We start from the raw sequence: 69,460 nt of genomic DNA on the forward strand, positions 1-69,460 counted from the left end.
GATAGCGATTCCTCGACACGGTGCGTTGGTGTACTGCTCCGGTCTCAAGGATAGATGTCCTGTTTCAAAATTAGCACCAGTTGAAATGTTTGTTGCACGCGGTATGAGTGACCTGCGTGATGCAACACCGATGGTTCCGGTAATAGCTCTGGCGCACAGGTGATGACTTCCAGGTTTCTCGGACTTGTAGACCCACTCGTCCTGGTGGGGGGGGGGTATTAATATATCCTAGTATTGCATTAACGCTTTTTTCACTGTATTTATTATAGCTATATTTTATTGCTTATTGTCGATAGTACCACATTTTATTTTGCTCCACTTTTATGAATATTCTGATACCCTAATGTAATATTGCTATATGGTATTTTATTGCTTCATTATTATTGTTATTATTGTTATTACCTTAATAAACACAAGATCCCTATACTTTAAGTGAGTGCCCCACTTCTACTTTTTTATCTATACATCTCTGATGATGATGACGAAACTGCTGGGGTTTTCTGCCGCGTGCAGACCGGCAAGGAGGGCAGGGGGGAGGAGTGGGTGGAAGATGATGTGGAGAATAAAGAGGTCCTAGACCGCACATGGAAACAGGGTCATCTGATTAACATGTGCAATTCAAAGGAAGAGGTGGTGGTCATGCAGCGCCAGCCGCAAAGCAACAGAGGAAGCAGGGTGCAAAAGCACAGCAGCCCCTAGCCAGTATGCCTGCTACTACCCATCGCGCCGAGGGAATGAGCACACCAAAGCCAGTTCAAAGGAGTTCCCTGGCATGGCAGCTTTTCAGGCAGTGTGCTGACGACAGGACACAGGTGGTTTGCACGCTGTGCAGGCAGAGCCTGAAGAGAGGCATAAATGTTCTAAACCTGAGCAGCAACTGCATGACCAGGCATCTAAATGCAAAACCGAAGCTGCAGTGGAGTACACACCTGAGGAATCACAAAAGATCTCAGGCTCCTCCTGCTCCCTCTTCTTCTGCGATTTTGGACTCTTCCTCCTCCTCTGGAGTGATAGGGCCACCTGGCACGCCTCAAAGTTAGGATGTGACAGCAACACCACCACCATTGTCACCGAGCATCTCCACACTGTCCCATGGAAGCGTTCAGCTGTCCATCCCCCAAACACTGGTGAGAAATAGGAAGTCCTACCATGTCCTACCATGTCCTACCGCATGTCCTACCACCACCGAGGATTGCTGGATGTTTCTCGTTGCCCTCCCTACCGCCTCCTCATCCTCCTCTACCGCCTCCTCATCCGGTCAGCGTAACACCTGCACCGCCAACTTCAGCACAGCAGGGGGGAATCAACAGCAGGCGGTTCTGAAACTGATATGTTTGGGGGAAAGACCCCACAATGTGCAGGAGCTGTGGACAGGCATCCAAGAACAGACCGATGAGTGGTTTGTGCTAGTCAGCCTCAAGCCTGGCCTGGTGATGTGCGTCAATGGGCAAAATCTCATAGCAGCTTTGGGCCTAGCCAGTTTGGTGCACATCTCTTGCCTGGCGCATGTGCAGAGGTTCCTGAAGAATTACCCCGATATGTCGGAGCTGCTGCAGAGTGAGGGCCATCTGTGAGCACTTTCAGCGTTCTCACCCTGCTGCTGCTCGCCTAGCTGCACTGCAGCGTAACCTCTGCCTTCCCACTCACCGCCTCGTATGCGACGTTCCTCCACCTTGCACATGCTGGAGAACCTGTATGAGCAGCAGCAAGTAATAGTGGAATTTCAGCTTCAGCAGGCACGGGTGAGTCACTTTGGGGAACAGCACCACTGCACCAACGAGTAGGCCTCCATGCGGGGCATGTCTGCCGAGTTGTGCTGTTTCGAGTACTCCACCAACATGACCAGCGTTGATGACGCAGTAATTAGCTTTACTATCCCAGTTCTATGTCTTTTTGAAAAAAGCCAGTCATTCACAGGTGGCTCGGAGGTTGGGTTCCTGCACCAACAGCGGCCAGATACACAAATGTCCTGCCAGGGCACAGTTTTGGAGGATGAGGATTCACAGCAGGGTGGCACCCAAATCAGGTCACGGGCATCACTGGAGCATGGCTGTGGGGGATACAGAGGACACAGACAATACACCTCCCACCAAGGACAGCTTGTCGTTGCCTATGGGTAGCCTGGCACACATGAGCAAGTTCATGCTGGACTGCCTGCGCAATGACCGGCAAATTGCCCTGATTGTTACTAGCGCTGATTACTGGGTGGCCACCCTGTTGGATCCCCACTACAAGGACAATGTGCCTTCCTTACTTCCATCACTGGAGTGTGATCGAAGGATGCTTGAATACAAGTGCACACTGGTAGATACTCTACTGACGGCATTCCCACCTTGCCGCAGGGGCTCAGTGGAAAGAGGAGGTGGAGAAAGTCGTTTCAGTGTTTCAGCAACATGGTGGAACAGTACGTGTACGCACATCTGCACGTACTGACTGATGGGTCTGCCCCATTTAACTTCTGGTTCTCCAAATTGGACACTTGGCCAGAGCCTTGAAGGTGCTGGGCTGACCTGTGGCAAGTGTATTGTCCGAACGCGTGTTTAGCACCTGTTCACAGCCAACGTGGACAAGCTCACTTTCATTAAAATTAACCATGGATCCCACAGGACTTGTCTGTACCTTGGGCAGAGTCGAGAAGTATACCGGCCGCACCCAGTTATTGTTACACTCCAGCTTAGTTTGTACGTTCTTTTTGCCATTTCCCGATGTTTTGGGGCCTCTCCAAATAGAAAAAAAAACAAAACACAAAAACAGTGTTGGATTCCTCCTCCGCCTCTTCCACCTACACAGCCATGTACACAGACTCCTCAACCTCCTACTCCATTTGGACCTCCGCCTCCTGGTTCAAGATTATTATTTTTGTGTATTCTGTTATTTTAAGTCTTTTTTTTGCAGGGCAACTGTTCGGCTCTTTGCTTCCTTTTGCAACCCTCTAGCCCTTACTACGACTATTTTAAAGCCATTTTACAGCACCAAAGTTCGGGTCCCTATTGACTTTTATGAGATTTGGGGTCAATTTCGGGTCAAGTTCGGATACCCGAACCGAACTTTGAACTGAAGTTTGTCCGAACCGAACATCCTCGGGTTCGCTCATCCTTATTCTTCACTGCACGGATTCAACTATAAAATGAGTTATAAATAAATAAATAATAATCTGATACATGGTGATGTCATAGATTACTCCGCCCACAAATCCTCCCTGTAAACTCTACTACCAATAATAGATGATGGGAGTGGTTCAGAAAATCCCGATCACATAGCCACACTCAGTTTTCTCAGTATCCAAAGAAGAGATGTTTCTCTTATGTTTGCTGTTTGGGCTGGGTGGTTGCAAAAAACTGCTTGAGGCAGAGATCAGACAACTCGTAGACGAGGTCTCTCTGTAGCTTATCGACGAAATTAGTGGCAAATCATCGACAACTTGTTTGTCAACTCATCAATGAGGCTGTTCTGCAACTCGTCCACGAGAACCACTTGTATAAACCCCATACACGTTAGGGTGGGTTCGCACTAGCATTATGGCATTCTGATATAGGTTCCGTTTATAATAGAATATAATGGAATGCCCAGACGGAATGCAATTCGGAAGCCTTTAAGAGGCATTCCGTTTTGATCCGTCATAATAGAAGTCTATGGGCAAGCATAAGTGATCCGTCTGGTTTCCGTTATGCAGGACCGAAACAATGTCCTGCCCATAAACTGACGGATCAAAACGGAATGCCTCTTAAAGGCTTTCGAATCGCATTCCGTCTGGGCATTCCATTATATTCTGTTATAAACGGGGCCTATATCGGAATGCCATAATGGTAGTGCGAACCCACCCTTAGTCTATTTATTGGTAAAGCTTCACAAAGTGTATTGTTGGCTGAAGCCGTCAAAAACTGCAAATTCTACCCAGAAATGGAAATCTCCAAATATTCCCCACCTAACGGAAATACTTCCTAAATTGAACTCCACTTATATATATGAGAAAACTATAGAGAGAGCCGGGCATTCCTTCTCCAAGTTCGCAGAGGTGTGGAGTTCCTGGAGTAAATCTAAATATGCAACACAATCCTTAGACTAAGCTCTTCTATGTAAAGGAGAGAATCCTTGTACGAGAAATTGCTAGACTTACCTTCAGAGATATATCCCTTTCCCCCTACCTGTTGTGTTTTGTATGTAGGTTTGATGTTCCTGCCTTTATACCCTATGCTTCGAACCAATGTCAGTACTGCCAATGTGGCTCTGTAAATGTGCTGACGGGTTTGTACAACCTATGTTGTATTTGATGTACTTTTAATCAAAATGCAAATAAAAACTATTGATTTAAAAAAAAATGCTAATTCATCCGACATTCTAATGTACATGGGGAGCTCCTTATTCTGACCTGACAAATGAAGTCAGGGAGGAGAAGAAAGAAGATCTTCTACCGGGATATAAGTGGCCGCCAAAAGTGTCTGGCAGTGGCTTTCTCATCTCCCTCTATAGCATGGATGCCCAACATCCAGCTGTTGCAAGACTACAACTCCCAGCATGCCTGGACAGCCTACAGCTATCAGCCTACAGCAGGGCATGGTAGGAGTTGTAGTTTTACAACAGCTGGAGGGCTGCAGGTTGAGCATCCCTGCTCTATAGAATACACAAAGTAGATAGGAAATTCAGCCAGCACTTGCTCCCAGGATCTGCGTTGCAGCAGGAAGAAGCGAAGCTCCACGTGGAACTGATAAAGAATCCCAGCAATCCCTATCTTGCTTGAAAGTAAATTCTTTTTATTCCATATTCATAAATGTCTAGCAGACGCGTTTCGGCATGTAGCCTTTGTCAGTCAACTGACAAAGGCTACATGCCGAAACACGTCTACTAGACATTTATGAATATGGAATAAAAAGAATTTACTTTCAAGCAAGACAGGGGTTGCTATAGAATACAGAGACATCTTTAAACAACCCGAAGATGGATGTGTATGGAAGACTTGTTAAGGAGTTGGGAGGAGAAATAGATGTCGGCCTACAGCTATCGGACGTCTGTGGCCCATCTTTCTCATTGACAAGCTCGTTTAACAACCCAGTCAGAAGCTTGCTTGGCAGTTTGTCATTCAAGTCATCTGGCAACCTAACATGGAGGTGACTACTCAACTCACCCAGGTGACCGGCTATCTGACTGAGATGAGGTTGGTGGTTGCGGCTTGCTGGCTGAGACGGGATTGGATGACTGGCAGAAGGCAACTAAGTGGCTGTAAGGTTGTCGGCGTAGATAAGGTGAGGAGGTGGCTGAAATAATTTGGAGAAATTATTTTTGCCCGGCCGAATCCCGGCCCTAATGTTGGAAACAGACCAGATTCCAGCAGGGAAAGGTAGTATCCTGCTATTCCAGACTAACTCTAGCAGACTATTTCTCAGAAAATTTTCCCCTTAGTGTGAACCTAGGCGTAGCTTGTCAGATTTGCTGCATAGACCTGAACAGAGACTTCCTGCAAATTGTAAGAAAATATGCAATTTTCTTCCAATTACCTTCTACTCATTGCAGATGCTACTGTATAAAGTATGCACCCTGCTTCACTGTTTATACAGGAAGGAAACATCTATCTCCAATATGGCCGCTCCCAAAAAACATATCGGGCAAAATAAGGTTTAAGGTTTAAAACAAAAGGTTTAAAATAAAAAAGAAGCATAGTTACCAATCCCTGCCTCTGCCATTCTGACCCTGTGCCAGTTGCCGCTGCACTTCGCGTTATGGTCCTGTCATGACATGTCAGAATTACCAGGAAAGGCTGCTCGGCCAATCGCTGGGCTTTCCTAGCGTTTATGATGAGTCAAAGCCCAACCAGGAAGTGAAGAGCAGTGGGGAACGGCACGGGAACGGCGATTGTGACTATGGCTTATTTTTTACCCTTTCTGCCTTCCTTTAACAAAGCTCTGCTTATTTTACACTACATATTGGGAATGGACAGGATAGGGACAATGTAAAAAGTAAAAACTTTATTGTTGTTTGTGTGGGTCATGTAAGTGCTTGGTGCAACTTATTTGATGCTGCGATCTAGACGCTGGTAAATGCCTGGGTGGTGGCATCAGTAAATGGCCTTATTAGGCAGAGAGGGAAGATTAGATGAGCAAGTCTTCTTCTTCTCACTTCTTTTCTAGAATGAAAGAACCACATATAAAACAATTACGTATGCGCTCTAATTAATGGAGAAGGGATTGATAACATACACATAAGTCCATGTTCGCCCCTTTCCCTGGTGTCATGTGCAGTGAAACAGGGAGAGGATGATCTGTGCATCTCCTCCTCTCTCTGTACCCTGTCAGCATGTCTTCCTGTTCTCACCAGTCCTATTCCATGCTGATCAAAGCCAGCTGAAGTGGATAGCTACATAGACCTGCTGTATATCAGGCAGTATAGCTGCAATACAGCAAGAGAGATATCAATTGACATTGACCAAGATAATGACCAACATTAACATCTACCAACATCGACCAAGGCATTGAACGAAATATCGATAGACATTGAACAAGACATCGACTGACAGTGACGAAGACATCGATCAACAAAGACGCCGATCAATATCGACGGAGACACCGATCTACATCGATTGGCACACCGATGGACATCAACCGTGTCAATAATTGACATCAACTGAGACACTGATCAACATCGACATCTATCGATATCGACCTGGACATCAATTGACATCGATAAACATCAACTGAGACATTCACTTACATTGACCGAGATATCAACCTGCATCGACTAAGACATCGATCGTGATCGATGGAGGTACCGATCGACATTTACGAGACACCAATCGTCATCAATTGAGACATTAATTGACCGAGACACGACCAACCTCGATATCGACTGACATCAACTGAGAGATTGACCGACAACGACCGAGACCAGTCTTTTAGGCCCCTTTCACACTAGCGAGTTTTCTGTGCGGGTGCAATGTGTGAAGTGAACGCATAGCACCCACACTGTATCCTGACCCGTTCACTTCAATGGTTTTTTTCACGCATCATTTCTGCGTTCTGTGAAAATCGCAGCATGTTCTACATTTTGTGTTTTTCACGCAGCCCTGACCCCATAGAAGTGAATGGGGCTTCAGTGAAAAAGCATTGATTCTGAATGCAAAGGGGATTGGTGAGTAGATAGATAGATAATTACCCAACAAGTCCAGGGTTTGACAGGAAGCTATATGGATTTCGCCTCTTTCATATTGATCACATTTTACCTTTCTCTCTGTGGTCTGATCACAGCCGCACAGTTGTCTCTGTTACTTCTCGTCTCTTATTACTGCTCTGGGGCTTTCTGTGTCCCTCGGGACTCTCACACATCCACTATGTCTCCTCAGTACAGACCTGTATAAGGAACCAAGACAACAAGAGAGACTGTAATTATGTAACAGAAAGAGAGAAGTAAAAAGAGTCGGCGAACCAGCAGCAGGAAGCTGGAGCCTCCAGGGTCCATGGGTCGGTGGCACATGGTTGTTGTCCCAGGTTAGGGTGATGCTGTGAATTTCCAGGGAGCAGCAATATTGTCTTTTATACAGATTTTAGAGTTGTCCCTTCTTCATGACTGGCACTTAAATGACAGTTTTTGGTTCGTGTCTCCACCACAAGTAGGCCCTTGGTCTGGCAAGATTCCCTTTACTGTGGAATTTGCTGAATTCCTTTTTTGTGGAGTGGCTCCACTTCATTGCCTACGGGCAGAATCATCTGTCCAAAGCTAGGACCACATCCAAGCACAAATGGATGATACAGGCCACCTATCGAGTGATCAGAACCTGTAAACACTGCTCTTCTCTATAGACATTGCAATTCAGGCAACCGAGGGAAGGAGGAAACCACACAGTGGTGCGGGCAGAGAAGCACCAAACTCTTCAGTCCTGGTTAGTATTACATAGACCATAAGGTTTGTATGTATGGTGGGGGAGGGCATCTTTATTCCCAAATGGAAAAAGGGAGAAAGAAAAGTCTCCTGTTACAGAAAAGCAAAATACGTTTTCTTATGTAAGTGCAGAATAAATCTAGAACATTGCTATTTAATACAGAATCTTTATTATTTTTTAATAATAATAAAATAATATTTTTTATACGGCACCAACATATTCCACAGTGCTTCATTTCTGTAAAATATGGTAAATTAATAGTTGCTGTGGCTTTCCAGGTAGGAGACTATGTTTGCTGTATCTTGGTAACTGGAGCCATCGGCCAGAGTAGATTGCCAGACTGGAATCATCAGTTGTGGGAGATTGTTAAGCTTCACCCACCAATCACAGTAGACTATATGGATGGAAGTGTTGATTGCAGTAGATTTCCATGCTGGAAATACCGGTCAAGGTAGATTGCCATTCTATATCCGACAGTCACGGTAGATTGCCAGACTGGAACTGTTGGTTGTAGTAGATTACCAGGTTGTAGCTGCAGGTCGCAGTAGATAACCATTCTAGATATGATGGTCAAGGAAGATTGTCATACTGGGACCGTCAGTTGTAGTAGATTGCCAGACTTAAACCGTCTGTTGTAGTAGATTGTCAGGTTGGAGCCGTCAGCCGTAGTAGATTGCCAGACTGGAACCGTTGGTTATTGCCAGACTGGAACTGTCGGTTCTATAGTTTGACAGACTGGAACCGTTGGTTGCAGTAGATTGCCAGACTGGAACCGTCGGTTGTAGTAGATTGCCAGACTGGAACCGTCGGTTGTAGTAGATTGCCAGTGTGAAACCGTTGGTTTTAGTAGATTGCCAGGTTGGAGCTATCAGCCATAATAGATTGCCAGACTGGAACAATCGGTTGTAGTAAATCGCTAGGTTGAAGCCGTCAGCCGTAGTAGATTTCCAGGTTGGAACCGCCGGTCGTAGTAGATTTCCAAGTTGGAGCCGTCAGCCGTAGTAGATTGACAGGTTGAAACCGTCGGTCGTAGTAGATTGCCAGGTTGGAGCTGTCAGCTGCAGTAGCTTGCCAGGTTGGAGCCGTCAGCTGTAGTAGATTGCCAGGTTGGAGCCGTCAGCCATAGTAGATTGCCAGACTGGAACCCTCGGTCGTAGTAGATTGCCAGACTGGAACCATCGGTTGCAGTAGCTTGCCAGGTTGAAGCCATCACCTGTGGTAGATTACCAGGTTGGAGCTGTCAGCCATAGTAGATTGCCAGGTTGGAGCTGTCAACTATAGTAGATTGCCAGACTGGAACCGGTTGTAGATTGCCAGACTGGAACCGGTTGTAGTAGATTTCCAGGTTGTAGCCGTCAGCTGTCGTAGATTGCCACGTGGGAGCCGTCAGCCGTAATAGATTGCCAGATTGGAACCGTCGGTCATAGTAGATTGCTAGGTTTGAGCTGTCAGCCGTAGTAGATTGCCAGACTGGAACCGTCGGTTGTAGTAGATTGCCAGACCAGAACCGTCGGTTGTAGTAGGTTGCCGTGTTGGAGCCGTCAGCCGTAGCAGATTGCCAGGTTGGAGGTGTCAGCCATAGTAGATTGCCAGGTTGGAGTCACAGATCTCAGTAGTTTGCCGGTCTTTATCAGACAGTCACAGTAGATTACACGGCTGGATCCATCAAGCACTGTAGATTGCCATGCTGGATATGCCCGTTGCGGTAGATTGTCAGACTGGAACCGTCAGTCATGGGAGCTTGCGAGGTAGGAGCCACCTGTCACAGTAGATTGCCAAGCTGGAGCCCCCGGTTGTGGGAGATTGCCAGGCTTTGTAGTCACAGTAGAATACATGTCTGGAACCGTTGATCTCAGTAGATTGTTAAGCTGAATAGTACTCACTCATTGCAGTGCAGAGAACGCGGAGAAGAGGCTGTAGAGTCACCTCCAAGCATATCATGGACTTGAAGCAGACCTGCTCCTGTAGTCAGTGCACTGCTGAAGGTGTCGGTGAGTGTGCGGGTAGTTTCCCGCACACATGCATTGCGGAGAATGACATTACAGTACACTGGCTCCTGCAGAGAAATCTGATCTCCTGGGTTTGTAAGGAATCTTACCTGACAGCTGCAGAAGACCGCACTGCATCGAACACATTGGTGCAGAAGAGACGGCAGAGCCTTCCCCCAGAGACATGGCACCAGCAATAAATGAGTCTCTGTTTCATCCAATCGGATATGCAGAGTGTGCCAAAAACGAGGCTAGTATCTGAAGGAGAAGAGCATGAACCGTCCGCTCATCGCCCACACGTGAAGCTCCAGCGGTGCTGATTCTGGCGTCCATCCAGTCCATGAAAACTTTGTATGGATGACAACTTCTATAGCCGACCACAGCCGCACGAAGCCGGTGATCTCTGCCTCCTGCTGGGTTACAGAAACTTGCAGCCTAAGCATGAAGGATAACAGAGCCATGTCCACAGCCGTCTGTACTGAGCGCTGCTGCTTGGGGACAGTTTTTTATAACCTCTGTGTGATGTCACAGGAGAGGGGTGTTCCCGGCATTACAGGACTGGGCTCGATTCTTTCTCGTTGTGTTGTTTCGACACTCGTTTATCAATTGTTGGTCGTCACCGCCATATCTGACACTCTGGTGCTAAACGCTGCAAATACAGTGTGCAGAAAAGTTACTGTAGATACTGACGGCCTCACTGCACCGTACCGCCACACAGTGTACTGTCCATAGGGAAGAAGCTGGCAGGGAAAACGGTGGCGATGCAGGTGGGGAACACGGCGGTGAAAACTGTGGGAAAAAAGGCAGAGAAACCAGTGAGAGAAAAGGCAGAGAAGCTGTGCAGAAAAAACTGTACCGTAGAGTTCAATTACTTGGATGTAATAATCAAACGAAGTATAATACACTTTACCTCATTCCTGTGATAAACCTGCTGTAATCCGATCCCCAGTGCAGAACTATCACACCCATCAGATTGTACTTCACCAGCCGCAGCCTCTTCTTCACTGCACGGACACAACTATAATATGAGTTATAAATAAATAAATAAACCTCATATATGGTGACGTCATAGATTACTCCGCCCCCTGCTCCTCCCCCTAATCTCCACCGCCTATAAAACACAATGGGAGGGTTCTAGAAAATACTGATCATGTATTTAGGTACGAAAGGCAGAACCTCCCACGCCCGGGCTCTGAACTGTCAGAAGAGATGATTCCCATTTGTTTGCAGTTCGGCTGGTTGTTTGCATAGGACTGCAGGAAGCATAGATTAGCTGTCCAGGGCTGGTCTACCCAGGAGTCCTGTTCATAGGTTTCACCAGAAAGGGTTCTAGTAATGATTGTGAGGACCAGATGAAAATCATTTATCCCGCGTGGGGAACAGTGTTAGATTTGCTCTTTCTTTATCACCTCGTCTCAAAAAAAAACTAAATAAAAGTCCAAAAATGTATCAAAAATAGTGGCAATAGAATATTTCACCCATCTAAAGAACAAAACCTTATACGGCTTCGTAAAAAAAGAAAGATAAAGATGTTGTCTTTGAACAGAATAATAAATGATTTCATTGTCCAAATGCATTAAAACTTTAAAAAGCCCTAGAAATGCGCAAAAATTTTTAAATAGTATCTCCCCCTGTCCAGTGGTTAGGATAATATATGCCACGTGCACTGTAAAAAAGAAGGGACTGGGGGCCTGGAAATGGGTAGAGCCTGTCCACAGTCGGACACATTGACACCATATTGGCTATTGATATGAGCGTTCCACGTAAGTGATTTATCTACCATTTCACCATCAGCAGCCCATGACTGTCCAAATGTGGGTACTAGGGATTAACAAATTGACTATGGATGTAACATCCGAAGTCGATTCGCATAATACTTTGTTTGAATACTGTATGGAGCAAGCACTCCGTACAGTACTAGAATGTATTGGCTCCTATGAGCCAAAGTTATCACGAGACTTCGCATAATAACTTCAAAAATGTATTTCTACTGTAAAAAAAAACATTTCCCGAACTCATGTTCGGTTCCAAGTGGTACCTGGATAGCGCGGTGAGTTGCTGAACATTTATCTACGGATGTTATAAACTAAATATAGTGATTCCATTGACTGAAGCCTATTTATCTGCATTGGAAGAGCGACGTTGTGGACTTTACTGTTTGCTGATGGCTGCAGAGTTTTATGTAAAGCAGAAATGGACTGTTCTGTTTTTATACTTTTTATTTTCCAGTATGCGTAATACCTTTTACCAGTCTTGGTTTCTGATGTAATTACACGTATTAAACCCAATATATATTATTGTGGTGAATTGTCTACTCGTCAATAAATCTACATCGTCTCGTCAACAATGCAGATGAGCTGAAGGCTACTATCAAAGCAACCTGGGCTTCCATAACACCTCGGCAGTGCCACAGGCTGATCTAGTTCATGCCACGGCGAATTGATGCAGTAATTCATGCAAAAGGAGCCCGAACCAAGTACTGACTGCACATACCTTTAAGTACGTCAACATTTCTGTATTAAAAATAATTTTCTTAATTGGTCTTACACTACTCACAAAAAGTTAGACATATTTCGCTTTCAGGGGAAATTTATGGAAAATGTAAAAAGTTCCCGCTCCAGTGAAATTATATCAGGAAAGTCTGGCATTTAAATAGAAGCAGCAATGGTGATTTCCTCATCCCAAACTATTTATTGAAACAAAAGCCCACACCAGGGTATACCCCCACAAAAATATCAATGTCTCAATAACTCATGTGGCCTTGAGCATCAATTACAGCTTGACAATGACGTCTCATGCTGTTCATAAGTCGACTTATTGTCTGCTGAGGCATGGAAACCCACTCTTCTTGAAGGGCGGCCCTCAGGTCATTGAGCTTCTGGGGTACAGAGTTACGAGCCTCTACATGGCGACTCAGCTGATCCCATAGGTTTTCAATGGGATTCAGGTCTGGAGAAAGAGCAGACCACTCCATTTAAGGTCCCCCAGTTTCCAGCTGCCATTCCCTAATGATGCGAGCTCGATGAGCTGGTGCATTGTCCTCCATGAAGATGAAATTAGGCCTGTGTTTTTCATGCAGAAACACAATGACTGGATTACTGATGTTATTTAAGTAGTATGGGCTAGTCACTGTACCATTCACAAAGTGCAGGGCAGTTCTGTATTGACTAGTAGTGTTGGGCGCGAATATTCGAATCGCGAATTTTAATTGCGAATATCGCCACTTCGAGAATTCGCGATTTTGAATATAGTGCTATTTATTCGTATTCGTGAATATTCTAGATTTTTTTTTCATCTGAACCCATGATCCCTCCCTGCTTCTTGCTTGTGGACCAATGAGCAGGCTGCAATGTATTTGTCAGAGCTTAGCAACACCCCTAGCAACCAATAGGAAAGCTGCCTACCCCTTACTATATAAGAACCTCCCCAGCAGCCATTTTCAGCAGTTTTTTTGCAGTTCAGAGAGCGACAGCGGTGTTATTTATGTGCTCTGTGCTTTGCTGTGTCATTACATTAGTTAGTTAGTTATCTCATATATATAATATAGATAGTGGGATATAGTCAGTGTAGGTTATATCCTGATATAGTGTAGCTGACCATACATACATGCTACAGACATAGTGCTGTGATGTCACAAGTTCACAACAATACTTAGTGCACCAATCAGTAATGTGTAGTCAGACCTGTTAAAATGTGACATTGCACGTATTGCGGCAAAATATGCGCATCATTAATCGCAAATATATTGGAGCACTCTATCTGCATATAAAGCTATTGTAATGTTCCGCCGTGCCAACCATTTTCTCGAGTCTCAGGAAACTTCTAGCAGCTTGAAAAATTTTGCAAAAGTGACCCACGCCGGTATTGCGCGCACAATACGCGCATATTACAGTGCCGATTTTCGCAATCAAGAAAATAACCGCAAATTCTCTATTTTGTCAATTTATGACGAATATTCGCCCAAATATTCTCAAAATATCGCAAATTCAAATATTGCCCTTGCCGCTCATTACTATTGACTAGACACACCTGCCCACACAGTAACACCACCACCACCAAAGGCTCGTCTGGTGACAACAGTGGCTGATGCATAGCACTCTCCTAGACGTCTCCAATATTGTTGGCGGCCATCATTTCTGCTCAGCATGAATCGACTTTCATCAGTGACCAGCACTGAGGCCCACTAGTCCCTTGTCCAGCGTAGATGCTCCCTGGCCCATGCAAGATGATGATGCAAGTGCCTGGTGGCGTGGTCAGGTACGCTTGCAGGTCATCTAGCACGCAGACCATGCTGATGAAAACAGTTTTGAATGGTCTGATGTGACACTTGGGTGCCTCTCAGTTCTCTTACATGTGCCTGGAGTTGTGTTGCATTCATCATTCTGTTCTGTAGGGCATTGTTCACCACGAAGCGGTCATCAGTGTGGAATGTGGCCAAAAGACGTCCACTTCCATGCCTTTCTGTGACTCTTCCAATCTCTCTGTACCTCATTGAACTTACTAACATACTGCAATTTATTGTGCAGATCTGCGTAGATCCTCACATTTCAGCTCCCCTCTCCTGGTTCTAGAAGCTCCATTTCCGCATTGCATGAAGCCTTTCACTTCCCTGTGCTCATGATGGCCTGGAGGGACTGGATTTTTTTTTAGGTCTAATGAACTGAAACTACCTGCCCTTCATCATGTCACCGACACAGGGTGGGTGGAGGAAGTTCTGTGCTTGTGGGGAATGAACGTGGATGAGGAGCTGCCAGGACCAGGAGAGATACGCTGAAAGAGAAGGATCCATGCAGATCTGACCAAAAATGTATATCAGTAAGTTCAAGTATATTCAATTTTGTACACGATAAAATATATTTTTGTGACTGGTTAACCCCTTTATACAAGATATCATACATGAGGATCTTTGGGGTGGTAATTTGTTACCATGGCATGCTGGAGATATTGTGTGACCATGGCATGGTGGTGGTAATGTGTGATCATGGTATGGTGGTGGTAATATGTGACCATGGTATGGTGGAGGCGATATGTGATCATGATACGGTTGTATGCAATCACTTTGTTTATGGTTGCAGTGGATAATGGTGTGGCTGTATTATGTCCAAAATTTGGACAATTGGAATTCAACCACTGCTGCAGGGGCAGGACATAAGATGATAGAATAGACCAAGGAGTAGAAGGCTCATCTTCTCTCTGACCCTCCCTGTTCGTCCTTTCCTCTGTCAATTTCCCCTCCTCCAGGACCCTGCAGTCAGGAAGCACCATGGTCATTGTAAGCTACATCTCAGGAAATATGGAAATCCCCTGATTTCCACTTCTATATTTTAATGACTTTGTCTTTATCAAAATCAAACAGGCGGCGGCAACATAAAGCAGAAAATCTGTCAGATTTTTGCAAAGGATCCCATGAAAAACAGCCGATAAATCACTTCAACAGACACAGAACCCCCCCCCCCCCCCCAAAGCAAAGGGAGGATATGAGAAAGAATGTCGGGTGGAGAGAGACAAGCAAAGTGAGGTGTAGATATAAAATAAAAGTGAGGTGATTACCAGTTTTGCAAATCTTTAAACCAAAACCAGGGCATACGAAGATGATAAATTCCTACTGTTTTTGTATATTTTTTCTCACATGGTCCATGCACTCGCTCTGCACACAGTCCTCTGTATTATCTCATATAGCACTCAATGCTGCAGATTTACTACTACTATCTAAAAGTAAGGCAGAGTAAACTTAGAAAGCTATAAGCAAAGAGCAAAGTGAGAAGAGAAGAGAAAAGTGAGGAGAGAGAGGAGCTCAGTGAGGTGGAGAGAGAAGAGAAAAATGAGAAGACAGACGAGCAAAGTAAGGTGGAGATAGAAAGGAAAAGTGAGGTGGAGAGGGAAGAGAAACATGAGGTGGAGAGAGAAGAGCAAAGTGAAGTGGAGAGGGAAGGGAAACATGAAGCGGAGAGAGAAGAGCAAAGTAAGGTGGAAAGAAGAGAAAAGTGAGGTGGACAGAGCCAAGCAAAGGAAAGTACAGAGAGAAAAGATAATTGAGGTGGAGAGAGAAGAGACAAGTGAAGTGGAGAGAGAAAAGTGAGGTGGAGAGAGACGAGCAAAGTGAGGTGAAGACAGAAAATAAAAGTGAGGTGGAGAAAAGAGAAATTTGAGGTGAAGAGATAAGCAAAGTGAGGTGGAGAGAAGAGAAACATGAGGAGCATAGAAGAGAAACGTTAGGTGGACAGAGAAAAGGAAAGTGAGATGGAGAGACACACAAGAAAAGTGAGGTGGAGAGAGGAAAAACTTGAGGTAGAGAGAGAAGAGCAAAATAAGGTGGTGAAAGACGAGAGAGTGAGGTGCTGAGAAAAGAGCAAAGTGAGGAGAAGAGAAGTGAGGTGGAGAGAGAAGAGAAAAGTGAGGTGGAACGAGGTGGAGAGAGACAAGCAAAGTGAGGTGGAGACAGAAAAGAAAAGTGAGGTGGAGAGAAGAGAAATGTGAGGTGGAGAGAGATGAGCAAAGTGAGGTGGAGACAGAAAAGAAAAGTGAGGTGGAGAGAAGAAAAACATGAGGAGCATAAAAGACAAATGTGAGGTGGAGAGAGAAAAGGAAAGTGAGCTGGAGAGACACAAAGGCAAATTGAGGTGGAGAGAGAAAAGAAAAGTGAGGTGGCGACAGACGAGCAAAGTGTGGTGGAGGAAGAAGAGAAAAGTGAGGTGCAGAGCAAAAAAGCAAAAGAAAGGAGATAAGAAATGTGAGGTGGAGAGAGAAAAGGAAAGTGAGGTGGAGAGAGACGAGCAAAGTGGGGTGGAGATATAAAAGAAAAGTGAGGTGATTAACAGTTTTGCAAATCTTTAAACCAAAACCAGGGCATACGAAGATGATAAATTCCTACTGTTTTTGTATATTTTTTCTCACATGGTCCATGCACTCGCTCTGCACACAGTCCTCTGTATTATCTCATATAGCACTCAATGCTGCAGATTTACTACTACTATCTAAAGTAAGGCAGAGTAAACTTAGAAAGCTATAAGCACTGAGCAAAGTGAGGAGAGAGATGAGAAAAGTGAGGAGGGAAGTGAGGGGGGGGGGGGGGAGACGAGCACAGTGAGGTGGAGTGTAACGAAATCTGAGGTAATAGATAGATAGATTTCATATTTTCCTGAACGTATTATCAATAGCTGATTGTATAGAAGTGGCTGTTGATGTATTAAGTAAATGCAAATTGTACCTCCAGGTGCCAGCCAGTCTGAACACTAGGTGAGACCCTCCACCTTCTCAGAGGAAGCTCTATTTAACACTGCCCTGCTAATTACAAGCCATTTAGGCACACTAATGAAAACCTGGAAGGGAGATATTAAAAATGTGGAGCAACCCCCAGTCATGTTGTCTGCTAGACCAGTGGGTGGTATAACCCATTTAATAGATGAATGAAATAATATCAGAAGCCATAACTCCGACCTCATGGCACCCATATCCGGGGTTTCTCGGTATTCAGGATCTGGCCTTCTGGAAATCATAACTCGATCATATTTGGTGTCTGTATGACCGGGGCGAAGCGACTCAGATTATGGGATCATACCTGTACCCGCAGTCCCTGTCATATGGCGAGAAATCACAGTGATTCATATTGCAACATCGGTCAACCTTGTGGAAAGGTGGGGCAGAAACCTGAATAATATCAGATCTCCGAGAAGGCCGGACCGAAAGGAGGGAGGTTCCCTCACAGCCCACCCCTCGTCTGAGGGGGGGGATAAAAATGGGTGTTTGGGAACAGGTAATTGTCAGCCATTTTGGGGATCCACATTGTTTGGAGTGACTGCCTGTATCTTCAGCTGTCGCCATAGCCGGAATTTAACTGCTGCATCTCAGTAAGCCAATATTCTGTATTTTATCCCTTTTATTTTATCTGTTTTACTGCATTGTTATTGTATGTATATTTTTATCTTTTATCTGACACTTTCTTTTGTATTGCACTGCACTATTGTGTATTAAATTTAAAAATTGATAAGTCCCTTCCTTGTGGTCTTATAGAACTTGCTCTTTCGGAGGGAATAACGTGACCAGTAGTGTTTCAGAGGATTTTAGGTCCCATATAGATAACTTGTGTTACGGTGTTAAATTTGGGTTGAGAGAATATCTGAGTATAGGCCCCTATTGCCTTATAGTATAGGTGGTGGCAGCTATAGTGATAGAGAATATTGGGGTGTTAGAATCTAGGGAGTAAGTTAGCATAATTCCGTCATCTAGAATAGGTGGGTGGGAATTTATGTGGTAACTTGATGAGCTCGCTAGTATAATTCACCCCAGTGACTGTGACCTATTGAGTAGGGATCTTGACATGGAGAGAAAAGAGAAAAATGAGAAGACAGACGAGCAGTGAGGTGGAGAGACAAGATAAGATAAGATGCCTTTATTGTCACTGTACAATACAATGTAATACAATGTACAATACAATGAAATGTTGTTTGGAGCAATCCTAGATGCCATGGACAGAGGAACAAGAACTGACATTTAAACTAAAGCATTACACTAGAAAAAAACAAAACATTGCACTAGAAGGCATTACTATTCACAGTTTACAGCATATATATAGTAAGTGCTTGTGAGTATATATACACACTGATTCAGACACCACTGCAGACAAGAGGTCATCTTGGGGTCATGAATGCAGCAGTCACTTTCAGTCTGTGGTAGTTTCTATCCTAGGAAGTGGCAATAATCTCCGAGCATTTAGGAGACTGATTGTTTTGGGGTAAAAGCTGTTCTTCAGCCTAGTGGTGCGGGCATGTAGGGCTCTAAGATGCCTACCAGAGGGTAGGGGAGTGAAAAGGCTGTGGCCGGGGTGAGTTGGATCCCCGCAGATAATTTTTGCCCTGTTGCTGCAGCGAGCAGTGAAGATGTCCTCCAGTGATGGTAACTGAGGACCAGTGATTCTGCCGGCCATTCTGATGATGCGCTTGAGGGTCTTCTTGTCCTCAGAAGAGCAGCCGGAGGACCACACTGTGATGCAGTATGTGATAACAGATTCTATGGTGCGCCTGTAAAAATTCACTAGCAGCTGTTTTGGGAGTTGTGCTTTCTTCAGACTCCTCAGAAAATAAAGCCTCTGAAGGCCTTTTTTGGTAATTTATGTTGTGTTTTTTATCCATGACAGGTCCTGACTAATCTGAACACCCAAGAATCTGAAACTTTGAACTATATCCACGTTTCCACCATTAATGCTAATGGGATGGTGTCCATTTTGTTTCTTCTTCCTAAAATCCAGAATTAGCTCCTTTGTTTTCTTGGTATTGAGTATGAGGTTGTTGTTCTTACTCCATCTCTCTAGGTTCTCAATCTCTTTCCTATAGGCTGTTTCATCATTGTTAGAGATTAAGCCTATCACGGTCGTGTCATCTTCAAATTTTATAATGGTATCAGTATTGTGAATAGGTTTACAGTCATGTGTGAAGAGGGAGTAAAGGAGAGGGCTCCACACACAGCCTTGCGGTACCCCAGTGTTTAGCGTTAAGGATGAAGAAAAGTGCTTGCCCATGCGTACGATTTGTGGTCTTTTTGTAAGAAAATCCAGTTGCACAGGTGTGAACTGAGACCCAAGTTGTTCAGTTTCGTTGCCAACTTGTTGGGAGGGATGGTGTTAAAGGTCGAGCTGTAATCAATGAACAGCATCCGCACATAGCTGTCTCTCTGCTCCAGGTGTGACAGCGCAGTGTGAAGGGTAAGTGAGACAGCATCCTCAGTTGACCTATGTGCTCTGTAAGCAAACTGGTATTGGTTCATGGAGATGCAGATCTTGCTCTTCATGTGCCTGAGGACAAGTTGTTCAAAACACTTCATAGCAATAGGAGTGAGAGCCACCGGGCGATAATCACTTAAGGTCTTCACCCCGGCCTGTTTTGGAATTCGACAATTGTGGAGGACTTCAGGCAAGTGGGGACAATGGCCTGCTCTAGTGAGCTGTTAAATATACTGGTAAACACTGTTTTCAGCTGTTTAGCACAGTTTTTAAGGACTTTTCCAGGAACTTCATCAGGGCCAGCTGCTTTGTGGGGATTAATGTGGCTGAAGGCCCATTCTACCTCGTGAGACAGAAAAGAAAAGTGAGGTGGAGAGAAGAAAAACATGAGGAGCATAAAAGAGAAACGTGAGGTGGAAAGACATACAAGCAAATTGAGGTGAAGAGAGAAACATAGAATGTGTCGGCAGATAAGAACCATTTGGCCCATCTAGTCTGCCCAATATACTAAATACTATGGATAGCCCCTGGCCCTATCTTATATGAAGGATGGCCTTATGCCTATCCCATGCATGCTTAAACTCCTCCACTGTATTTGCAGCTACCACTTCTGCAGGAAGGCTATTCCATGCATCCACTACTCTCTCAGTAAAGTAATACTTCCTGATATTACTATTAAACCTTTGCCCCTCTAATTTAACACTATGTCCTCTTGTAGCAGTTTTTCTTCTTTTAAATATTCTCTCCTCTTTTACCTTGTTGATTCCCTTTATGTATTTAGCAGTTTCTATCATCTCCCCTCTGTCTCGTCTTGTATATTCTGCTCTTGGGTTTTTACGCCCCAGGTGCATTATCTTGCACTTATCAACATTAAATTTTAGTTGCCAGATTTTTGACCATTCCTCTAGTTTTCCTAAATCCTTTTCCATTTGGTGTATCCCCCCAGGAACATCAACCCTGTTACAAATCTTTGAGTCATCAGCAAAAAGACACACCTTACCATCGAGGCCTTCTGCAATTTCGCTGATAAAGATATTAAACAATATGGGTCCCAGAACAGATCCCTGAGGTCCCCCACTGGTAAGAAGACCATGGTCTGAATATACTCCATTGACTACACCCCTCTGTTGCCTGTCCCTCAGCCACTGCCTAATCCATTCAACAATATGGGAGTCCAAGCCCAAAGACTGCAATTTCTTGATAAGCCTTCTATGTGGGACAGTATCAAAAGCCTTACTAAAGTCTAAATAAGCGATGTCTACTGCACAGAGAAGAGAAAAGTGAGGTGGAGACAGACGAGCAAAGTGTGGTGGAGGAAGAAGAGAAAAGTGAGATGGAGAGAAAAGAGAAAAGCAAGGTGCAGAGAAAAAAGCAAAGGGAGGATATGAGAAAAAATATGAGGTGGAGAGAGAAAATGAAAAAAAGTGAGGTGAAGAGAGACAAGCAAAGTGAGATGGAGATATAAAAGAAAAGTGAGGTGATTACCAGTTTTGCAAATCTTTAAACCAAAACCAGGGCGTACGGAGATGATAAATTCCCACTGTTTTTATATATTTTTTTCTCACATGGTCCATGCACTCGCTCTGCACACAGTCCTCTGTATTATCTCATATAGCACTCAATGCTGCAGATTTACTACTACTATCTAAAAGTAAGGCATAGTAAACTTAGAAAACTATAAGCACAGAGCAAAGTGAGGAGATAGATGAGAGTAGGGAGGAGAGAAGAGAAAAGTGAGGGGGCGGGAGACGAGCACAGTGAGGTGTAGAGAGAAGAAAAAAATGAGAAGACAGACGAGCAAAGTGAGGTGGAGAGAGAAGAGCAAAGTGAGATGGAGAGAGAAGAGAAACATGAAGTGGAGAAGGGAAGAGCAAAGTGAAGTAGAGAGAGAAGAGAAAAGTTAGGTGGAGAGAGAAGAGAAAGTGAGGTGGAGAGAGAAGGGCAAAGTGAGGTGGAGAGAGAAGGGCAAAGTGAGGTGGAGACAGAAAAGAAAAGTGAGGTGGAGAGAAGAGAAACATGAGGAGCATAGAAGAGAAACGTGAGGTGGAGAGAGAAAAGGAAAGTGAGATGGAGAGACACACAAGAAAAGTGAGGTGGAGAGAAGAAAAATGTGAGGTAGAGAGAGAAGAGCAAAATAAGGTGGTGAAAGACGAGTGAGTGAGATGAAAGAGAAAAGAGCAAAGTGAGGAGAAGAGAAACGTGAGGTGGAGAAAGAATAGAAAAGTGAGGTGGAGACAGAAAATAAAAGTGAGGTGGAGAGAAGAAAAACATGAGGTGCATAAAAGAGAAACTTGAGGTGTAGAGAGAAAAGCAAAGTAAAGAGAAGAGAAGAAACATGAGGTGAAGAGAGAAAAAAGGAAAGTAAGGTGGAGAGAGACGAGCAAAGTGAGGTGGAGATATAAATGAAAAGTGAGGTGGAGAGACACACGAGCAAAGTGAGGTGGAGAGAGAAGAGAAAAGTGAGGTGGGGAGAGATGAGCAAAGTGAGGTGGAGATATAAAAGAAAAGGGAGGTGGAAAGACACACGAGCAAAGTTAGGTGGAGAGAGAAGAGCAAAGTGAAGTGCAAAGTGAGGGTGGGTTCACATCTGCATTTTGGATTCCATTATGGCTTTCTGTTATAACATGGTTATAACGGAAAACAACGGAATCCATAAGACGGAAGCCTTCAAGAGGCATTCCATTTTGATCTGTCTTCATAGAAGTCTATAGGAATCATAACGGATCCGCCTGGTTCCCGTTATGCAAGACGGAAAACAAAGTCCCGTCAACAGGACTTTTTTAACCGTTCTGCATAACGGAAGCGGGACGGATCCGTTCTGATTTCCATAGACTTCTATTGAGACGGATGCCTTTTAAAAGCTTCCGTTTTGCATTCCGTCATTATACAAGTCTATGGGCAGCAGAACGGATCCGTCCTTCCATCTTATGGATTCCGTTATTTTCCATTATAACCGTGTTATAATGGAAAGCCATAACAGAATCTAGAACGCAGATGTGAACCCACCCTGAGCTGGAAAGAGACAAGCAAATTGAGGTGGAGAGCAAATAGAAAAGTGAGGTGTAGAGAGAAGAGAAAAAGTGAGGCGGAGAGAAAAGAAATGTGACGTGGAGAGAATAAAGGAAAGTGAGGTAGAGAAAGTCAAGCAAAGAGAGGTGGAGGGAGAAGGGCAAAGTGAGGTCTAGAAATAAAAGGAAATTGAGGTGGAGAGACGAGCAAAATGAGGCAGAGAAGAGCAAAGTGAGGAGGAGAGAAAAGCTACACAATGAGAAAAAGAAAACATATGATAGAGAAAACCAAAGAAATGTAAACTGTGAAAAATCTGAGTACAGTGAGCGCCCCCTAGTGTCCATATATATCATTCATAGGACAAGTTGGCTGGTGGCGGCTTACCAACTTGCTTGGACATGATTGCCGCTGTGTATTCTCTGCAAAAGTTCGGCCATGTTATGCACGATGGCCACGTTATCCCAGATCAGACAAAAATCTTTAAGTCATTCTGTCAGCTCCTGACAGATCAAGCGAGAGAGACCTGAAATGGCAGAAAACATGTGAAGAGCCAACCTGACATATGGGGGAGGAGGAAGATCAACTCATGTAACACACCAGGCACAGAGGAATGTGTGCATCTGTGAGATGGGGAAACAGCTCCCCTTGTCTGAACACTGTTTGTGTAAAGTAAATTAAATGTTCTGGACTGAGATTCTGCTGTTTGGCCACAAGATGCTGCTGTTTCCTAAACACAGCTACAGACTGCACATATATCTCCATATTCATGGGAGAGGTGGGGTTTACACAGAGTCTGGAGAGAAGAGAAAGAGAGAGCAGCCATCTCAGAGGGAGGTGAAACTAAGGAACTGTGTTAGTAGGGATTCTGACGGCATCCAGGTTTGAGAGCATCCCTCAGAGCTGCAGCTAAGTGACTGATTCTGTCCAGAGGAAGGAGGATTGCTGCCATGAACGTTGATGAGAGCAGAGGAACAAAGCAACATACACTGCAGTACCGCATGCTTGTTAGAGAGACATTTGTTCTGTTCAGAGTCACCAGCGAATGCAAAGCAGACCTGGGTCGGTAAGATGGTGCACGCACCTCATAACAGTATTCTTCGCACCTCTTATCCTATACTAACCAAAGAGTTTCTATTGACTCACTGGAAAAAGCTCATAAGAAATCCATATCACTGGAACTACATATGGTCACACTGGCCGAATATTATAAGAAGAAAATTATCCCAAGAGGTCTTTGTTCCAATTTACGGCCCACACTATTCTTAGAAGATTCTGAATTTTGCCTTTAATTTGAAAGGATTCTTAACAAATCATCCTTTGACATCATTCTTCTCACTTTGGAAGGTGCCAGTACAGAGCTCAGGAAAACTAAAGAAGAGGTTAATTCCCTGGAACAGAACCTGCTACAAGAACTATCCGCAGAAGAATCAGCAACAATCAGGAATAACAGAAAGATAACTTCTTTTGGAGAGGCTTGGAGGATCGCAAGAGATCCAAATTCTAAGATTACGCAACAAATCAGATATATCGTACAGTGGCCAAAACTATCCACCACCCAGGCGTACTACCATACAAACGTCAGGATCATCCAGTGCCAATGGTGAGATTGATTTTTTAGAAAGAGGCCCTTCGAGAACCAGACGAGGAGGCTGCCAAGATGGGCGAGGAAGAAATATAAGAGGAATGGGACAAGGCTACTATCAACAACCAAGAGAACCGATCTCCCCACAGGAACTAGACATGAACACCAACACAAGCCAAGTTAGTTCCAATAACTTGGTAATTAGTTTATCAAATAAATTACTGACAAATGATGAAATATCCACATTGAATCTGGGCCTGGGATTTTCCCCAATTAATTTCCCCAACCCTTTCCTCCTGGACAAAGAAATGTCAAAGTTCTTTAGAGCGATCAGACTACGGGAATACATTGAAATCAAGAGACCCACCGGGACCACGGACAATCAAGACAACAGTTCACCCTTCCAGGACCGCACCAAGAACTGCAAACCACCAAGCCACTTTGTACCCCCAAAAAGATATGAGGCGGTGGAAGACTACATTTCTCATGTATTCCAGGATCTACAGGCTTTACAGAACTTATGTAATGATAAAGACACAATCATCAAGCCGGCTGATAAAGGCTCAGGGATTGTGTCATGAACAAAACGGACTATAGACAGGAGATCCTCTGACAACTTGCGGATCGAAGGGTCTACTTACCTATAGACTATGACCCCACCAAAGATTGTTCCAAAGAACTAACAGATATTGTGGAGACAGCTTTAATAAAGAACATCATTAATAAAAAAAAGTAGCAGACTACCTTATCCCCAGACATCCCTATATTCCAGTTATCTACACATTACCAAAAGTTCACAAAAATAGCGATCACCCTCCAGGCAGACTCTGGGTGTGATTCCATTTTTCAGCCAGCCGCCGAAATGCTTGACAACCTCCTTCGCCCATGTGCTCAAAAAGGTGGATCCTACATCCAGGATACCACCGATTTCCTGAATGAAATTCAGGAAATACATTTTGACAGTAAGGATTGCCTTCTTGTCACTATGAACGTCACCAGCCTTTACATGAATGTCCCTACAGAGGAAGGTATTAAATGTGGAATCTATGCACCAAGGGAATTTATGCACCAACAGAACTGAATTCTCCTCTAATGAACAAGAGCTAATATTGTCCTTGTTATCCTTTGTACTGAAACGGAACTATTTCATTTTTGAAGACCAATTTTATCTACAAACCTCTGGGACAGCCATTGGTTGTAATGTGGCGCCTACATTCCCTGACCTGTACATGAATCATTTTCAAGAACAGATAGTGTATGACCCAATCAGATGTTCCGACAACATGTCCGATGCTGGTTTAGATATATTGATGACATCTTTTGTATGTGGCAGGGCACAAAAGAGGAATTGATCATTTTTCACCAAACCATCAACTTGGGCACGGACTCCATCTCTCTCTCTCTGGACTACAGTAACACCGAAATGTCCTTTTTGGATGTTCGTGTCAAGGTAAAGGACAACACTCTAGTAACAGATTTATACACCAAACCCACAGATAAAAATAGCCTTTTAAGATTTAACTCCTTCCACCTTTCAGGTTTAATACGTTCCCTCTCCCGCTCACAACTCATGAGGGTGAAACGTATAGTGTCCGACACAAGTGTTATAGACTCTCGACTGTCAGCCATGTCTAACAAATTCTTCACGAGAGGGTTCCCAAATCATATCCTTTAGGAACATCTTAACAGAACAAAGAATCTCTCCTGTACTGACCTACTGACACCTAGAATCCACAAACATGATCGCAAGAACACGCGCATTCCATGTGTCACTACATTCTCCCACTTGAGTCAGGAGATTAAGAACATTGTGTTTAAACATTGGCGCATTTTGTCAAGGAATTTCCCCAACATCTTTTCTGAGACACCGCTCATGTCTTATAAGAGGGCGAGAAATATCAGGGACAAAGTAGTCAGGTCTGACCTTGGCTCCAATAAAAGGAACACTATACAAGGCACGATCACGGGTACCACCAACAAGGGTACATACCCATGCTTATCCTGTGCACAATGTGGTAGTTATGTTATTTACCTAATCAAATGTCCATGCGGATTGGGATACTGTCACCGCCAGATATCTGAAAAGCTCTGACAGACGTTCTTCAGAACCTCCTGCTTGAGGTTCTTTTGTTTTGGTTTCATTTTGTCATCTCGTTTCCCTCTCTCAGCTGTCATCTAGTGGCACTGATTGCATCCCTTCAAATCCCCTCCCATACTGCATCACTTTGCGGTTTATACAACTTCCTGGATTGTGTGCATGCTGCAACTGATGCTTCTACAGATAAGTCTGTTCCTTTATTTGTGGTTTCCTGTTGGCTTGATCCTAGGTGACCCTGACTCCCTCCATATTAAGTGTAGGGAGCCGTTGGTCGTGTCCCCTCACTATTATAGGGTGTTCAGGTGTCATACAGTCATGGCACGAGGGCATGCAATTATCTATCATAGAGATCTTTGCATGGGCTAAGAAGTCAGGGAGAGTTAGTTTGGGATCAAGTCAGTCGGATCTTCATTTGTTGTCTTCATTTGTTGTCTTCAGTTTTTTTTTTATAAACCGCCAAAACTGTCTTAAGCATGGATCCGGTTTTACTCTTGACTGAACGCATGCAGGCTCTTTCACTGGAGGTAGCAGATCTCCGTAAAACTATATCTCAGTTTCAGGTGACCGGTTCAGCTTGCGTTCATGGAGTTTGTTCTGAGCCTAAGATCTCGCTCCCGGATACGTTCTCCGGGGGTAGTGAGAATTTTGTTCATTTTAGAGAGGCTTACTCCATTTTCGCCTACTTCCCCATTCCTCTGGTGATGAGGAGCAGAGAGTGGGGATCATCATCTCACTGCTCAGGGATAACGCTCAGTCTTGGGCCTTTTCACTACTGGTGGGGGCACGGCCCCTCCGATCGGTGGATTAATTTTTTGTAGCCCTGGGTCGGATATATGATGATCCGGATCGTATCGCTCTTGCTGAATCTAGACTGCGTCTTTTATGCCAGGGTAAACACTCCGCAGAGAGGAATTACGATGTGGGAGATAGGGAGTTGTTGGCCATCAAGTTAGCTTTTGAGGAATGGCGCCATTGGCTAGAGGGAGCCAGACATCCTATTACTGTGTTTACCGACCATAAGAATCTGGCCTACTTGGAGTCAGCCAAGCGTCTGAACCCGAGACAGGCCAGATGGTCTTTGTTCTTTTCAAGGTTTAATTTAGTTGTCACGTTCCGCCCTTGGGTTAAGAATGTGAAGGCGGATGCCCTGTCACGTTGTTTTCTGGGAGGGGGGAACTTTGAAGACCCGGGTCCCATTTTGGCTGAAGGGGTGGTTGTCTCTGCTCTTTATCCTGAATTGGAGGCAGAGGTTCAAGCAGCCCAGGCAGAGGCTCCTGATCTTTGTCCTCCTGGGAGGTTGTTTGTGCCTCTTGCTTTACGACACAAGGTTTTTAAGGCGCACCACGATACTGTCCTTGCTGGGCACCCGGGGGGTAGAGCCACAGTGGATCTCATTGATTGGAGATTCTGGTGGCCGGCTCTTCGTAAGTCGGTTGAGGCTTTTGTGGCAGCTTGCGAGACCTGCGCTCGTGCCAAGGTCCCTCATTCATGGCCATCAGGTCCCCTTCTACCGTTACCCATTCCTTCCTGTCCTTGGACACATCTGTCCGTGGACTTCATTACGGACCTACCTCGTTCCTCGGAGAAGACTGTGATTCTGGTGGTGGTGGACCGTTTTAGCAAAATGGCGCATTTCATTCCTTTTCCTGGGTTGCCCAATGCTAAAACGCTGGCGCAGGCATTTATTGATCACATTGTCAAATTGCATGATATTCCTTCAGACATAGGGGCATGCAGTTTGTTTCCAGATTCTGGAAGGCTTTCTGTTCTCGCTTGGGGGTTCAGTTGTCATTCTCTTCTGCTTTCCACCCGCAGTCGAATGGCCAGACAGTCAATCAGAATCTGGAGACATATCTGCGCTGTTTTGTGGCGGAGAATCAGGAGGATTGGTGTTCTTTTTTGTCCCTTGCTGAGTTTGCTTTAAATAACCGTCGTCAGGAGTCCTCTGATAAGTCACCATTTTTTGGTGCATATGGGTTTCATCCGCAGTTTGGGACATTCTCTGGAGAGGGGTCTTCTGGTTTACCTGATGAGGAGAGATTCTCCTCGTCTTTGTCATCTATTTGGCAAAAGATTCAGGATAATCTAAAGAGCATGAGTGAGAGATATAAGCGTGTGGCGGATAAGAGACGTGTGCCTGGTCCGGACCTGAATGTTGGTGATCTGGTGTGGTTGTCTACTAAGAATATCAAATTGAAGGTTCCCTCCTGGAAGTTGGGTCCTAGGTTTATTGGGCCTTACAAAATTTTGTCCGTCATCAATCCTGTTGCCTACCGTCTTGATCTTCCTCAGACTTGGAAGATCCATAATGTTTTTCATAAGTCCCTATTAAAACCTTATGTCCAACCCATTGTACCCTCCTCTTTGCCTCCTCCTCCGATTGTGGTTGATGGTAGTCTTTTCAGGTCTCTAGGATTGTGGATTCTCGTATTGTCCGCGGTTCTCTCCAGTATCTCGTTCATTGGGAGGGTTATGGTCCTGAGGAGAGGATGTGGGTCCCAGTGACGGACATTAAGGCCACTCGTCTGAGTTTCTGGAGTCCACTCGTAGAAGGAGGGGTACTGTCACCGCCAGATATCTGAGAAGCTCTTGCTTGAGGTTCTTTTGTTATGGTTTCGTTTTGTCATCTCATTTCCCTCTCTCAGCTGTCAACTAGTGGCACTGATTGCATCCCTTTAAATCCCCTCCCATACTGCATCACTTTGCGGTTTATACAACTTCCTGGATTGTGTGCATGCTGCAACTGATGCTTCTACAGATTAGTCTGTTCCTTTATTTGTTTCCTGTTGGCTTGATCCTAGGTGACCCTGACTCCCTCCGTATTAAGTGTAGGGAGCCGGTGGTCGTGTCCCCTCACTATTATAGGGTGTTCAGGTGTCATACAATCGAGGCACGAGGGCATGCAATTATCTATCATAGAGATCTTTGCATGGGCTTAGAAGTCAGGGAGAGTGCTAGGGCTTTTACAGGGCTCACCCTTATGTTACTTAGTTTGGGATCAAGTCAGTCGGATGTTCATTTGTTGTCTTCTAGTTTTCTGCAACACCATCCGTGACAGATACGTTGGTGAGACTACTCAAAAAAATCAAAGATTGCATGTCCCAACACAAATCCAACATATGTACCCAAAAAACAGATGCCCCTCTGGTTCAACACTTCATGGAATATAAGCATGCCGTCAGTCAATTGCATTTTCAGGTCATTGACTGGATACCCCCCCTTAAGGCGGGATGGTAACCGTGAGCTGCAGTTACAGGAGAGAGAGATGGCATGGATCCGTCATCTGAACACCTTGCAACCTAATGGACCTAACAAAGACTATTGTATAGATTAATGGAAGTTTTATTTATGCCATAAAATTCTTCCTGTATGACCTCCATCTAATTTATATATTGCAGTTTTTTCCCACAGGGCCTGAGCCATCTAATAACGGGTGGTGACACCCGTGAAGCACGCCCCACTGTCCATTTATTTCTTGCATACTCTGGCATCGGTCGCTATGAGAGAATTGTGACTGGTACTAATTTAGGCTTACATATACAACCATTGCAGTCTATCTAAGGTCCGCTACCCGGACGTCACTGCCTAGTTATGACAGTGCTTATGCCATTCTCTAAGGTCCGTTACCCTTATGCTGGTGCCCTGTTGTGACATGGCGGATCCTATTCCCCCTAGTCTGAGTGCGCTTGCGCGCGCCTTGTTTCTCATGTTGGGCTGCTATGACCTCACCCAATATGGCTCTTACATATGTCCCGTCCCTCAGTACGCCGGTGCATGCCGCCGGCTCTACACTTCCGGCTTTCCCCGCCCACTCCTTTCCACTGCCGGCCGGCTCACCGGGCACTGCAGGCGGCACTCATATGGCCACTACACGCGTGCACCGCCATTGGCAGCCCCGTGCGCCTGTGCCAGTCTTGCGCCAACCAGGATCGCCCCCTGCCTATTTAACATGGCATCCCACAGGTCCCATTAGCGCCGACTCTTTCCCGCGGTCCAGTGGACACTCTTCTGGTAAGCCCGTTTTTTCCTATCACTGGAGGTGGGTGTTATGTAGCGTCTAACCTCTCCTTTGTGTCAAAAACCTTTGCCATATGTTACTTTACTGTTGTTTTCTAAATTATGCTTCAGCATTACAGTGCCCCCTGGTGGTCACTCTCTATTCTGTCTACTAGATGTACTGATGAGATGTACTGATTATCACTGATGAAACTTACTGATGAAATTTATTGATTAAATTTGTGGATGAACTTGTACCGATTAAATTTTCGGATAAATACTTACTGGAGAAATTAATTTATGATATCCATGGATCCGTGGCATGATCCATTACGTGGATACGTGTTTTTCTATCAATCATGTAAACTTTTGTGAATCATGTTCTTTCAATTGTTGTATATTTACATGTACCTATTTTTCTATTTTTGTACATCAGCCTGACAAAGGGCATCCTATGTGCCCAAAACGTTGCTTTGTGTGCCACCATGTCCGGCCAATAAAAAACAATTAAGCATCATAAAAAAATTGGAGAGCTGTCTGAATTGTTTGACACAAATTGAGTTCCAGGAGGTGGAGCCAGGAACAAACCCCTGACGAGCACCCACACCAGCCAGAATAGACAGAGTGTTGTGATCAACTAGGATTATCTCATCACAGTGTTGGCGCCTAGAGACTGAGACCAGGCCTGTAGTTAGTTAGACTCTCTGTTTGTGTCAGGCCACAAGTGTTAATACTGTTCAATTCAAGGACTCCATAACTTAAAGTGACATTTCACATTGGAGAGCTGATAAAATTCTCACAAACTCAAGCCAGGCTGGCGTTTTTTGCTCAGGAGGAATACTCAGGCACGTGCTACAGGACCAGTTATGGGAGGGGGGATACTGTAGAACTTGGTAAGATTGTAAGCTGTTGTGCTGCACCGTAGGATAGCCCGTAATACACACCCATACAGTGGTTCTTGTTTTTAGGGTAATAACAGGTAAGGTGTAGCAGTTTAGTTGTGCCGGCCAGTAGGTAAATTACTGCACTTTCCTCCTTCATCCATCGGATGGCGCCGAGGGAGCACAAGGGTCTCAGCCTTCGGGCAGGGTGTATGTACATTTATTGTATGTTCTCAGCATGTGTGGTTGTGTTTATTGTCAAATTTAAGTAAAATTCAGTTTTGGCAAAAGCTGGTGTTGGTGTTGCTTTCCTCATTCGTGACTTCACTGTATCCTGGGGAGACCACCCCGGTACACGGCTTACACATCCTTCCAACACTTCAAATCCCACCTCACATACATAGACTACAGCAGAATATGCCTGGAAAATACAATAAACTAGCAGGGGTCAGAAGTGGAGCATGAACCTCTGATGTCAAACAGGACAAATAGGAAGTCAGCTGAATTCTGCATGCTTCTCTTGCTGGAGTAGATCAGTATAAGAGTTTCAGGATTTTTCAAATACACTTTTCTGTAAAAACTTGTGTCAATCACAAATATCGCCACTTTGAGAATTTGCGAAGATTTAGAATATAGTACTATATATTCATATTCTCGAATATTCTACATTTTTATTTCATCAGTAACCTCCCTTCTTGCTTGTGGGCCAATGAGCAGGCTGCAATGTCTTTGTCTGAGCTTAGCAACACCCCTAGCAACCAATAGGAAAGTTGCCTCCCCCTTACTATATAAGAACCTCCCCAGCAGCCGTTTTCTGCAGTTTTATGGAGTTCTGAGAGAGAGCAGTGTCATTGCTGTGCTCTGTGCTTTACTGTTTAATTTCATTAGATAGTTAGATAGCTTATATACACTCACCTAAAGAATTATTAGGAACACCTGTTCTACTTCTCATTAATGCGATTATCTAGTCAACCAATCACATGGCAGTTGCTTCAATGCATGTAGGGTTGTGGTCCTGGTCAAGACAATCTCCTGAACTCCAAACTGAATGTCAGAATGGGAAAGAAAGGTGATTTAAGCAATTTTGAGCGTGGCATGGTTGTTGGTGCCAGACGGGCTGGTCTGAGTATTTCACAATCTGCTCAGTTACTGGGATTTTCACGCACAACCATTTCTAGGGTTTACAAAGAATGGTGTGAAAAGGGAAAAACATCCAGTATGCGGCAGTCCTGTGGGCGAGAATGCCTTGTTGATGCTAGAGGTCAGAGGAGAATGGTCCGACTGATTCAAGCTGATAGAAGAGCAACGTTGACTGAAATAACCACTCGTTACAACCGAGGTCTGCAGCAAAGCGTTTGTGAAGCCACAACACGCACAACCTTGAGGCGGATGGGCTACAACAGCAAAAGACCCCACCGGGTACCTCTCATCTCCACTACAAATAGGAAAAAGAGGCTACAATTTGCACGAGCTCACCAAAATTGGACTGTTGAAGACTGGAAAAATGTTGCCTGGTCTGATGAGTCTTGATTTCTCTTGAGACATTCAAATGGTAGAGTCCAAATGTGGCGTAAACAGAATGAGAACATGTATCCATCATGCCTTGTTACCACTGTGCAGGCTGGTGGTGGTGGTATAATGGTGTGGGGGATGTTTTCTGGGCACACTTTAGGCCCCTTAGTGCCAATTGGCCATCGTTTAAATGCCACGGGCTACCTGAGCATTGTTTCTGACCTTGTCCATCACTTCATGACCACCATGTACCCATCCTCTGATGGCTACTTCCAGCAGGATAATGCACCATGTCCAGAGGCGTACATAGGAATCACTGGGCCCCATAGCAAAAATCTGAATTGGGCCCCTTAACCCCGCCCACTACCCACCATGGCCCCTCCCACTTCCTGACTTTGCCCCTCCCATGCCACACCCCCATTAAATAAATTTATACATGACCTACAGAAACTGTTAGGGGTTTCCTGGGGGTGACCTGTCACATGGGATATCTGCTGCAGCCTGCAGGTCTCCTTATTTGGGGTGCCATGTTAGGCTACTTTCACACTTGCGTTCGGGTCTCCGCTTGTGAGTTCCGTTTGAAGGCTCTCACAAGCGGCACCGAACGGATCCGTCCAGCCCTAATGCATTCTGAGTGGATGCGGATCCGCTCAGAATGCATCAGTATGGCTCCGTCTGTCCTCCGCTCAGCAGGCGGACACTTGAACGCTGCTTGCAGCGTTCGGGTGTCCGCCTGGCCGTGCAGAGGCAAACGGATCCGTCCAGACTTACAATGTAAGTCAATGGGGACGGATCCGTTTGAAGTTGACACAGTATGGCTCAATTTTCAAACGGATCCGTCCCCCATTGACTTTCAATGTAAAGTCAAAACGGATCCGTTTGCACTATCATGAACAAAAAAATGTTTTGTTTTTTTTTGTTCATGTTAATGCAAACGGATCCGTTCTGAACGGATCTAAGCGTTTGCATTATAGGTGCGGATCCGTCTGTGCAGACACCAGACGGATCCGCTCTGAACGCAAGTGTGAAAGTAGCCTTAAAGGGAATCTGTCACTAGCAATTTACCCCCAATTTTTTTTTCATGAATCCATGTTTAACAGAGTACCTGTTTTCCATCTGTCTTGTTCTTTTGATTGCGAGTCTTGTCATGTCTTCAAAAAATCGATTCTTATGATATGTAAATGACGCTGTAAGGAGCCCAGAGGGGCGTTATTCTTTCTCCACTGTGCCCAGGAACGGTGCCCCTCTGAAGTGCCGTGCCCGGCTAAGTTTGAAAACTAATAACGCCTCCAAGTTCATCTAAATCGCCTCCCAGAGGCACGGCTAAGTGCTCAACACCCCCCTCCTCAGTGCCGCGCTCTGCGGCAAACACCCCGATCCTCCTCTCGCCGGCATCCCAAATCCCGCGCAGGCGCAGTGCCGTCAGTCATCTTATCATAGCGCAGGCAATCGCCGGCACTGCGCCTGCGCGGGATTTGGGATGCCAGCGAGAGGAGGATCGGATTTGGGAGGCGATTTAGATGAACTTGGAGGCGTTATTAGTTTTCAAATTTAGCCGGGCACGGCACTTCAGAGGGGCGTTCCTGGGCACCGTGGAGAAAGAATAACGCCCCTCTGGGCTCCTTACAGCGTCATTTACATATCATAAGAATCGATTTTTTGAAGAAATGACAAGACTCACAATCAAAAGAACAAGACAGATGGAAAAAAGGTACTCATGGATCCATGTTTAATAAAGTACCTTTTTTCCATCTGTGTTCTTCTTTTCCATGTCAGTCTTGTCCTTTCTTCTAAAAATCGATTCTTGCTGTAAGGACTGGAGCCCAGAGGGGCGTTTTTCTTTCTCCACGGTGCCCAGGAAGTTGGAACGGTGCCCCTCTGATTAGTGCCGTGCCCGCCTAAATATGAACTACTAACGCCAGGCTCCATCATTTAGCTGAATCGCCTCCCAGAGGCGCGGCTAAGTCCTCGACACCCGCCCCCCTCCTCGGCGCTGCGCTCTGAAACACCCGATCCTCCTCTCGTCGGCGTCCCAAATCCCGCGCAGGCGCAGTGCCGGCGATTGCCTGCGCCTGCGCTCTGATAATACGGCTGAGGGCGACAGCTTCAACATCGTCACTGGGCTCGGCGCATGCCCAGTGACGATGTTGAAGCTGTCGCCCTCAGCCGTATTATCAGAGCGCAGGCGCAGGCAATCGCCGGCACTGCGCCTGCGCGGGATTTGGGACGCCGACGAGAGGAGGATCGGGTGTTTCAGAGCGCAGCGCCGAGGAGGGGGGCGGGTGTCTAGGACTTAGCCGCGCCTCTGGGAGGCGATTCAGCTAAACATGGGGGGGGGCCCTGGGGAGAAAAGCAGCCGCATAGCCGGCTGCAGGTCATCAGTGGGCGGGGCCTTATCTGCGCTACGGGCCCCCCAGTGCCGCGGGCCCCATAGCAGTGGCGTGGTCTGCCTCTATGGGCGGTACGCCACTGACCATGTCACAAAGCTCAAATCATTTCAAATTGGTTTCTTGAACATGACAATGAGTTCACTGTACTAAAATGGCCCCCACAGTCACCAGATCTCAACCCAATAGAGCATCTTTGGGATGTGGTGGGACGAGAGCTTCGTGCCCTGGATGTGCATCCCTCAAATCTCCATCATCTGCAAGATGCTATCCTATCAATATGGGCCAACATTTCTAAAGAATGCTATCAGCACCTTGTTGAATCAATGCCACGTAGAATTAAGGCAGTTCTGAAGGCAAAAGGGGGTTCAACACCAGATTAGTATGGTGTTCCTAATAATTCTTTAGGTGAGTGTATATAATACAGATAGTTAGTGGGAGATAGTCAGTGTAGGTTATATCCTGATATAGTGTAGCTGTATAGATGTATATTGTTTATACTAAGGCACAAAGGATTTGGATCCTGTTTGCGGACGCCAAAATGATGCAGTGGACCGGAACCCAGGTGCACAGTGGGTTTATGGGGGTAGTAGTCGTACTCACGGTTTTATAGCTCCCTGGGTCGGCGTGCAGTGATGAGTAAGACAGCAATAAATCCTCCGGGGCACTCTCTCTTGCAGGGAACACCAGCCAGATGTTGGTTGAGGTGCCCTTGATGGCAATGGGTATGCTTAGGGTGCTTTGGCGGCTGAGCCCCTGTGTTCGTGATGCCAGCACCGTGAGGTGCAATTAGGAGATGATGTGGAATAAGGAGACCAAGTTTCTTAACAAACTCCCAGTACTTTACTGAAGCTGATCCAAAGGTCATCAATGTATGCAAAAGTCATATACAGCAAGGCAGCTTTTACAGTGATCCAGATTAGTTCCCAGAAGTTGCATAAGGAGCAGTTTTCCATGACAATCAATCTTTCTCCCTTGTTTATCCAGGTTGGAGGGATGGACTATCTCTGCGGTACTGTATAATCATATACTTCTGTATCCTCTCTAGGAATACTATATGCTGACAAATGGGCAGCTTGTAGCTTAGAATCTCTTCACCTAATGCAAAGGAGACTAGAGCCTGATAAACAATAGTTACCTTCCTTTGCCAATATTCTCCCTCCCTCTCTGAGTTGCCTGGTTCCTCTGTAATCTTTTCCTTCTATGGGCTGGTGCATGGAACTAACTATGGAGTTTGGATAACTCTCCAAAATGGCTGCTGAGGTCATACATCACACACACTGACCTTCTTCTCCTTCTCCCCTGTACTGTGTGCAGGGCGGAGTCAGCCCTCCTGGGAGGCTTGTTAGACCCCTTCCCCTCTATATGCAACTTTATTGGAACTCCTATACAAGCACAATTTACATGAAACACGATCACAGTATTAAGCAGTGTGTTTCAGGACACTGCACATACATGCTACAGATAGCGCTGTGATGTCACAGGTTCACAACAATACTTAGTGCGCCAATCAGTAATATGAGACCTGCTAAAATGTGAAGTTGCACGTATTGAGGAAAAATATGCGCATCATTAATTGTCGATTTGTGCAATCGCGAATATATTGGATATCTGCATATAAAGCTATTGTAATGTTCTGCCGTGCCAATCATTTTCTCCAGTCTCAGGAAACTTCTAGCAGCTTGAAAAATGTAGCAACAGTGACCCACGCCTGTATTGCATGCGCATTCCGCGAATATTACATTGCCGATTTTCACAATCAAGAAAATAATCGCAAATTCTTGAATATATGACGAATATTCGCCCAAATATTCGGGAAATATCGCAAATTCAAATATTGCCCCTGCCACTCATCACTAGTCATCTATGTGGAGGGAGGACTGTACCACATTCATGTCTGGGGGGGTGTTTTGTATACTCTCTGTTCCCTTCACTCCATGGGTTCACAGAACAATTGTCTTAGGAATCTAAGAAAGAAAAGAAGAAAATCTAAGTATGAGGTTGTCAGGAGAAAACAGTCTTGTGGTATTAGTGGTGGTTGGTGGTCAGAGATTAGACAGGCTGGAGGATGGACATGGGCCCTGCTCCTGTAGAACATCTTTCACAAAGATGGATGATTAATCATCAATAGGGATGAACAGACCGGTAGATGTCCTGGTTCGAGGGGTTCGGCTGAACTTTGTTTCAAAGTTTGGTTCGGGTTCCGAACTTGACCTGAACTTGACCCCGAACAACGAACCCCATTGGGGCGTAAAATGACTGTAAAAAGGTCATAGAAAGGGCTAGAGGGCTGCAAAAGGCTCCAAAGTAGGCATAAGGGCAGAACAATTGCCCTGCAAACAAATATGGATAGGGAAATGACTTAAAATAACATAAAATACATAAAAATAAAAAATAACAATCTTGAACCAAGAAGCAGAGGTCCAAGTGGGGTAGGAAGTTGAGGAGACTGTGGATGTGGTGGTGTAGGTGGAAGAAGCGGAGGAGGTGGAGGAACAAGCCAACACGCTTTCTGTTTTTGTTTTTTAAATGTGTCAATTCTGTGTGTGACCTTTAGCCATTTTTGGGGGTGTGGCAGGTATATTACCGTACTCTGCTCTGACAATATAAGACATAATAATCTTGAGCCAGGAAATGGAGGTCCGAGTAGAGGAGAAGGCAGATGTGGCCGTGCAGGCGGAAGAGGCGTATGAGGAAGCCAAGACTGTTTCTGTTTTTTATTTTTTCCAGGTGTCCGTGAATTCTGTGTCAGGTTGCTAAGGGCCACAGCGTGACTGGGCAAAAAATTTCAGCTCAGTTATAGATCTCAGTGTGTTAGGGACCCATCTGCAGAAGCCACCTTGACGCCTGGTAGATGGACCCGACACGTATGTGCGCTAAGAGCTTCCATTACTCATTTATAGTTGGTATTGTACCACTTTTATCTAGAATGACCGCCATTTCTTAGCTCTATTGTTTGTATATATAATGGTGTGCCGCCATCTTGTTTTTTGCAGTTATAGATCTCCCCCTATCTGGGGACTATATATTAAGAGAATTTTTCTCCTACTACAGTAAGGGATGTTCTAAATTTTAAAAAAATTATAGAGTGTCACAGACACACTCCACAGATGAATTTCTTCTCCCACAAGTTAGACAGATGAAGGTGATGTTCCTAATAAAAAATGTATTTTATTTTTCATTTTTGTTTTTTCATTACTTTAGGCCCAAAACCGTGGGAAATGGCAAAGAGAATGCACAAAGTGAGTGGGGAAGTGGGTAGAGAGGCTGTCCCAGAAGGCCGGGACAGACGGCGCGCTTTGGCAACAGGACATACGTGCGAGGAAAAAGGTGTGGCCAAAAATGGGTGTGTTATGCAGATTAGGAACCTGAAGAGGCGCATTTTGGTGAGGGCAGAGCGACAGATGATCTCCCTGTTTTGTCGGAGCGACATGCCTCCTGGAATTGGGCTGGGGCCTGGAGGCTGTTGCCTTGAGAAGTGTTCTGCTTCGGCGAATGGCGGCCTTGGCGGGCGAACCCTTTTCAGGTTACCTGTTTTCGTCCTTTATGGTGTGATAACCTGTAGTATTTTTTCTTCTTAGTTTAATATCTCCTACGTCCCCTATCTGGCAACCATATATCAAATGTATTTTTAGGACAGGGAGAGTAAAAAAGAGCTTGCTCTGTCCACTCCACGCATTGACCTACTCTACTGTAGATCGCCGGTGTGTGTGACTGTGTTTGCCGGACTCTAAGGCCTGCAAACAGATATGCGGGCAAGGCCATGTCATGCTTGTTTCTCCTGCTCCTCTGGAAGGGTCTAGGCTGTGACAAGTAGGACAGATGCGCTGGAGTCTAACAACGGTTGGGTGCGGTTGGTATACTTCTCTTCTCAGCCAATATGAGACATAATAATCTTGAGCAAGGAGGCTTAGGTCCCAGTGGAGGAGGCGGATGTGGCAGTGCAGCCGGAGGAAGTTACCAACCTTTCTTTTTTTGTTTGTGGAGGCCCCAAAACAATAGGAAATAGCAAGAAGAAAGTAAAAGATAGGACAGCACTACCCTTCGAGTTGTCTCAAAAAGTCCATACTGTGGCGGTGCCTGTGGTGTCGGATCCTAGCCTCTAGAGAACCCACGATGCAGAAATACAGGAAAAAACTGCGGCACTCCAACTTCTCAGAATACATCCGTGTTTATTGTTCACCTCCACCGAGTCTTTGTCAAGCATAGTGTGTTACAATATGCGGTCTGTCCCTAAGGTGCTTCCCTCTTTCCCAACATGAGTTAACCCATATGTCCCACAACAATGTTATCACTAGAGTTGAGCGAACACCTGGATGTTCGGGTTCGAGAAGTTCGGCCGAACATCCCGGAAATGTTCGGGTTCGGGATCCGAACCCGATCCGAACTTCGTCCCGAACCCGAACCCCATTGAAGTCAATGGGGACCCGAACTTTTCGGCACTAAAACGGCTGTAAAACAGCCCAGGAAAGGGCTAGAGGGCTGCAAAAGGCAGCAACATGTAGGTAAATCCCCTGCAAACAAATGTGGATAGGGAAATTAATTAAAATAAAAATTAAATAAATAAAAATTAACCAAAATCAATTGGAGAGAGGTTCCATAGCAGAGAATCTGGCTTCCCGTCACCCACCACTGGAACAGTCCATTCTCAGATATTTAGGCCCCGGCACCCAGGCAGAGGAGAGAGGTCCCGTAACAGACAATCTGGCTTCATGTCAGCAGAGAATCAGTCTTCATGTCATAGCAGAGAATCAGGCTTCACGTCAGCCACCACTGCAACAGTCCATTTTCATAAATTTAGGCCCAGCACGCAGGCAGAGGAGAGAGGTCCCGTAACAGACAATCTGGCTTCATGTCAGCAGAGAATTAGTCTGCATGTCATAGCAGAGAATGAGGCTTCACGTCAGCCACCAATGCAACAGTCCATTGTCAGATATTTAGGCCCAGCACCCAGGCAGAGGAGAGAGGTCCCGTAACAGACAATCTGGCTTCATGTCAGGAGAGAATCAGTCTTCATGTCATAGCAGAGAATCAGGCTTCACGTCACCCACCACTGCAACAGTCCATTTTCATAAATTTAGGCCCAGCACCCAGGCAGAGGAGAGAGGTCCCGTAACAGACAATCTGGCTTCATGTCAGCAGAGAATTAGTCTGCATGTCATAGCAGAGAATCAGGCTTCACGTCAGCCACCAATGCAACAGTCCATTGTCAGATATTTAGGCCCAGCACCCAGGCAGAGGAGAGAGGTCCCGTAACAGAGGATCTGGCTTCATGTCACCAGAGAATCAGTCTGCATGTCATAGCAGAGAATCAGGCTTCACGTCACCCACCACTGCAACAGTCCATTTTCATAAATTTAGGCCCAGCACCCAGGCAGAGGAGAGAGGTCCCGTAACAGAGGATCTGGCTTCATGTCACCAGAGAATCAGTCTGCATGTCATAGCAGAGAATCAGGCTTCACGTCAGCCACCACTGCAACAATCCATTGGCATATATTTAGGCCTAGCACACAGGCAGAGGAGAGAGGTCCCGTAACAGACAATCTGGCTTCATGTCAGCAGAGAATCAGTCTTCATATCATAGCAGAGAATCAGGCTTCACGTCAGCCACCAATGCAACAGTCCATTGTCAGATATTTAGGCCCAGCACCCAGGCAGAGGAGAGAGGTCCCGTAACAGAGGATCTGGCTTCATGTCAGCAGAGAATCAGTCTTCATGTCATAGCAGAGAATCAGGCTTCACGTCACCCACCACTGTAAGAGTCCATTTTCATAAATTTAGGCCCAGCACCCAGGCAGAGGAGAGAGGTCCCGTAACAGACAATCTGGCTTCATGTCAGCAGAGAATTAGTCTGCATGTCATAGCAGAGAATCAGGCTTCACGTCAGCCACCACTGCAACAGTCCATTGTCATAAATTCAGGCCCAGCACCCAGGCAGAGGAGAGAGGTCCCGTAACAGACAATCTGGCTTCATGTCAGCAGAGAATCAGTCTGCATGTCATAGCAGAGAATGAGGCTTCACGTCACCCACCACTGCAACAGTCCATTTTCATAAATTTAGGCCCAGCACCCAGGCAGAGGAGAGAGGTCCCGTAACAGAGGATCTGGCTTCATGTCAGCAGAGAATCAGTCTGCATGTCATAGCAGAGAATCAGGCTTCACGTCAGCCACCACTGCAACAGTCCATTGTCATAAATTTAGGCCCAGCACCCAGGCAGAGGAGAGAGGTCCCGTAACAGACAATCTGGCTTCATGTCAGCAGAGAATTAGTCTGCATGTCATAGCAGAGAATCAGGCTTCACGTCAGCCACCACTGCAACAATCCATTGGCATATATTTAGGCCTAGCACACAGGCAGAGGAGAGAGGTCCCGTAACAGACAATCTGGCTTCATGTCAGCAGAGAATCAGTCTTCATATCATAGCAGAGAATCAGGCTTCACGTCAGCCACCAATGCAACAGTCCATTGTCAGATATTTAGGCCCAGCACCCAGGCAGAGGAGAGAGGTCCCGTAACAGACAATCTGGCTTCATGTCAGCAGAGAATCAGTCTGCATGTCATAGCAGAGAATGAGGCTTCACGTCACCCACCACTGCAACAGTCCATTTTCATAAATTTAGGCCCAGCACCCAGGCAGAGGAGAGAGGTCCCGTAACAGAGGATCTGGCTTCATGTCAGCAGAGAATCAGTCTGCATGTCATAGCAGAGAATCAGGCTTCACGTCAGCCACCACTGCAACAGTCCATTGTCATAAATTCAGGCCCAGCACCCAGGCAGAGGAGAGAGGTCCCGTAACAGACAATCTGGCTTCATGTCACCAGAGAATCAGTCTGCATGTCATAGCAGAGAATGAGGCTTCACGTCAGCCACCACTGCAACAATCCATTGGCATATATTTAGGCCTAGCACACAGGCAGAGGAGAGGTTCATTCAACTTTGGGTAGCCTTGCAATATAATGGTAAAATGAAAATAAAAATAGGATTGAATGAGGAAGTGCCCTGGAGTCCAATAATATATGGTTATGGGGAGGTAGTTAATGTCTAATCTGGACAAGGGACGGACAGGTCCTGTGGGATCCATGCCTGGTTCATTTTTATGAACGTCAGCTTGTCCACATTGGCTGTAGACAGGCGGCTGCGTTTGTCTGTAATGACGCCCCCTGCCGTGCTGAATACACGTTCAGACAAAACGCTGGCTGCCGGGCAGGCCAGCACCTCCAAGGCATAAAAGGCTAGCTCTGGCCACGTGGACAATTTAGAGACCCAGAAGTTGAATGGGGCCGAACCATCAGTCAGTACGTGGAGGGGTGTGCACACGTACTGTTCCACCATGTTAGTGAAATGTTGCCTCCTGCTAACACGTTGCGTATCAGGTGGTGGTGCAGTTAGCTGTGGCGTGTTGACAAAAGTTTTCCACATCTCTGCCATGCTAACCCTGCCCTCAGAGGAGCTGGCCGTGACACAGCTGCCTTGGCGACCTCTTGCTCCTCCTCTGCCTTGGCCTTGGGCTTCCACTTGTTCCCCTGTGACATTTGGGAATGCTCTCAGTAGCGCGTCTACCAACGTGCGCTTGTACTCGCGCATCTTCCTATCACGCTCCAGTGCAGGAAGTAAGGTGGGCACATTGTCTTTGTAGCGTGGATCCAGCAGGGTGGCAACCCAGTAGTCCGCACAGGTTAAAATGTGGGCAACTCTGCTGTCGTTGCGCAGGCACTGCAGCATGTAGTCGCTCATGTGTGCCAGGCTGCCCAGGGGTAAGGACAAGCTGTCCTCTGTGGGAGGCGTATCGTCATCGTCCTGCCTTTCCCCCCAGCCACGCACCAGTGATGGACCCGAGCTGCGTTGGGTGCCACCCCGCTGTGACCATGCTTCATCCTCATCCTCCTCCACCTCCTCCTCATCCTCGTCCTCCTCGTCCTCCAGTAGTGGGCCCTGGCTGGCCACATTTGTACCTGGCCTCTGCTGTTGCCAAAAACCTCCCTCTGAGTCACTTCGAAGAGACTGGCCTGAAAGTGCTAAAAATGACCCCTCTTCCTCCTCCTCCTCCTCCTCCTCCTCCTCCTGGGCCACCTCCTCTTCCATCATCGCCCTAAGTGTTTTCTCAAGGAGACATAGAAGTGGTATTGTAACGCTGATAACGGTGTCATCGCCACTGGCCATGTTGGTGGAGTACTCGAAACAGCGCAACAGGGCACACAGGTCTCGCATGGAGGCCCAGTCATTGGTGGTGAAGTGGTGCTGTTCTGTAGTGCGACTGACCCGTGCGTGCTGCAGCTGAAACTCCACTATGGCCTGCTGCTGCTCGCACAGTCTGTCCAGCATGTGCAAGGTGGAGTTCCACCTGGTGGGCACGTCGCATATGAGGCGGTGAGCGGGAAGGCCGAAGTTACGCTGTAGCGCAGACAGGCGAGCAGCGGCAGGATGTGAACGCCGGAAGCGCGAACAGACGGCCCGCACTTTATGCAGCAGCTCTGACATGTCGGGGTAGTTGTGAATGAACTTCTGCACCACCAAATTCAGCACATGCGCCAAGCAAGGGATGTGCGTCAAATTGGCTAGTCCCAGAGCTGCAACGAGATTTCGCCCATTATCACACACCACCAGGCCGGGCTTGAGGCTCACCGGCAGCAACCACTCGTCGGTCTGTTGTTCAATACCCCGCCACAACTCCTGTGCGGTGTGGGGCCTGTCCCCCAAACATATGAGTTTCAGAATGGCCTGCTGACGTTTACCCCGGGCTGTGCTGAAGTTGGTGGTGAAGGTGTGTGGCTGACTGGATGAGCAGGTGGAAGAAGAGGAGGAGGAAGCCGAGAAGGAGGAGGTGGCAACAGGAGGCAAAGAATGTTGCCCTGCGATCCTTGGCGGCGGAAGGACGTGCGCCAAACAGCTCTCCGCCTGGGGCCCAGCTGCCACTACATTTACCCAGTGTGCAGTTAGGGAGATATAGCGTCCCTGGCCGTGCTTACTGGTCCACGTATCTGTGGTTAGGTGGACCTTGCTACAGATGGCGTTGCGCAGTGCACACTTGATTTTATCGGATACTTGGTTGTGCAGGGAAGGCACGGCTCTCTTGGAGAAGTAGTGCCGGCTGGGAACAACATACTGTGGGACAGCAAGCGACATGAGCTGTTTGAAGCTGTCTGTGTCCACCAGCCTAAATGACAGCATTTCATAGGCCAGTAGTTTAGAAATGCTGGCATTCAGGGCCAGGGATCGAGGGTGGCTAGGTGGGAATTTACGCTTTCTATCAAATGTTTGTGAGATGGAGAGCTGAACGCTGGCGTGTGACATGGTTGAGACGCTTGGTGACGGAGGTGGTGGTGGTGGTGTTGGTGGTACATCCCCTGTTTGCTGGGCGGCAGGTGCCAACGTTCCTCCAGAGGCGGAGGAAGAGGCCGAGGCGGCAGCAGCAGAATAGGCCGAGGCGGCAGCAGCAGAAGAGGTAGCAGGGGGAGCCTGAGTGACTTCCTTGGTTTTAAGGTGTTTACTCCACTGCAGTTCATGCTTTGCATGCAGGTGCCTGGTCATGCAGGTTGTGCTCAGGTTCAGAACGTTAATGCCTCGCTTCAGGCTCTGATGGCACAGCGTGCAAACCACTCGGGTCTTGTCGTCAGCACATTGTTTGAAGAAGTGCCATGCCAGGGAACTCCTTGAAGCTGCCTTTGGGGTGCTCGGTCCCAGATGGCGGCGGTCAGTAGCAGGCGGAGTCTCTTGGCGGCGGGTGTTCTGCTTTTGCCCACTGCTCCCTCTTTTGCTACGCTGTTGGCTCGGTCTCACCACTGCCTCTTCCTCCGAACTGTGAAAGTCAGTGGCACGACCTTCATTCCATGTGGGGTCTAGGACCTCATCGTCCCCTGCATCGTCTTCCACCCAGTCTTGATCCCTGACCTCCTGTTCAGTCTGCACACTGCAGAAAGACGCAGCAGTTGGCACCTGTGTTTCGTCATCATCAGAGACATGCTGAGGTGGTATTCCCATGTCCTCATCATCAGGAAACATAAGTGGTTGTGCGTCAGTGCATTCTATGTCTTTCACCGCTGGGGAAGGGCTAGGTGGATGCCCTTGGGAAACCCTGCCAGCGGAGTCTTCAAACAGCATAAGAGACTGCTGCATAACTTGAGGCTCAGACAGTTTCCCTGGTATGCATGGGGGTGATGTGACAGACTGATGGGGTTGGTTTTCAGGCGCCATCTGTGCGCTTTCTGCAGAAGACTGGGTGGGAGATAATGTGAACGTGCTGGATCCACTGTCGGCCACCCAATTGACTAATGCCTGTACCTGCTCAGGCCTTACCATCCTTAGAACGGCATTGGGCCCCACCATATATCACTGTAAATTCTGGCGGCTACTGGGACCTGAGGTAGTTGGTACACTAGGACGTGTGGATGTGGCAGAACGGCCACGTCCTCTCCCAGCACCAGAGGGTCCACTAACACCACCACGACCATGTCCACGTCCGCGTCCCTTACTAGATGTTTTTCTCATTGTTATGGTTCACCACAACAACAAATATATTATTTGGCCCAATGTATTGTATTCAAATTCAGCGGGATATAAATTTGAGGCCTAGTATTTAGGCGCTGGGTGACCGGTATGGATTTAGTGACAGAATTAGACTTGGAAATGCACAGAAGCGTGTGTGTGAAGTTATTCTGAATGACCCTATGTGCACCTTGAATATTATATACCCTTTTTGGGATAGATTTCAAATAGCTCTGATATAGCAGGAACCACTAAATTATGAAATTGCTAAATTGGGAATTGTATTTCAACCCAGAACAAAAAATGTGCTTTGACGGACACTAAATATCTTGCCCAGCAACAACAGTACAGCGGTAACGAGAGATTTAGCAGGATATAAATTTGAGGCCTAGTATTTAGGCGCTGGGTGACAGGTATGGGTTTAGTGACAGAATTAGACTTGGAAATACACAGTAGAGGGTGTGTGTGAAGTTATTCTGAATGACCCTATGTGCACCTTGAATATTATATACCCTTTTTGGGATAGATTTCAAATAGCTCTGATATAGCAGGAACCACTAAATTATGAAATTGCTAAATTGGGAATTGTATTTCAACCCAGAACAAAAAATGTGCTTTGACGGACACTAAATATCTTTCCAAGCAACAACAGTACAGCGGTAACGAGAGATTTAGCAGGATATAAATTTGAGGCCTAGTATTTAGGCGCTGGGTGACAGGTATGGGTTTAGTGACAGAATTAGACTTGGAAATACACAGTAGCGGGTGTGTGTGAAGTTATTCTGAATGACCCAATGTGCACCTTGAATATTATATACCCTTTTAGGGATAGATTTCAAATAGCTCTGATATAGCAGAAACCACTAAATTATGAAATTGCTAAATTGGGAATTGTATTTCAACCCAGAACAAAAAATGTGCTTTGACGGACACTAAATAACTTTCCCAGCTACAACAGGACAGCGGTAACGAGAGATTTAGCAGGATATAAATTTGAGGCCTAGTATTTAGGCGCTGGGTGACAGGTATGGGTTTAGTGACAGAATTAGACTTGGAAATACACAGTAGCGGGTGTGTGTGAAGTTATTCTGAATGACCCAATGTGCACCTTGAATATTATATACCCTTTTAGGGATAGATTTCAAATAGCTCTGATATAGCAGAAACCACTAAATTATGAAATTGCTAAATTGGGAATTGTATTTCAACCCAGAACAAAAAATGTGCTTTGACGGACACTAAATAACTTTCCCAGCTACAACAGGACAGCGGTAACGAGAGATTTAGCAGGATATAAATTTGAGGCCTAGTATTTAGGCGCTGGGTGACAGGTATGGGTTTAGTGACAGAATTAGACTTGGAAATACACAGTAGCGGGTGTGTGTGAAGTTATTCTGAATGACCCAATGTGCACCTTGAATATTATATACCCTTTTAGGGATAGATTTCAAATAGCTCTGATATAGCAGAAACCACTAAATTATGAAATTGCTAAATTGGGAATTGTACTTCAACCCAGAACAAAAAATGTGCTTTGACGGACACTAAATAACTTTCCCAGCTACAACAGGACAGCGGTAACGAGAGATTTAGCAGGATATAAATTTGAGGCCTAGTATTTAGGCGCTGGGTGACAGGTATGGGTTTAGTGACAGAATTAGACTTGGAAATACACAGTAGCGGGTGTGTGTGAAGTTATTCTGAATGACCCAATGTGCACCTTGAATATTATATACCCTTTTAGGGATAGATTTCAAATAGCTCTGATATAGCAGAAACCACTAAATTATGAAATTGCTAAATTGGGAATTGTACTTCAACCCAGAACAAAAAATGTGCTTTGACGGACACTAAATAACTTTCCCAGCTACAACAGGACAGCGGTAACGAGAGATTTAGCAGGATATAAATTTGAGGCCTAGTATTTAGGCGCTGGGTGACAGGTATGGGTTTAGTGACAGAATTAGACTTGGAAATACACAGTAGCGGGTGTGTGTGAAGTTATTCTGAATGACCCAATGTGCACCTTCAATATTATATACCCTTTTAGGGATAGATTTCAAATAGCTCTGATATAGCAGAAACCACTAAATTATGAAATTGCTAAATTGGGAATTGTACTTCAACCCAGAACAAAAAATGTGCTTTGACGGACACTAAATAACTTTCCCAGCTACAACAGGACAGCGGTAACGAGAGATTTAGCAGGATATAAATTTGAGGCCTAGTATTTAGGCGCTGGGTGACAGGTATGGGTTTAGTGACAGAATTAGACTTGAAAATACACAGTAGCGGGTGTGTGTGAAGTTATTCTGAATGACCCAATGTGCACCTTGAATATTATATACCCTTTTAGGGATAGATTTCAAATAGCTCTGATATAGCAGAAACCACTAAATTATGAAATTGCTAAATTGGGAATTGTACTTCAACCCAGAACAAAAAATGTGCTTTGACGGACACTAAATAACTTTCCCAGCTACAACAGGACAGCGGTAACGAGAGATTTAGCGGGATATAAATTTGAGGCCTAGTATTTAGGCGCTGGGTGACCGGTATGGATTTAGTGACAGAATTAGACTGGGATATGGCCAAAAAATAACCACACTATTGCTGGTTAAATGCACTTGGTGACGGGCGCAGCTTGCCCCTGATGTAGTATATGGCCAAAAAATGAACAGACTATTGCTGGTTAAATGCACTTGGTGTCACAGCTTGACCAACCACACTACTGAGGGTTAAATGCACTTGGTGACGGGCGCAGCTTGCCCCTGATGTAGTATATGGCCAAAAAATAAACAGACTATTGCTGGTTAAATGCACTTGGTGTGACAGCTTCACCCTGATGTAGGCTTTAGCCAGAAAACAACCACACCATTGAGGGTTAAATGCACTTGGTGACAGGCGCAGCTTGCCCCTGATTTTGTATATGGCCAAAAAATGAACAGACTATTGCTGGTTAAATGCACTTGGTGTGACAGCTTCACCCTGATGTAGGCTTTAGCCAAAAAACAACCACACCATTGAGGGTTAAATGCACTTGGTGACAGGCGCAGCTTGCCCCTGATTTTGTATATGGCCAAAAAATGAACAGACTATTGCTGGTTAAATGCACTTGGTGTGACAGCTTCACCCTGATGTAGGCTTTAGCCAAAAAACAACCACACCATTGAGGGTTAAATGCACTTGGTGACAGGCGCAGCTTGCCCCTGATTTTGTATATGGCCAAAAAATGAACAGACTATTGCTGGTTAAATGCACTTGGTGTGACAGCTTCACCCTGATGTAGGCTTTAGCCAAAAAACAACCACACCATTGAGGGTTAAATGCACTTGGTCGCAGCTTGTGCTGGCGCACCACAAGACACAAAATGGCCGCCGATCACCCCAGAAAAATGTGACTGACAAACGGTCTGGGCAGCCTAAAAACAGTGAGCAATTGAGGATCAGCAGCTCAATGATCCACAGCTGCAGATCGATCAGTTAATCAAGTCCTTTGGAGGAGTTAATCTGCCTAATCTCGCCCTACTGTCGCAGCCGCAACCTCTCCCTACGCTAATCAGAGCAGAGTGACGGGCGGCGCTATGTGACTCCAGCTTAAATAGAGGCTGGGTCACATGCTGCTCTGGCCAATCACAGCCATGCCAATAGTAGGCATGGCTGTGACGGCCTCTTGGGGCAAGTAGTATGACGCTTGTTGATTGGCTGCTTTGCAGCCTTTCAAAAAGCGCCAAGAAAGCGTCACAAAAGCGCGAAGAAAGCGAAGAACACCGAACCCGAACCCGGACTTTTACGAAAATGTCCGGGTTCGGGTCCGTGTCACGGACACCCCAAAATTCGGTACGAACCCGAACTATACAGTTCGAGTTCGCTCATCCCTAGTTATCACCAACATACAGTAATAATATATCAATCACCAATATTATATTCAACATACACTTAATTCAGGCAAAGACCTGCCAAAGGGTGATGCATGGCTATACTACTCGGCGTCCCCCTCCACGTGTGTCAGCGCGGTCCGGGTTTCCGGCAGCAGCGCTGACATGGCTTCCGGTGAGAGCGCTTGAGAGCTTCAGGTCACATGACCTGCGGAACTTCCGGCCACATGACTTGCGGAGCGTCCCGTTGCTAACCAACCGCACTCTTCAGCGCTATAGTGTATTGGCAAACGGGAGATACCGTGGTAACTTGACTCTAGAAGTAGTTTCACCTATGCACTGCCTACATTAGCACCCCATTTGTCGATAAATCGTTAATCTAAATAAAACACTTGTGTTATTAGTCTTCATTGAAAGACTGATTGATACCGCCAGGAGAGGAGGCATAACCCTGTATGAAGTAAGGGCAGTATAAAAACCAGGACCAATGGAATGCCAATGAGTATATCTACATATGGGTAGGTTAGGTGACCGCTGACAGGCACTGAATATAACGTGGCAAATGGTTACAAATGGTAACAAACCCCACCATTCATACCAGAGGACCGTTCATGTAAGGCCCATCATCCCATGGCCTCCGTCCAGGATGATGGGGCTATCGGTCCATAGATTGCCATTCGCTCAAGGGTAAAAGAGGGAAGCCCATCTCTCTTCACGCCCCTCTTTATCATAGGTCCGTATTTCGGTCCTTAGTCAGTTCGTGGGTTGTACCACATATATAGAAATAACCACGTCAGAATATATAAACAAGACTATCTCAGCAGACTCCGACCTCATACCCTATTAGGCCAAAACCGGGCCTATCATATAGAGCAGGCATGCTCAACCTGCGTCCCTCCAGCTGTTGTAAAACTACAACTCCCACAATGCCCCGCTGTAGCCTGATAGCTGTATGCTGTTCGGGCATGCTGGGAGTTGTAGTTTTGCAACAGCTGGAGGGCCGCAGGTTGAGTATGCCTGATATGAAGTGTCTAAATACCAATTCATATATACCACACTTCATATAACAAAGGTACCTCCAAACTGCTGTTGCATTCATCCAGTTGTCAAATAATGAGATGAGACACGAAATTGATCATCGATGTAGATGACCGATGGATTTTCACATTATTACTGTAGGGACACTACTACTAAGAAATATTACTATTGGTGGGACTTTTGGGGAGCACTATTACTAGGGGGGGCACTCTGGCACAGTATCAGCTTAGCACAATTATTTTTGGGGGTATTATGTGTACACTATTAGTGTTGGACAGTATTTGCTGGGTGCAGTTAATTTTTTAGGGCACTTTGCCAAATTTTATTGAAGGGAGCACTAGCTGTGCGGTACTAGTATTTTCAGGGGGACTATTTCTGCAGTATAGTATTGGGGAGCACAGCGGGCACAGTATGGGGTGTTCAGAAGGTGGGAGGATGATGGAAAAGTAGGAAACAGGCTAGTTTCACACTAGCGGCAGGGAAGTCCGGCAGGCTGTTCCGGTGGGTGAACAGCCTGTCGGATCCGTCCTGCCGCTAGTTCACGTGTGCCCCCGGACTGCCGCTCCGACATGCAGTACTTCTAGTCCGGCTGCCTCTCGCCGTGCGCTGCCATCGGCACTCCGCCCCCATTATAGTCAATGGGGATGGAGCGGCAGTCCGGGGGCACACGTGAACTAGCGGCAGGACGGATACTAGGGTATGTGCACTCTATTACCCTGGATGTAAGAGGTATGTGCACTGTATGACCCTGGATGTAAGAGGTATGTGCGCTGTATTACCCTGGATGTAAGAGGTATGAGGCGCTGTATTACCCTGGATGTAAGAGGTATGAGGCGCTGTATTACCCTGGATGTAAGAGGTATGAGGCGCTGTATTACCCTGGATGTAAGAGGTATGAGGTGCTGTATTACCCTGGATGTAAGAGGTATGTGCACTCTATTACCCTGGATGTAAGAGGTATGTGCGCTGTATTACCCTGGATGTAAGAGGTATGTGCACTCTATTACCCTGGATGTAAGAGGTATGAGGCGCTGTATTACCCTGGATGTAAGAGGTATGAGGCGCTGTATTACCCTGGATGTAAGAGATATGTGCACTCTATTACCCTGGATGTAAGAGGTATGAGGCGCTGTATTACCCTGGATGTAAGAGGTATGAGGCGCTGTATTACCCTGGATGTAAGAGGTATGTGCACTCTATTACCCTGGATGTAAGAGGTATGAGGTGCTGTATTACCCTGGATGTAAGAGGTATGAGGCGCTGTATGACCCTGGATGTAAGAGATATGTGCACTCTATTACCCTGGATGTAAGAGGTATGAGGCGCTGTATTACCCTGGATGTAAGAGGTATGGGGCGCTGTATTACCCTGGATATAAGAGGTATGGAGCGCTGTATTACACTGGATGTAAGAGGTATGGGGCGCTGTATTACCCTGGATGTAAGAGGTATGGGGCGCTGTATTACCCTGGATGTAAGAGGTATGTGCACTCTATTACCCTGGATGTAAGAGGTATGAGGCGCTGTATTACCCTGGATGTAAGAGGTATGGGCGCTGTATTACCCTGGATGTAAGAGGTATGGGCGCTGTATTACCCTGGATGTAAGAGGTATGTGCACTCTATTACCCTGGATGTAAGAGGTATGAGGCGCTGTATTACCCTGGATGTAAGAGGTATAAGGTGCTGTATTACCCTGGATGTAAGAGGTATGTGCACTCTATTACCCTGGATGTAAGAGGTATGGGGCGCTGTATTACCCTGGATGTAAGAGGTATGAGGCGCTGTATTACCCTGGATGTAAGAGGTATGAGGCGCTGTATTACCCTGGATGTAAGAGGTATGTGCACTCTATTACCCTGGATGTAAGAGGTATGAGGCGCTGTATGACCCTGGATGTAAGAGGTATGAGGCGCTGTATTACCCTGGATGTAAGAGGTATGAGGCGCTGTATTACCCTGGATGTAAGAGGTATGTGCACTCTATTACCCTGGATGTAAGAGGTATGAGGCGCTTTATGACCCTGGATGTAAGAGGTATGAGGCGTTTTAATTTTCGCCTCAGCAGGAAGGCTAGGTGCAGCCCTGGTGATAAATTATGTGAACCTTTAGAATTAGCAGATAATTTGTCGGGTCGGATGTCTTCAGTCAATGTGATGACTATCGGGTCAGAGGGCGCAACCTGTTTTATGTACAGAACAGGGATCTATCAAAGTCTGATCTTCACAACACGGGTTTGTGGAAGCGTAACGTGGTGCGAAGGAGATTTGTGAGGACCTGACACAGGAGCAGCTTTCAGCGGGAATGTTGTTGGATGTATCTGACACACACACACACAGCTCTGCTACATCCACACTGTGAACATCCTGATCCTACACACAAACCTCCCACCATCCAGCACTGCACACACTGAGGTAACTGATCATGTGATCCCTGACTCCACCCCCTGACTGATCACATGACTGTGACATCATCCCAGGTCCTGTAAGCACAGACTCTCAACGGATGCCGGTACAGGGAGATCTCCTTCGTAGTCACCCCACTTATTAACCCCTTCATATCTGCCTTGGTTTGAGCCTCAAGGACCAAGCATTTTTAATTGCTATTTTTTATTTATTAATTTTTTTATTTTTACATTCTAGAAGCCAGAACTTTATGAATCTCCATTCAGTGTTGATGTACAACGGCTTTGTACTCATTTAGTTATTTTTGTTATGGAATGAGTTTTTTTTTTTTCAGTTGTGCCGTATTTGGGTACTTATCGCTAATTGATGATATTTTTGTTTAACTTTTTTCTCTTAGAAGGAATTGGGAAAAAATAGCAATTCTGTCATTTTTTTTAATTTTATGCCTTTTCGCCGTGGTGCACAAATAATTATTGTATGCTAGCAGCCGATAGCAGCGATGCGTACGTCGCGACATAATTGTTTTTATACTCCAAGAGCCATACTTTTTTTTTTTCGTTTTCTGTTGCTGTAGCCGTCCAAAGGCTTTTTTATTTTTATTTTTCCTAATTCAGTCTGCTTTTATTTTATTTTTGGGGGATGGAAAGAATAATTTTCATCTTCTTTTTTGCATTTTATTTTTCCCTAGTTCCCTGTGCAGTGTAAATAACGTGTTTACGTTTATATTCGGGTCGTTATGAAGGCGGTGATGTCGTATCGGTGCAGGGGTTTTAGCACTTTTGCAAAACCACTTATTATGGGGAAAAATCAGTTTTATTTTTAAACTGCACAAATGCATTTTAATCTGGCTGATGCCGCATTAGGATTTGCCGCTCGTTCTGCAGGTGACGCGGGCGCAGTAAGTGTGTGTGATCAGGAGCAGCAGTAATCTGGAGCCGCGCTGTAATAACGGAGGTCGGGGGAGGCTTTGATCTTCACCATTTAGCTCCTACTGTCCTGTCGTGGGGTGTCGGTGGTTACCATGGCAGCCAGGGGTCTAACAAATGATTCCCACGTCTCCCATCAATGTCTGCCTAGTAGGACACACCAGAGACACGGCCTAATAGCTTGTCTATCACTACTACACTAAGGGTGGGTTCACACTAGCGTTATGGAGTCCGTTAACAGGGTTATAACGGAACATAACAGAATCTGTAAGACGGAAGGACTGATCTGTTTTGCTGCCCATAGACTTGCATTATGACGGAATGCAAAACGGACGCCTTTAAAAGGCATTCCGTCCTAGTAGAAGTCTATGGGAATCAAAACGGATCCGTCTGGTTCCCGTTATGCAAGACGGAAAACAAAGGACAGGACTTTGTTTTCCGTGTTGCATAACGGGACCCAGACGGATCCGTTATGTTTTCCCATAGGCTTCCATTAGGACGGAGCAAAACGGAATGCCTCCTATGGATTCCGTTATAACAGGGTTATAAGCCATAACAGACTCCATAACACTAGTGTGAACCCACCCTAACAGGCAATAAAGCTTTGGAATACTAAGGATTATAGCAGTCGAGCGCTGTTCGTCCTGTTTCGGCGTGTGCAAGAAGGACGCTCGCTCTCCTCTGCTGGAGTAAACTACGGGAACACCGCTCAGGACAAGCTTCCTGCAGTCCTCAGAAAACAGATTGCGGAATATCCACATCCAATCTGCTGCCGTGTCTGAAAGAAAGCAGACCCTGGGTGAACCGGGCTTAAAGGGGTATTCTGGTTATAGGACGTTATCACCTATCTGTCAGATCAGTGTGGGTCTCCCACCAATCACGAGAATGGGGGTCCCTTACCCCCTGTAGCCCCCCCCCAGAAATGAACAGAGTTTCTGTGGGAGTTCCAGAAATAGTACAGCGCTCACCTATCTCAAGAATTACCATAGAAATAAATGGAGAGGCCGCACGCATGCCGGACCCTCCGCTCTACAGATAAAGATGCATCAGAACCACAGAAGAGACGAGCTTCAGGGTAGTCACGACTACTTCACCTTCTGGCTTCATCAGGGGTTGAATCTGCATTCTAAGGACTGAATGAAGTTTGGTCTGAGCGGTGTAGCCGTAGTTTACAGTAACGAGCATCTTTCCTTAACAGCCCAAGTTAAAGGGGCGTTCCCATTTATCTACAGTATATTCTACAAATGTCTGATAAGTGCGTGTCATTTTTTGAAGAACAGGGACCCAGTGTGACTGGCCGGGAAAGGAGAGCTGAGGTGGGTCTCTCTCCATTCACTTACAAAACACTTCAGAAACTAGCCGAGCAGTGACGCATGCACTGCCACCGCTCCATTTCTGGCCAGGGGACATGGGATCCCATTCTTTAGATATGAGTGAGCCCTCGTTGTGGGTGCTGCATCTATTGGCCATTTATGTGTACATTGTTTTATTTTCTTTCCATTCAGGTTCGTAGATTGTAGGATCCTCTCCGTGGATATCTTCTACGTGAGATCATTTTCCTGGATGGACAGTGACAGGGACAAGATGGCGGAGAGAATATTAAATCTCATCCTGGAGATCCTCTTCCGCCTTACCGGAGAGGTGAGAGTTTATGACTCTGATGTCCCTTTATATTAGGTTGTGTTCACACCTGTGTTGGGGTCACCTTTAGGAGTTCTTACCAATCCAGATACACCGATTCCATCATAAATGCTGGAGAAAATAATGCAATGTGCTGAGAGACCATCATGTCATCGATTCTGTGATGGAACAGAACAATGGAATTAATAAATGCAGATGTGAACAGATGGAAATGGGTGTAGAGCTGTGAGATTTACTGATGTGTCTCCCCTTAACCAGGAATACACCGTGGTGAAGAAGACCTCTAGTGAGCGCTGTCAGGCCCCGGTGTCTGGAGGATTGGGAGGAACCGTGATTCCAATTCACCCCCTGATATATGAGGAGATCAATAAAGAGAAGATCCTAGAGCTCACCCACAAGATGATTGAGCTTCTGACTGGAGAGGTGACACCACGGGGAATGCTGGGACATTATACAGGAACGCTATGGAGGGATCTGGGTGATGACTATCATTGTGTTGTCAGGTTCCTATAAGGTGTCAGGACGTCACCATCTATTTCTCCATGGAGGAGTGGGAGTATATAGAAGGACACAAGGATCTCTACAAGGACATCATGATGGAGAATCACTGGCCCCTCACATCACCAGGTAATAGATATGACTGAATACACACGTCCTTTGAGTAATTGTATGTTAAGAATTAATCCAGTCACTGTGTGTATCTCCTACAGCGAGATCCAGTAAGAGAACAGCACCGGGGAGATGTCCCAGTCTACAGGATGGTTCAGAAGAATATAACAATGTCCCACGGGATCATCAGGTAGATGGAGATAAAGTCTCATAAAATATACTCCATGATTGATCAGTATAGAGGTGATAATGAAAAGCTCTATGAGCTTTCCCAGGCCAGAAGAGAAGAGTAGGGGTCCCGGGACAGAGCCTTGAGAAGGCCAAGCCCGTGGGATGAGAAAGTTTGTAATGGGAAGCAGTGACGTACATAGAGAAGTAAGGGCCCCATAGCAAGGATCAAACCAGGCCCCCTACACAGGACAGAAGGGTTTCTGCCTAAACCCCTTTCAATGACCCTTGTTCCTTTAGAGCAGGCATGTCCAAACTGCGGCCCTCCAGCTGTTGCAAAACTACAACTCCCAGCATGCCTGATAGCTTACAGCTATTAGGGCATGCTGGGAGTTGTAGTTTTGCAACAGCTGGAGGGCCGCAGTTTGGACGTGCCTGCTTTAGAGGGTAAAGTCGTGACCAAGTTTTCACCCCCAATAAAAGACAAGATGATCCCAACTGGGCCCCCTCCTGCCCTGGGCCCCATAGCAGTCGCATGGTCTGCCACTATGGTAGTTATGCCCCTGATGGGAGGTAATGGATGTAAAACGTTCCCCATGGCTACTTGGACTGTGTGGTGATTTTTACAATATTTGTTTCTCAGCTTTTGGATCAGGGTAATCGGAAGCAGAGTGATGCTGCGGCCATAATGAAAGAGGAGGAGACCTATGTGAGCGGTAATGAGCAGTGCAACGGAAACCTTCCTAAAGACAACCGCCCAGGTGAGGAATGACCACAAAATGCAGACAAGAGTCATGATTCTACTCATTCAAAACGAATTACAAAAGTCTGCATATGTCCTGGAGTTTCTGTACAACATATAGTCTAAAAGTAGTATGACTACAATACAGGTGTGGAGAATTAACCCCTTAGTGACCACCCATACGCCATTTTACGGCGGCCACTAAGAGGCCTTAGGCTGGGCCAGTCTAAGCGCTGCACGGGGGACCCATGAGAGCCGCGGGCCTCCTGTAACAACCCGGACCAGCAGGAGTCCCGCGGGCAATGGCGCCCACCGCATGTAAAGCACTGACAGAGGGAGCAGACACTCTTTGTCTCCCATCAGCCCCAAGCCGGCCTTGAGTAGTTTCCAGCAGGCTGTGCCTCGCTGGCGCGGTCTGCTGGTCAATGTCAGTATAGCATTGACATTAAAATGCAATGCACTATAGCAGGGATGCTCAACCTGCGGCCCTCCAGCTGTTGTAAAACTACAACTCCCACGATGCCCTTTTGTAGGATGATAGCTGTAGGCTGTCAGGGAATGATGGGAGTTGCAGTTTTGCAACAGCTGGAGAGCCGCAGGTTGAGCATGCCTGCACTATAGGATAATGCATTGCATTTTAAAATCCAAATGAATATTGTGTTCCCTTGTGGGACTATTAAGTGGTAAAAAATTTTTTTTATTAAATAAATAAAAAATCCCTAAAAAAAATCAGCTTTTTTTCATTAAAAATACTCTTTACTAAAATAATAATAATCTCCCCCATATGTTTGGTATTGCCGCGTCCATAACGGCCCCGACTACATAAATATTATGTAAATTATCCCCTACTGTGAACGCCGTAAAAAAAAAAAATTAAAAAAAATGACAGAATTGCTAATTTATTCTTAGTTGCCACTTAATAATAGCGATCGAAAAGTGTAATTTACTCCAAAATGATACCAATGAAAAATACAACTTGTCCCGCAAAAATCAAGCCCTCCCACAACTCCATAGAAAGAAAAATAAAAAAGTTATGGGTGTTGGGAAGCCGCAAAATTTGTAAAATGTAAAATCCGGGTATCACTGTGGTCACGTCACATGATCCATGGTGATGGATCATGTGACAGACCATGTGATAAGCGCAAGGTCCCCATACCGATCGTGCTGTAGTTCAGACAAGGTGGTTGTCGGCTGCTGTACATGGGAGAGATCCATCACCCCATCCAGTCCTAGACATTCTAAATGAGGGAGACATCTGGTGATTGAGCTGGCCAAATTTTTCATTACAAATATCATTAATTTATTATCTATATTTTTGCTGATCCGTATAGCCGTTCTGCAAATTACAGAGAATGTCCTATTCTTGTCCAGAACATATATGACAATAGCCCTTTTTTAATGATGGGAGTGAGAAAAATATGGAATACATATGAAAGGTATCTGTTTTTTTTGAGGACTTAAATGCTGACACGGCTGGTGTGCATGAAGCCTTTTTCTGCCAGGTTCTGCTCCTGCAAGAGCTGCGGTGATGGAGCTTCGCATTTAGTTGCTTCACAGCCCTTCCCCTCTGCTCTGAGTGACAGCGGTGGCATCCAACCAGGAAAAATCTACAGCTGTCACTCAGAAAGCAGGGGCTGTGAAGCAGCTCAATGCAAAGAGCAGAGAACACTTCATAGTGAAGCTCTACCTCCATGGCACTTACAGTATAAGAGCCTGGCAGAATAAAAGTTCATATTCACACTACTCCTGATAATATAAGCTCTGTAAAAGATATGTGTGTGATGCCCCAAGCTGGTGAAGGTTAATTTATAATGTTATCCACAAATAATAAAAAATGTGTTTTATTCTTGGCAGATGATTGTACCAGGAGCTCAGAAGGACATCCGATATCTTCAGATTCTAAAGCAGATAATCCTGGTATCATACTAGATACATATGAAGAGTACGCCATTATACCCGATATAGCCTTATTGGGTGTTAAACATCAAAGAGCAGAGGTGAAGCCATTTTCATGTTCACAATGTGGAAAATGTTTTAGCCACAAATCAGATCTTGTTAAACACCAGAGAATTCACACGGGGGAGAAGCCTTTTTCATGTTCAGAATGTGGGAAGTGTTTTACCCAGAGACCACATCTTTTAAAACATCAGAGAATTCACACGGGGGAGAAGCCATTTTCGTGTGCTGAATGTGGAAAATGTTTCAACCAGAAATCCGATCTCATTCCACATGGGAGAATTCACACGGGGACGAAGCCTTTTCAGTGTTCAGAATGTGGGAAATGTTTCACAATTAAAGCAAATCTTGCTAAACATAAGAGAAGCCACACCGGGGTGAAGCCCTTTTCATGTTTTCAGTGTGGTAAATGTTTTACAGATAAATCAAATCTTGTCAAACATGAAAGACGTCACACGGGGGCGAAGCCGTTTTCATGTACAGACTGCAAGAAATATTTTAACCAGAAATCACACCTTGTTACACATCGGAGAATTCACACAGGAGAGAAACCATTTAAATGCTCCGATTGTGGCAAATGTTTTATTCGGAAAGCAAACCTTGTTGAGCATCTGAGAAGTCACACAGGGGAGAAGCCGTATTCATGTTCTGGATGTGGGAAATGCTTTACGAAAAAATCTGATCTTGTTAGGCATCAGAAAATTCACACAAGGGATAAGCCCTGGAAAAGCAAGTCTTCTTGATGTCATAAACATGAAAAACACAAGGCCAACGCCATAGTCATTTTCTGAATCCCGCTTTAATTATACAGAATATACCTGTAGAACAGGTGTAATATACTTACTATTCTGAAGTTGCATGGATCGGCTTCTGAGTACTTGTAATTACACTACGGTGCTGCTGCAAAGGGAGATGATGCATAGTGTGATGAAGAGAACCTTGGGGGTGTCGGATGTTGGACCTCTGTCAATCAAGTATTGATGACCTAACCTCAAAACCCCTTTAAGGTTGCTTTGTGGTACCTGTTGTGTTCTGGAAAAGCCCTTTAAAGGAACACTCCTGGAAAAGCAGATACATTGGGAACAGGGGTCGATTGGCCATAGACCTTACAGGGAAATTTCCTGGTGGGCCGATGCCCAGGGGGCCGCCTGAGCCTGCCAGTGGAGGTTTTTGGGGATGTATTTTGTGCTGCTGGCAGTATTTTGTGATGGACTGTGGTATTTGGCTCTGTTGGGGTGGTATAATGTGCACGATGTGCTGCCCCATAGAAATGAATGGGTCCGCAATTCCGTTCCGCAAAATGCGAAAATAAATTGCGGACGTGTGAATGGAGCCTTACTAGTCCTAGTGTAGGATGATCTAAAGATGCCAGAAATGTATCAATGTGACTCCGGTTGGAGGATGAATCTCGTTCACGGCTGGAAATTCTGTCTAACTTTACCCCAACTATTGGTTGGCTTACTTTGGATGAAATTTTGTACTGCAGTTTTGGCAAAGTTTTTGCATCTTAGGTCACACCACTTTCCAGCTAAGTGAGCTAGGTGTACCACATTTTATAAAAAGGTAGATGCAATCACATTAGTTAATGTCATCCATTGTGTTATACCTAGTGCAGGGCTCGAAGGGGCGGGGGATGGTTTCTCCATTTGATGTTCTTTGACCCTATGTGTCGTGCCCCACCCCTGCTGACATTGCCCTGGGCATAGCACAGTCAATCAGTTTTTCTGGAATCTTCCCTAAAACATCTGAGAACTCTTCAGTGAAGTCACCATTTTCCTTTGTTCAACTTGTTTTATTGACAAATAGTATAAAAACTGCAACAATTACAAAGGAAAGTCACACATCATCCAAGAGACCGGGAAAGCGCTGAGGACGTGTGCAATTACCAAGATGTGTCTGCATCCAGAAAGAAAATGGGATCCAGATAACGTGGACATGGAATATTTCATATGAATATAGATATAACTGCATCTCAAAGCTTGTAACTAAATTTTATAAATGTTTTTTATATATTTTTACAGAGTTATTTTTACCCACACAGAAAAGAACAGAACTTTATAAACAGAAGTAACTAATCATTTATAGGGGTATGGGTGGGTGTGACGACCAACACGAGGTGGAGCAGTACCATGCTACAGTTGTGCCTGGTTTCCTGATCCTCCTTGGCAGCACACACCAAAGGGTTAAGTCCCTTAGGTACAACCAGAAATAGAGACCAATTAACAAGCCATAGATTGAATAATTAGTATGGTACCTCCCAGTATAAAGCCCCACAGAACACGCAGAGCCATGTATTGTATTTTCTCTAGGAACAATTTGAAGAGACCAGTTCCATCCTGGGACCTGTTGGTGGTATTGTCCGCCTTGTGTAAACCAGAAGCATCCATAAAACATCTTTCTGCAAAAGCCTTGTTTTTAGTAGCAATTGCGTCAGCAAGACGTATAAGTGACCTACAAGCCCTATCCTGCAGAGAACCATATTTAAGGGACTTAGGTCATTGTTTGGTCCTACGCACTATGCCAGGTTTTTAACCCAAGGTTGCTTCAACTACTAGCATTAACCAAGAAATATCTCTACCAGTAATTCAGATGAATACTAGTGCTGATCGAGCACCATAGTGCTCGGGTGCTCAGGCCGTATAATGGGAGTCAATGGGAGAACCCGAGCACTAAACCTGGCGCCCCTTGCTCTGAAGAGGGGAGGGGGTCTGGTTCATAGGAAAAGGTCAGAAATTGATGGAAACACCACCGAAATGGTTTGGGAACAGCATGGGGAGGATGTCTGGATGCATCTTGGACTAACAGGTCGCTGCTGGGAACGATGTTGTCCGAGTAGTACGCCACTTTTACAGACCGACAATAATACGCACAAAACCGAAGATAAAATCAGTTTTGGAGGAAAAATTGTTAGGAAACATTCTTTCCTGTATATTTACTTGTATTACAAGGAAGAGGCTCCGATACAACCTGTATATGACATAAAGGAGGGCCTCATTCACATTGTGGTACAATTGTTCAGGTAGTGGGACTCCTACACTCATGAAGCCTATGCACTAAGTGAAAGGGCTGCCAAAAATTACAAGGAACCGGCGCTCCAATACACCCTTTAGTACTCATAAAGGAGGGCATCATACACACTCTTGAAAAATTATGATTGATGGCCTGCTGGTGACCCTCAATAACATTTGGAGCAAGGGCCTGCTGATCTGACCATCTAAAACATTATGGGCGAGGACCTGCTGCCGATTTGGTGACTGTAGATAACCTGGGGCCGATCGCACGTCCCTGTGACGGCAAAGATCCATTCAGATATTTGCCCTATCAACTTTCGATGTTATTTTCAGTGCCAACCACGGGTAAGGGGGAATCAGTGTTCGATTCTGGAAAGGGAGCCTGAGAAACGGCTACCACATCCAAGCAAGGCAGCATGTGCGCAAATTATTATACATTTTTTTTGAAGGGCACACGTTACACAGCAGATGTGGCCCTGGTAAGGTCACTGTCAGAAGCGGACACCGTCTACGGAAATAGTGCACTGGATGTCACTGATATTTTAGGGATGCGCACACTTTACACTGGAGATGTGTCACGGATAATTTTACTGTCCGCAGCGGCCTATTACACAGTATTTAGCGCAGGTTGCGCTACAAACCTATATTGCTGCTGTCACACACAATAGTCCTTACAAGGACCTTTGGGTCTCTGAAATGTTTTTGAACAAAAAAAACATATTCAATAACACTCCCTACACTGTCTGTCCCTTCCTAGGCTCAGCTCTCCGACTATGAATGAGCCGAACATGTTCCGGCCAGCCAATCACTGTAATGCCAGCACCCAACATGGCTACTGTCACTACAGTGAGGGCAGTACTTACCTGTACGTTGATCGGCCGAGTACCGCCATGTGCCGAGCATCGAGATGCTCGAGCTGAACAGGTGTTCAACCCAGCACGCTCGATCATCACTAATGAATACTCAGGATCAAAGTCATCTCCTTGATGTCAGGAGAATAGTTTTGAACTACCTTCCATTCACCTCATCATTCAGAAAATCCGAAAATCTCTTTTTACAGCACCAAGGTCCGAATAAGGGTAAAAGGGCCAGTAAAGCAACCTCGGCAAGATGGATTAAACAGTCAATAGAGCTGGCCGACTCAATGGCTGATTTACGGTGTCCGTTATTATTGAAGGCTCATTCAACAAAATCTACAGCTTCATCCTGGGCTGAGGTGGCACAAGTCCCATCGGCAGGGCTGACACCTGGTCTACACCATCAACCTTCATTAAACACTACAGGCTAGACATCCTGGCAGCAGAAGAGGCGTCTTTTGGCAAACGAAAGTCCCTTCGGTGTGTGATTTTAGTTTCCTGGAGTCCGTAGGCAGCACAATATACCCACCCTTAAAATAAATTATTGCTGCATACAATACACGGCTCTGCGTGTTCTGTGGGGCTTTATACTGGAAGGTACCGTGCTAATTAATCAATCTATGGCTTGTTAATTGGTCTCTATTTCTGGTTGTACCTAGGGGACTCCAGGAAACAAAACTGTCGGTGAGTAAATTTTCATTTTATCTAGGCCCCATGGGGCCCGCACACAGGGGACAGGACACTTTATACCATGTTTATGTATCCCCTTGATGATTGTACCTATGGAGATTTATGTATGACCGCGGGAGCCTGAAGGTCGGAGACTATACGCATGATCAGGATAAGTGGACAGACAACATTGTGAGATAAAGACCGAGTTCGATGAGAAGGTTTTAATGAAGAGCTGACTTGCAGTTCTCCTATGTACACTGGATGTTTACACGGTTGGTGGGAGCCGCTCCGCACGGACGGCTTAACGTGGGTCCGGGGACACGACCGCGGCTCGTAAGAAAAACCTTTCACTTGTTTTTCACCTGCAACTAGAAAAATTACCGCGTTTCTCACAGCTCTATTTCATTTGTTGTTTGTGACATCCACAGGGCCCCCATAACAGTGACCTCCACAGCGCCCCCATAACAGTGACATCCACAGTGCCCCCATAACAGTGACCTCCACAGCGCCCCCCATAAGTGACCTCCACAGCGCCCCCATAACAGTGACCTCCACGGCGCCCCCATAACAGTGACCTCAACAGTGCCCCCCATAAGTGACCTCCACAGTGCCCCCATAACAGTGACCTCCACAGCGCCCCCATAACAGTCACCTCCACAGCGCCCCCCATAACAGTCACCTCCACAGCGCCCCCCATAACAGTCACCTCCACAGCGCCCCCCATAACAGTCACCTCCACAGCGCCCCCATAACAGTCACCTCCACAGCGCCCCCATAACAGTGACCTCCACAGCGCCCCCCATAACAGTCACCTCCACAGCGCCCCCCATAACAGTCACCTCCACAGCGCCCCCCATAACAGTCACCTCCACAGCGCCCCCCATAACAGTCACCTCCACAGCGCCCCCCATAACAGTCACCTCCACAGCGCCCCCCATAACAGTCACCTCCACAGCGCCCCCCATAACAGTCACCTCCACAGCGCCCCCCATAACAGTCACCTCCACAGCGCCCCCCATAACAGTGACCTCCACAGCGCCCCCCATAACAGTGACCTCCACAGGGCCCCCATAACAGTCACCTCCACAGCGCCCCTTATAACAGTCACCTCCACAGCGCCCCCCATAACAGTCACCTCCACAGCGCCCCCCATAACAGTCACCTCCACAGCGCCCCCCATAACAGTCACCTCCACAGCGCCCCCCATAACAGTGACCTCCACAGCGCCCCCCATAACAGTGACCTCCACAGCGCCCCCCATAACAGTGACCTCCACAGCGCCCCCCATAACAGTGACCTCCACAGCGCCCCCCATAACAGTCACCTCCACAGCGCCCCCCATAACAGTCACCTCCACAGCGCCCCCCATAACAGTCACCTCCACAGCGCCCCCCATAACAGTCACCTCCACAGCGCCCCCCATAACAGTCACCTCCACAGCGCCCCCCATAACAGTCACCTCCACAGCGCCCCCCATAACAGTGACCTCCACAGCGCCCCCCATAACAGTGACCTCCACAGCGCCCCCCATAACAGTGACCTCCACAGCGCCCCCCATAACAGTGACATTCACAGCGCCCCCGTAACAGTGACCTCCACAGCGCCCCCGTAACAGTCACCTCCACAGCGCCCCCCATAACAGTGACCTCCACAGCGCCCCCCATAACAGTGACCTCCACAGCGCCCCCCATAACAGTGACCTCCACAGCGCCCCCCATAACAGTGACCTCCACAGCGCCCCCCATAACAGTGACATTCACAGCGCCCCCGTAACAGTGACCTCCACAGCGCCCCCGTAACAGTGACCTCCACAGTGCCCCCCATAACAGTGACCTCCACAGCGCCCCCGTAACAGTGACCTCCACAGCGCCCCCATAACAGTGACATCCATAGTGCTCCTTATAACAGTGACATCCACAGTGACCCCATAAAAGCGACATCCACGGCACCCCCATAACAGTGACCTCCACAGTGCCCCCATAACAGTGACCTCGTCCACAGTACCCCCAAAAAAATGATATCCAAAGTGACATCCGCAGAGCCCCCATAACAGTGACCTCCACAGCGTCCCCATAACAGTGAAGGAAATCGGCTGGGTTGTTCTGGAAACCTGGTATGTAATGGTGCGTCTGTCAGAGCTGATGACTGAAGGACCTACAAGTTTCTATTGGCTAATACGGGTCATGTGATGGTGTCATAATAACTGCGTTTTTGGGAAGATCTCAAGAACCATTCGTCCTAGAGAGCGGAGACCCGGTGTAACCCTTTCTAAGCCTCTGATTTACCTGTAAGGCAAATTGCTGCAGATCAGTCCGGTCATCTGGTCCTGGATAAAGAACAGACACAACAGAAATAAATATATAAACCTTTAAAGTGTAACTCCAACCTCCAGCTTTACAGCCCAAATATAAAAGGTCTCACAATAATCGGGATGAAAAGACGAGGAAGCTGAAGGCCATCTTGTATGTCGCACGTCCTCCGGTTCTTCTCTCCCGTCACTGCCATTTACAAGGTGCCGACACAGAAAACGAAAGGATTTCAAGCAGTTACAGCTGATGCTTCTCTGACTGGAGTCGTTCACTTTAGTTTTTCTTCTCCATTCGCCCCAGACCGCCATGAAAAGTTCTCCCAAAGACTCCAGAGTCTCAGTGGCCAGAGACGTAGCTCTAGGGGGTTATGGGCAGTCATTGCTTATGGACCCAAAGACCCCTCTGCCATGTAATAAGGCACCAGCATGATAATAGTACAGTACCTTGAGGACCTCCTAATACACACCTCAGCCGCTGCAGAACCTCCTAATACACACCTCAGCTGCTGCAGAACCTCCTAATACACACCTCAGCTGCTGCAGAACATCACAATACACACCTCGGCTGCTGCAGAACATCACAATACACACCTCGGCTGCTGCAGAACATCACAATACACACCTCGGCTGCTGCAGAACATCACAATACACACCTCGGCTGCTGCAGAACATCACAATACACACCTCGGCTGCTGCAGAACATCACAATACACACCTCGGCTGCTGCAGAACATCACAATACACACCTCGGCTGCTGCAGAACATCACAATACACACCTCAGCTGCTGCAGAACATAATACACACCTCAGCTGCTGCAGAACCTCGTAATACACACCTCAGCTGCTGCAGAACATCATAATACACACCTCAGCCGCTGCAGAACCTCCTAATACACACCTCAGCTGCTGCAGAACCTCCTAATACACACTTCAGCCGCTGCAGAACCTCCTAATACACCTCAGCCGCTGCAGAACCTCCTAATACACCTCAGCCGCTGCAGAACCTCGTAATACACACCTCAGCTGCGGCAGAACCTACTAATACACACCTCAGCTGCGGCAGAACCTACTAATACACACCTCAGCTGCTGCAGAACCTACTAATACACACCTCAGCTGCTGCAGAACCTCCTAATACACACCTCAGCTGCTGCAGAACCTCCTAATACACACCTCAGCTGCTGCAGAACCTCCTAATACACACCTCAACTTCTGCAGAACCTCCTAATACACACCTCAGCTGCTGCAGAACATCATGGTACACACCTCAGCTGCTGCAGAACCTACTAATACACACCTCAGCTGCGGCAGAACCTACTAATACACACCTCAGCTGCGGCAGAACCTCCTAACACACACCTCAGCTGCGGCAGAACCTACTAATACACACCTCAGCTGCGGCAGAACCTACTAATACACACCTCAGCTGCTGCAGAACCTACTAATACACACCTCAGCTGCTGCAGAACCTCATAATACACACCTCAGCTGCTGCAGAACCTACTAATACACACCTCAGCTGCTGCAGAACCTACTAATACACACCTCAGCTGCTGCAGAACCTACTAATACACACCTCAGCTGCTGCAGAACCTCCTAATACACACCTTAGCTGCTGCAGAACCTCGTAATACACACCTCAGCTGCTGCAGAACCTCATAATACACACCTCAGCTGCTTCAGAACCTCGTAATACACACCTCAGCTGCTGCAGAACCTCCTAATACACACCTCAGCTGCTGCAGAACCTCCTAATACACACCTCAGCTTCTGCAGAACCTCCTAATACACACCTCAGCTGCTGCAGAACCTCCTAATACACACCTCAGCTGCTGCAGAACCTCCTAATACACACCTCAGCTGCTGCAGAACCTCCTAATACACACCTCAGCTGCTGCAGAACCTCCTAATACACACCTCAGCTGCTGCAGAACCTCCTAATACACACCTCAGCTTCTGCAGAACCTCCTAATACACACCTCAGCTGCTGCAGAACCTCCTAATACACACCTCAGCTGCTGCAGAACCTCCTAATACACACCTCAGCTGCTGCAGAACCTCCTAATACACACCTCAGCTGCTGCAGAACCTCCTAATACACACCTCAGCTGCTGCAGAACCTCCTAATACACACCTCAGCTTCTGCAGAACCTCCTAATACACACCTCAGCTGCTGCAGAACCTCGTAATACACACCTCAGCTGCTGCAGAACCTTGTAATACACACCTTAGCTGCTGCAGAACCTCATAATACACACCTCGGCCGCTGCAGAACCTCCTAATACACACCTCGGCTGCTGCAGACCCTCCTAATACACACCTCAGCTGCTGCAGAACCTCCTAATACACACCTCAGCTGCTGCAGAACCTCCTAATACACACCTCAGCTTCTGCAGAACCTCCTAATACACACCTCAGCTTCTGCAGAACCTCCTAATACACACCTCAGCTGCTGCAGAACCTCCTAATACACACCTCAGCTGCTGCAGAACCTCCTAATACACACCTCAGCTGCTGCAGAACCTCCTAATACACACCTCAGCTTCTGCAGAACCTCCTAATACACACCTCAGCTGCTGCAGAACCTCGTAATACACACCTCAGCTGCTGCAGAACCTTGTAATACACACCTTAGCTGCTGCAGAACCTCATAATACACACCTCGGCCGCTGCAGAACCTCCTAATACACACCTCGGCCACTGCAGACCCTCCTAATACACACCTCAGCTGCTGCAGAACATGATAATCTGATGCCACAGAACACATTAGGCTGTGATCACATCTGTGTTGGGGCCTCAGTCGCAGATCAGGTCATAAATGCTGATAGAAATCAGTCAGATCTAATCACAGAACATCATTATAATGACAAGAGAACTACAAGTCCCATCATAAACAGGTTGTTATTACTGGAAAATAGAGGGTAATACAGGGAGGGTGTAAAAAAGGAGAACTACAACCCCCAGCATGTCCAGGCTGTTATTATGGGACACCAGCGGACATTACAGGGAGGGAGTATAAAAGGATAGAACTACAACTCCCAGCATTTCTAGTACGTTATTATGGACATCCTGGGGCACCAGTAACCTTTCCTGCACACACTCCCCTGGCCAGGCCCCCAGGTCTCCATACATTGTACGGACACAGCTCTGCTACATCCACACTGTGAGCACATCCTGCTCTGACATAATCCTCCCGCCCCCGTGCGCACAACCTCCCAGCCCATGTGATGCAGTAACTACGGCAACTGATCATGTGATCCATGAACCCTGCCTCTACATGTGACTTTCTCGACTCCGCCCCTACATGTGACTGATCACGTGGCCGTGACGTCACCCCCAGGTCCTGTACGCCAGGCAGAGACTCTGCAGTCGGAGGTAGGGGAAGATCTGTGTAGTCACCCCGCTCATTAACCCCTTCGTGGCCACCGACTTTTCTTGTCGCTTTCTGGGGATTTTTCAGCGGTACCTGTCACTTATCGATAAACTTTTATCACCTTTCATTATACCAGGAATTGGGAAAAAGATCAATTCATAAAAATTTTTTTTTTTACACCATTGACCGCGGAGCTAGCGCATTATTGTATTATACGAGCTGATGACTGCGATGGCGGATGTATGTGTGTGAGGGGTTTTATTGTAGGGTATGTCGTGATATAATCGATTTTATATCGTCGCCTTCGCAGAGACTTTTTTTCGCCGTACAAGCGTTTTTCTTTTTGCTAAATTAATCAGGTT

The 69,460-nt window shown here is 46.2% G+C and overlaps 1 protein-coding gene and 1 non-coding gene across 2 annotated transcripts; both read left to right on the plus strand.

Moving 5' to 3' along the window:
- Window positions 1–38,566: 38,566 nt before the first annotated feature.
- On the plus strand, window positions 38,567–38,750 carry LOC122942864. The gene has a single exon (XR_006390747.1). It is a non-coding gene; the product is annotated as a U2 spliceosomal RNA (small nuclear RNA).
- A 14,174-nt stretch (window positions 38,751–52,924) lies between these two features.
- LOC122942399 (oocyte zinc finger protein XlCOF7.1-like) lies at window positions 52,925–60,052 on the plus strand. Its single transcript, XM_044300006.1, has 7 exons — window positions 52,925–52,941; window positions 55,267–55,402; window positions 55,661–55,825; window positions 55,906–56,029; window positions 56,113–56,201; window positions 56,823–56,940; window positions 58,776–60,052. Exons 2-7 carry the CDS (start codon window positions 55,325–55,327, stop codon window positions 59,618–59,620), a joined length of 1,419 nt encoding a protein of 472 aa, XP_044155941.1. The 5' UTR covers window positions 52,925–52,941; window positions 55,267–55,324; the 3' UTR covers window positions 59,621–60,052.
- The last annotated feature ends 9,408 nt before the right edge of the window (window positions 60,053–69,460 follow it).

The sequence above is a fragment of the Bufo gargarizans genome, chromosome 6 (assembly GCF_014858855.1).
Source record: "Bufo gargarizans isolate SCDJY-AF-19 chromosome 6, ASM1485885v1, whole genome shotgun sequence".
Taxonomy (NCBI): domain Eukaryota; kingdom Metazoa; phylum Chordata; class Amphibia; order Anura; family Bufonidae; genus Bufo; species Bufo gargarizans.

Excerpts from the sequence above, each read along its gene's own strand:
- LOC122942399 (XM_044300006.1), top strand. The coding sequence starts at position 55,325 with ATGGACAGTGACAGGGACAAGATGGCGGAGAGAATATTAAATCTCATC. Across the intron at positions 56,030-56,112 it reads CTGGCCCCTCACATCACCAG|CGAGATCCAGTAAGAGAACA; the intron begins GTAATAGATATG and ends TATCTCCTACAG. Across the intron at positions 56,202-56,822 it reads ATGTCCCACGGGATCATCAG|CTTTTGGATCAGGGTAATCG; the intron begins GTAGATGGAGAT and ends TTTGTTTCTCAG.